The sequence below is a fragment of the Chelmon rostratus genome, chromosome 22 (assembly GCF_017976325.1).
Source record: "Chelmon rostratus isolate fCheRos1 chromosome 22, fCheRos1.pri, whole genome shotgun sequence".
Lineage (NCBI taxonomy): Eukaryota > Metazoa > Chordata > Actinopteri > Chaetodontiformes > Chaetodontidae > Chelmon > Chelmon rostratus.
Genome location: NC_055679.1, coordinates 9,020,780 through 9,092,868, shown reverse-complemented (window position 1 = coordinate 9,092,868; position 72,089 = coordinate 9,020,780). Strand labels below are relative to the sequence as shown.

General features: G+C 42.7%; 2 protein-coding genes across 5 annotated transcripts in view; both read right to left on the bottom strand.

Annotated features, from left to right (window-relative positions):
* Nucleotides 1-21,829: 21,829 nt before the first annotated feature.
* mdfic (MyoD family inhibitor domain containing) lies at nt 21,830-45,274 on the bottom strand. 2 transcript variants are annotated; one of them, XM_041964311.1, is made up of 5 exons: nt 44,718-45,274; nt 44,258-44,454; nt 42,268-42,378; nt 28,795-29,181; nt 21,830-24,126 (listed from the first exon to the last, which is right to left on the bottom strand). In XM_041964311.1, exons 2-5 carry the CDS (start codon nt 44,349-44,351, stop codon nt 23,876-23,878), a joined length of 843 nt encoding a protein of 280 aa, XP_041820245.1. In that variant the 5' UTR covers nt 44,352-44,454; nt 44,718-45,274; the 3' UTR covers nt 21,830-23,875. The 2 variants fall into 2 exon arrangements, with proteins under 2 accessions (XP_041820245.1, XP_041820246.1); XM_041964312.1 differs by having other exon boundaries at nt 21,831-24,126; nt 44,258-44,420; nt 44,718-45,273.
* Nucleotides 45,275-69,678: 24,404 nt separating this feature from the next.
* foxp2 (forkhead box P2) overlaps nt 69,679-72,089 on the bottom strand; it is a 98,662-nt gene continuing 96,251 nt past the window's right edge. For all 3 annotated transcript variants that reach the window (XM_041963711.1, XM_041963712.1, XM_041963713.1), the window contains one exon: nt 69,679-70,632. In XM_041963711.1, coding sequence (XP_041819645.1) covers nt 70,488-70,632 — 145 coding nt within the window. In that variant the 3' untranslated portion in view covers nt 69,679-70,487. The remainder of the gene's footprint in view (nt 70,633-72,089) is intronic.

Below are 72,089 nucleotides of genomic sequence, written 5' to 3'. Positions count from 1 at the left end.
ACGCAGGTGTGTGTGTGTTTGTGTGTGGACTACTTTATGTGTATGAATGTGTGCGACTCCCAATAGTGAATATGTGGTACCAACACTACAGTGCTAGATGCGTTTTGGTGTGTGTGTGTGTGTGTGTGTGTGTGTGTGTGCGTGTGTGTGTGTTGTAATCTCAGCGGCAGATCATGTTTTCCAGGCCTCAGATGAGGCAAAGCAGCTTTGGCAGCGGGCCGTTTCATCTCAGGCACTGGGGCCCAAAACAAAGAGAAAATGATTGATTGGATGATGAATTATTTAGAGGTGGAGGGCTGAGGAACGAGCCAGCCATGCTGGAGAGAGAGGGAGAGAGGCATAGAGAGAGTAAGGAAACAAGAGAGAGAGAGCGAGTTCAGCTTCCCTTTATCACTTTCTCTCCATGTAGAAGATGGGAATCCAAGTAAAAACTTGCCCCTAATTGTACTAATGCGTGTCACCGCAAATTTGCCAAAATAAAATATTGATGTGGACGCAGTGACAGGGCTGCGCAGTGCTGAGCGCTGATTGGAGAGGAGAGGTGTTTGCTCAGGGATCTATAGGATGTTTGAACCTACATGTAACACTACACCGAAGACAGAGGGGGGGAACAGCCCTCTCCTCAGCACCACACATCCATCCTTTCACCGCACTCTGCCTCCACACTTTCAGAGAAACAACAACCGTTGCTGAATGTTTTCCTGCGTGCTCACACGTAGATAAGCCAACATTATTTGCATGGCAGCATGAAAACAAGTCACTTCCCTAAAATGTCAGCGGCAGAGCTGTGTGAGTGAGCACAAGCCACAGACCCTTTCTGTGATGCCCAGTTGGACCACAGGGGGCACTGATGTGATATGTGAGAAAGAAACAGATGAGAGTGGAGAGAGAGAGAGAGAGGAAAAGAGAGTGGGGGAGACAGGGGAAGGGAGAGACACAGAGAGGGAGGGAGAGGACGAGAGATGCAATGAGGCAAGGCTACAGGGATGAACGCAAAGCGTCTCTCTCTCCCTCCATTTTTTCAATATCCCCTCCTCATGAAATTTCATTTGGATTGTAAATGTTCAGTAATTTACCATCATAAATGTGTAATGGGCCCCTGAATCCAATGACATTGTGCTGGCTAATCAACTCATTTGAAAATGAATATACATCTATTAAAGGGAACTCAGCATTTCCCCTTTGTTAAGACTGGCATGCTGTCAAACATGGGAACACTTCCTGAAAGGGGGTTTTTGGGAAACGGGATCGTCTTTGGGGAAAAGGAAAAATAATCTACTCATCAGATGTTTTGATCTTAAATAGAGATGATGAATGAGATTAAGTGCTTGTGCTAAATTTCTGATTTGTTTTGTCATTAGAAATCTGACACGTAGTCGACTTAAGAGAAAAGGGGCTCATTTAAAACCTCATTCAAAAAATATAAGCGGGGACAGGAAGTTAATGACACTTCATTTTCAGCTGGGAAAATATAGCAAAATTAAATTCTTGAATTTTAAACTGTTTCTCGGTCCCACGGCAGACAGTCACAGAATCCTCCAGAAAACACACAATAACACAGACACACACACACACACACACACACACACACACACACACACACACACACACACACACACACCAGGATTACTGCCTCTTATCTATGAGAGACGGGGCCCGAGGCGCTACCTACAAACACTTAATCAAAAACCAAGTTCAACTCGTGGCAGCCAGTGACTCTTAGAAATAGAGAGTAATGGAGAGAGTGTGGAATGCAAATTGCAAAATGTTGGGAGTCCGTCAACGTGTGTGTGTGCATGTGTGTGTACTGTAGGAAATCAGCCCCTGGTAAAAACCAAAATTACGTTACAGTGCATGTGAGTGAGCATCAGTTGGGGACTTTGATGATCAGCTCACAGACCATCCGCTGGGTCATAAGACAACTCGAGACAGTGACAACAGGCTAAATTTACATATTACTCTTGTCAAGTCAAAACAAGGTACCGTAACTTTTCAGGAAGTGATACACGTTTGTGTGGCTTGACAGTCACATATTTTTCCGGCTAACCGAAGGGATTTGAGGTGTTTTACTTAAAGGTACCCTGTGGAGTGTTTGACCACGCTTTTCCAAGTCACTCACACAAGCATGGGGTCAACACGATCCACATCCTGTCACCGGTTTCACGCTATTCTGCTGATTGACAGTTGCTGGCAGTAACGCTAAAACATAGCAATGCACCAACAAAGGCAGTGAAAGAGAACAATGCTGCTATAACACAAGTTTTACAAAAAAAAGAAAAAGTACGCTTAAGGTGCTTTAGTTAGAAAGGCCGACTATGAAAGTAACTTTTGACTGTGAACAAAACACACAGGATTTAGTTCACATAAGATCAAACTTTCAAAATAACGAAGGATAGCATATCATATCATAACGCAAAAAGTAGTTTCAAATAGTAATGTAAACTCTTAATGTTGGACTAACGAGGACCAGCTATTAAACCTCCAGCACTGGGCAACAAAGCTACTATTACAGTGCAACATAACTGTTTTCCCCACTAACCCACTTGGCCAGTAGATCTGAATTTTACTAAATCGTCACAAGCAATTTACAAGCATCCTGTCTATTGTGTTGAATTCTCTTTCTGAAAACAAGTCTCATAGTGGATGATAAAAAACAGATGAGCCCCACACAGCGACAACAGCTAGGGAGAGAAAGGACGAGTGTGTAATCGTTGAAGTATTTTACATTGTTCACCCTGAAGATGCAAAGACATCAACACTTTTCTCAGTGTGTTCACACTAGTTCAATTTGTTGCACAAACAGACCTTAGATAGCTACTACGTCCATTTTCCGTTTATTATACATCAAGCACTACAGAACACATCAAATTGTACGGACAAATAGGCCACAGAGAGATACAAAATTCAAACTACAATTAGAGGCTATTGGCCACCGAGCTATCGCACCAACCTTTATCACTACGAACTACATTTCTTGCTCACTTTTTCCTTCTCTTCTGCTCCTTCCTTCTCTCTTTCCTCTCTGGCCATTCCCCGCTCTTGGCCCTGATGCAGCAATCAAGGAAAAGAACTCATTTATCAGGTCTGATGGCGGCGGGGGGTGTATTGTGCACTGGTGGGGGGCGCTCGGTTAGCCTGAATGTGTGGCTTTAGGCTACTGCCCTCTTGTAAGGTCATTGTAATTAAGTCTTGGCTCACAGTGGTGGACTGTGCCTTTGAGGTTCAAATGTCTTTCCCCTCCATCCTCAAAAGTCCTTTCCTGCGCCATTTGCTTATAAGATCATACAAAAAAGTCTTATCCAAAACCAAATATTAGGCTCTGTCTGTGAATATTGATTTATCTGTGGACTCAGATGGGCTGGAATGAGTTCGATTCCCCTAACTTCCTCAGTGATTACTTTGTGGAAATAGAACATTAGAGTTTCACTGATTGCTGCAGATGGAAAGCGCAGGGCTCGACCGAACACTTAAGATTGCTCATCTCAGATCCGAAACTTGCTCTAACTTCAATTACAGGATTCAGGAGTGAGAAAGAAAAGAGCAGGGATGACCTATTGATAAATTTACTGGATATCTACACTGCCTCTTTCCTGCACTTCACTTCTTTCTTTGCATCCTTGCTTGTAGTCTGAAAAGAAGTAGAGAACACAGTAGACGTCTTGGCCACTCCAGATCCAGCTTGTGTCCCTGTCCAAAAATCATTCACCGCATGAAGTCAAGTCCAATCCAACGAGAGCAGTCAGCTCAGTCAGGCTGGTCCAGATGTGGCCTCTGTTTGCCAGTCCCCACCGCTAGCTGTGCGTCATGGCACTGAGTGACCCGAGGTGTTACGGACAATTTTGCATCTAGAGCCCCGCATGTTCCCTTTCACACTCTCTCTGCTTTTTTCCTCCCTCTCTTTTCCCTTCTCGTTGCTCAGATGAGTAAACAGTTTTCTCTTTAAGCTGTGACAGCCCTGTCGACCACTGATCTCAGCGCCGAACCCCAAAAATTCTTCCTAAAGCTCCAAGATTTTTCCCAACTGAGCAAACTGCTGACTTCTACTGTATGTCAATATTGCTGTGGAGTGGTTGTGCACTTTATCACCAAGTGCTTGTTGTGCTCCTGAAAATGCTCGTTATGAGAGCTCAAATTCAGCATTTCTGGAAACACGATGCCAGGTGTTAATGCTGATGCGCCTTGCAAACAATCGTGATTTAATTCTGCCGAATGCTGGAAGTGGGTTAGTGACCTGTACAATAGCCAGAAGTCATGCCCCAGTGATGCAGCACAATTGTGCATCTTTTCAGAAAGACCATCTGCAACACAGCCTAACATAACATAATGGAATGGATGTAAAATATACAGTCGGCAGAGTGAATGCAAGCAGTTTATCCTATTGGAGAGACTAGATTTCCTGGAAAAAGAAATGTTTCTGCACTCAATAAATGAGACATCAGCAACAAGTCGTCAATAACTCAAGAGGTCAGCATGGATGGTAACCTATGGGAGACACTGATAGTGTATCCAATATGTGATATATGGGTGTATGTGAGAGACATATGGGATTATAGAACAAATCAGATACCACAGAAGAGGAATAATATAGTTTTTCCAGGACAAATCACATGTTCGGAAAAACCCACACTGTTATGTAACAACCAGGGCCAAGTATAGGGGCCACTGGTTGGTGAGCCTCCACTATAGGGTTCTTTTCTTCTTTCCAGGACACACACACACACACACACACACACACGCGCACACACACACACACACACACACAGACGGGAATGCAGTCCACGTATAGTGGATTCTTCCGTGACCACAGTGACTAGTACATTACTGTTCCCACAGCGTGGACAAAGATGGCCAGATGATGTAGAAGTCCAGTTCCAACACTCTAAAGGATATTTCTCGAAGGAACTCTATTGGAACTAGGCCTCTGCATCAGCTCCCCTTTCTTCTAGAAAAAGTAATCACCACTAAATGCTGGCGAAAGAAATAATAGATTTTAATCTACAGACACCCCTTATGCACATTTGTCTCAAACCAACAAGCAAATGTCTCTGAAATCTGCTCATTCGTGATCAATAATGTACAAATTAAAAAGCAACAACAATCGGGAATGTCTCTGAAAAATCCACTTTCAGGAATTCATAGCATATCAAAAGCAAGTTTTACAATCATTTGTGTGAGGTTTGATCTTTGTGACATGGTGAACACAGGCACCCGACAATTTACAAGGCTCTTATTCCACTTACATAACATAGTGGGATTATAACTTTTTTTTTTTTTTTCTGTGCCTCAAAATGCTCCTCACACGTCTGACAGTGGGCTGAGCTGCATTTCAACTAGCGGTGTACTGTGGCGTATCTTTGAACAACCAAACAACTCAAGTGAAGTGCCTGCAGTCCTTTAAGCACTTTATCCTCAGAGCTTCATTGGGCAACAGACAGGCAAAAAAAACAAGACAAAAAATGCAAATGAACTCTTCAACACGTCTACATGCCATTCAAAACCACCAGAAAAAAGGCAGAGTACATTTAAAATGTTTTAGAATGCCAGACTCATAACTGCACTTTACAACAATGCGGAGAAAAAAAGATGGGGGGAAGTGATAGACGGGGAGAGAGAGAGTTAGAGGAATATGTTCTTTTCTGAGGCTCCTTGGCGTCGCGTTGGGGATTCCATGTGTCTCATCGTCTTGTTTAGAGTGCATTAGCAGCCAGTGACACAGCCTCCCTCCCTCCTCATCGCTCTAGTTTTCTTGTTGTCGGGGAGAGTGTCCTGAGGCAATAACAGCAACCATCAGCACTCCTCCTCCTCCTACACCTCCTCTTCATGCAGAGATACGCCAGGGCCTAATTTTCCATCAGCAAAGCATGAAATCAAGAGAGAATGCCACACAACAAGCACTCTTACGAGGGGACACTTTGCCAGTTCGCCCACCCATACAAGCACGCACACACACACTGACACGCATGCAGAGACCCGTCCTACCTTCTGAATAAATTATGAAATCAAGTGGATGCTAAGCTAAAGTGACAATCAGAGGCTTGTTGATGAGTGCTCGGATGTGACTTTGGGGGATGGTTTTACAAATTTCATTGAATTAGTTGGCATTTGTTATTTTCAGACTTTGTTTTTCTTTGACACAAAGATGATGCACAGTATGTTGATCATTTTTACTCGTTACCGCATTCAAGTGCCTGCTGTAACATGGAGCAACAGAGAAGAGTCTGAGAAGGCTTGCCTCGATAGCACATCTCAAAAGGAAATGAGCTAAAAATTCACAAAAAGAATCAATCACACTCCAGAAAAGTTTCATGTTCGATGAAATGATTCAAGGAATTTATCATCATCTGCATCAAAATGCCACTAGCACATTTCCATGCAATGAAAAACTTCCTGCAGTCAGCATCTATACATACAATATGAAGTCAATAGATAGTATTCCGCTATTATTCTACATTGACTGTATTTATGTATTTTATATCGTGTTGTTTGTTGATATTGTATCTTTACCTTTGGTCCTCAACTTCGTCCCTCATTGTCAACTATGCTGCATTGATTTTATTGCTGTGCGATGAAGCCAAAATCAGTTTTCCACCACATGGAGAATAAAGTCACTAAATACTATAACAGCACGGTGCCCACCAATATAAAAAAGCCTCACAGACTCATGCCTAGTCCACAGGACAGTTTTTTTCTGAAAACAGGGACCAAAACAAATCTATGTTTAGAAAAATACCTGTGTGCGTGTGGACCAGGTACGAGGCCACACCTGAGACAGCTTTTCAATGCTGCTTTCGTGATTCACCCATTAGCTTCAAACACAAATCTAACAATGCTAATATGTCCAAACTTTACCCTCTTGTGAGCTTCTGTGATCAGAATGTGAGGGAATCCCTTAATGTCTCCTATCTAGTGCACTATGTTGACTTTTCACAAGTGTACAGTGAATGCAGTACTGTGTGCAGTACCTAAAAAGGATGGAGCAAAACGGTAGAGCTGCAATGTCCAACATCTCAAATGACTGCTCACTGTGGAGTGCAATAATGTATACAATGTTTATCACATATAGAACAATGATTTCAGCTTGAGTCTCTGCCAGACCATATTTTTCATATGTCAACAGCGACATGATCACACATAACTGAAATCTTATCAGGAACGCCAGCCGGGCCATGTCAGTGTATGGATACTGAGATCCACCTGACAGTTAATGCAAGCTGACGAGACCGGATGCATGAGGTCACAGGTTCACACCACAGCCAGACAGACTCATTATCTGTCTGAACTGGACAAGAAAAATAAGATAATGGCAGAAGAGCAGAAAAATAAGCTCCTTTGAGGAGTTGTAACTCAAGAGGGCCAGCTTTGCATTTTCAGACATCATGCAGCCGAGCAGAGACATATAGAGCATATGTTATCAGAGACCAACTGCTAGGCCAAACTGAAAAGTACTGTGGCGCAGTTTTCCATCAGCTGAAAAATAAGGCAGTTAGTTATTAGGACAATAACACTGACAAACACTACAGAGAGTGGGAAACTCTTCCTCTGCTACACACAAACACAGAGAGAAGAAACAGATCTCACACTGCTGACTGACAAAGATGCCCTGCAATATAGATGACGAGAACAAAGCTCCCCATAACAAACTCCAGTCATATTGAGACGATTTCCTTTTCAATAATGAATCGCCATCAGCATCGGGCGTCAATACTGCCTCTGTGCGTTGTGTGTTCCATCGTGTATGTGTGTGTGTGTGTGCGAGTGGAGGGGAAAAGAAAAAACATCTATCCTCAACGAGAACAAAACTTCTATATTTAATCTGCGCTGAGAACAAGCAGGCATGCAAAGTCAAAAACAAAACGGGGATGGCAAGCTGAGGCTTTGTGTGGCATGCAAATCACATCCGGACCAACCAGCTGCTGTGAGCTTATCCCCCACATCTTTGTGATTGACAGGATTTTTAAAATGTGTAGATTATAAATATTTATAATTGACTTAATATTGACTGTATTCTCTCTGTTTGGTTGAACTTGTATAGGGAAAAGAAAAAAAAATAAGGCGCCCAAAAAAAAGCTTTAATTTCACAAAAAAGCGCAATACCACAATCCAGTTCATCTGTAGCGCCGTCTTCACATAAATTACCCTCCCTGCGCGCCCCGGAGTGTGTGTGTGCGTGAGTGTTCAGTTGCCTGTTTTCCTCACTGAGGATAATGAGCGTTACTGTGAATTTTCTGTAGTTGTCAGGTCTCCTTGAGAGTTCAGCTCTTCTTGGAGAGGTCAGCACGCTCGCTGTGAAGTCGCGCTCGCCTTATAGGAGGTGACAGTAGGAAACATGGGCCGGATCTCCAAAAATTAGACCAATAAAAGCTCCATGAGCGAGGCCCAATCATGGCTGGGACAGGAGCCCAGTCCCAGGAGAAAGGGCAAATATTTAGAGTGGTGTAACAGGGGCAGAGCTTGCCCGTCGCTGTACCTCTTGTACCCACTGAACTACACCACTGAGCATTTCAGCATCAGTGTGCTGCTGGAAGTGGCCTCCTGTCCTCTTATTTTGGACTTAAATGCTGTTTTCCAGAGAGCGCTTGACTTGCAATCTGAAGCTATGGCTGATCACAATATCTTCTTTATTCTGGTTCTGAAAGAGGAAGACATTTTCGGACTTTCTGCTTGAGACTTTACTTGCTGCTTACTTCGTGAATCAAAAGGTAATGCTCCACTGAAGACGACAAAGAGGCAACTGAAAACGGAGAGTGCCGAGGTGTCATCACATAGCCCAGGTCCAAGAGAGAAGCTATGGTTGGGTGGAGGACAAGTGCAGGAAGCACTGTGCCAGTGTAGAACTGGGATGGGCCCAACCTCTAAGAAATTGAAATAGCTTTTGGCCTTTGATTGAATTGCGCTATGTGAGCTCACTACACTGTATAAGCCCTCTCTGTGTCTCTGTCTGTCTAACTCTCTTTCAGCTCCACATCAAAAAGGCCATCTGCAGTAAAAAGGCCAGCCAACACACCATGCGCTCCCATCTCATCCACAAGTTTCCTCTGCCCAGCATCCAGACACGGCACTGCCCACCGTCTCATCAATTTTCCTCTTTGATTTAATCATCCAGTGAAACTAAAGTGGCATTACAAAGTTTTATTTTGCAACAGAGTAAGTTTTTTTTTCCTGAAACTATCTGAAAACCAGGAACCCCAAGTTATGATCAAATATAACAAAAAAGTTATTAAAAAACGTGGTTCCAAACAAATACACAAGGATTTATTTTACAGTCTCAATAATGCAAACTGCCTTCAATCCCACAGAGCATTAGGATTTAAAGTGAGCATGAAACACAAACCCTTCAAGCAGATTAAATTTCAAATCAAGCAGGCCATGTAAATGATGTGGTGACAGGGGGCCCAGTGCAATTAGCATGCCAGGCTAGTGTTAAAGCAATTAGGCAAAACAGACGGCTAGAGCACCCAGGCTAAGCATGGGAAGGGAGGAAGGACGAATATTTCCATATTGTTCTTCAGGACATGAGTGCATGTGTGTGTGTGCACAGTGTGTCTGTGCCAGTTCTGTCTGAGGTCGTTCGGCACTCGACTTGTTTGTGGATTTCTCAGAGGGAATCAGAGGTTAATGGGAACTAGACTTTGTTTACTGACAGCCCGTCCAGCCATTTTGGAGAGCGAGGAGGGGGGATAAATAACAAATGCTGCCTTCCTTGTAACAAAAAGGAAAAACATGAAAAAAGGAAACGGAAAACACTGACTCTTATGTTGCTTAGGGGAATCACAAAAACATTTACTGGTAAACAAGCCCAGAGCGGAAACTCTGGGAACCACTTTGGGGAAAAAGCAGACACATTTGGGCAAATCTCTCAGGTGGAGCCATCAAAAGCAGTGTCGGCTTGTAAGCGGAGACGTAGCAGAAAAGACCACCTGGAGACGAGCGATGACATTCGTTTGAGCGTAAATTACTCAAACAAGCATGCCAGGGAATGGCATTTAATACTTGATGTATCCCAGTGGGAACAGTGGTGGATGCCTCTAATTCAAACAAGGAGTTATGATATACAAACACCCCTGAAAACAAACACAGCGTACATTGCACGGTAAGCTGTGTACGACGAGACACGGGCCTTTTGGGATGCAAAGTAGGACAGCGACTCATCCCTGTCTTCAGCAATGTGGGAAGAACAGCAGTAATAATGAGGAGTACGCCGTAAAAATAGGATTTCACTGAAGTACCTTAGGATTAGGATATTGACTTCTTTACATTTCTTGCCTACACAAGTGACAAGATAACACCTGGTAGGTTTTTCAATAATAAAAGAAGGTTTTGTGTTAAGGTTACCACTTTATTAGGTACCCCGGTAGTATCCAATGCAATCCAATACAACAGCCCTGAATGAATTCTATATTTGTAAATGTAATTTCAGTTTTTGTTGTTCCCACTATATGGTCACTTTTGAGAGAAAAATGGCAGCAGTGTAGAAAGTGATTGTTAATTCTAAAAGAAGTTGGGAACAAATGCATTAAACAAACAATGTATTAAGAATTCAGCACTATGCAATGCATGGAAAGTAAATGACAAAAAAATTGAATGTATGCAACTTCAGTAATTACATAACTGAGCCTTGTATGAATGTTACACAGGCAGCATAGAACCAATAAAACCAAACTGCTGGCACCAATCTGAATCTCTTTCACAATATGGAACACAGGAAGGACAAATGACCAAGCTAAAAAGGAAGTGACACATGCTGGCACGCTAATACTTGCTGACTGTCAGAGTTTTGCTCTGTGTCTGGTGGCAGTCACCATGTTTTTGAAGAAATACAGAGAAAATGCTCAAGCGTGTGTGTGCGTGTGTTTTCCTGTCACATTTTCCTGCCATTAGAAAAGTAAGTGTGTGACCTGAGAGAACAGCCAATTGAGAACACGAGCCAGGACATGTATATACGTCTGTGTGTGTATGTGAGTGTGTGTGTTTGTGTGTGTGTATGTGTGTATGCCAGGGGTTGCTTAGATACCACTTCCCTACCATATATTGAAGTGCAACCTAATTACAGAAATAAATGTGTGTTAAGGCAAGGTAAATAATAAACTTTAACTTAGGAGAGCATAATGGCTGCAGCAGCAGGAACACCACAGACAAATAAACTTGCACAACAAGAAAGACAAAAAGCAGAGTTCTACTCAATTTCTTTTCCATAAGAGCTCAAAAACACTTTTTTAATTCCTTGAAGGATTAAAAAATACCACCATGCAACCATAATGTGTGTAATCACAGCGGCAGGATCACACAAAATTGTAATATCCTGCTTTTGCTATCACATATTTTAATACTGCTACCAGCCTGATTAATGCGCTCTAAAGAAAGCCAGCTCATGGTGTAACCCTTACAGAGAAATTTCCTTCAAAACAGCCTTAATGTACACAACTCAATTAACTGAAATTAAAGATTAAATGGAATTTCCAGAGACTGTGCTAATTAGTTCCTGTTCAAGTCACCACCATGAATGTACGCTGTGTAGTACAACCCATCAGACTATGTAGCGCCATATGGTCGACATGGCCTATGGGCTTTGTGAGAATTACTTCATGGAGAGAGTCCAAGCCAAGCAGGTGAAGCAGTGTTTTGGTTGCAGCGAAGCAGCAGGCTTTATGGACAGCGAAGGAGACATGGAGTACATTTGTCCATGAGTTGAAAAATTTGTCGGTACAAAAGTTTTAAAGAACCCGCTACGTGAGAAAATGATGGATGGTCCGATTGCACAGAGAGAGAGGAAGACACTCACAAAAACAAGCCAATCCTGTGCCACACAATGAAGTGTGGCTCGCAGCCAAGTGAAACAAATGACATGATGTAGCTGACTGCTGTCTCCTAGTTACACAAAGCCCAGAGAAAGAAAAAAAAAAAAAAACAAACAATGGATGAATACAGATCTTTCCCGGACTGGGTCATTTTTCCTCCACAACAGGAGAGATGACAGCGGTGGAGGATATTTTTCTCTGCACAAAGCTTGCTAACATGTTTGATGCTAACTTGCTAGATGACAACTAAATTGCTAGCCAAGCCGCTACCATCACAGTTTGGTCGCAAGTCCTCGAGATCGCCTAACGAGTGAATACAACTGGACAGCTGAAAGACAGCTGATTAGACAGCAAGTCACCGACTGGAAGTCGAGACTAAAACCAGCCACAACTAATGTGAATCTTTCTGGAAATCCCTGAAGAACAACAGCATTTCATTTCATCAACAGCTGCATATCAAAGTTACTGTGTTGAACTATTTGTGAAAGACACTGAATAAAGAGAGGGACTACAGAGGGGATGGCATGCAGCTAAGGGGCTAAGGCTGGAACTGAACCCTCACCACTGCAGCGAGGACGTAGGCTTAGTACACAGGGTGCACACTCTACCAGGTGAGCTACCTGAGCATCTGGATCATGATAACTAAACCTGACTATATGGTCCACGTTGTACAGCATTTATATTTGTGTTTACTCTTTCAGATGAAGGCCCTGTGCCAAGACATGCTGGTAGCTCGCTTTCGCATTTGTTTTTCTTGTCACTTGAGCACTGAGTGAGGAAGCGACATGACAATTACAGTTCAGTTTATGAGGCATGAAAGAAGCATATTCAAACCCGCCGCAGCTCTCTTTCTTAATAACTGCAAAATTGCAGGGTGCTGTAGCACAAATGTCCTAGGGTCTAACAGCTCACTGTGATGAGACATCTTGAAATTAATGTCTATTTACACATGTAAACCTCCCACAATGTCCACAACCATCAAGTCATTACAGTGGGTAACATCATGCAATTTGTCAGCTTGACTGGATAGAAGTTTAAAACTCGATTTGTGGGGAACAATATTGTGTAGTAGTCTCTACTGAGACATTCAACTGGACTTTGAGCCAGAAAGTCCCTTATGGGTATGTAAGCATTATACCTTGGGGATGAAAAACTACATAAGTGAATGATCAACTGAGAGCTTGGTGGGATTATGTTGTGGCTGACATGGCTGTTTTATGACGTGACCATTTTCTTTGGTCTGAGGCACGATATGGTCCCACAGTGGAAGCAGAGCAAGCCACTTCAACCATCACAATACGCTTTGATCATACAACTCTAACAGGAAAAGTGTAATGTTACACACTACAAACAAGCAAAAACACAGGGAAATATACACACTCCAAAGGGATACTGGCAAGACAGGCCAAATTAGTGGAACAAAGTTTGGTCAAATTATACAAGAATCAATCTCAGGTACAGTCAGAAAGGGGAAGCCAGCAGATGTTTCCTTCCACCTGTCACACACAGCCATTTCCTAATTTCCAGACTATCATGAACAAGGCTCAGACTTAGAAACAAAGGGCCCGCTAACAAAGCTTCCCACGGAGAATTGACTGCGGCCTTGGCTGCTATTTACATACAGATGCATTGGCGAGAATTTGCATAATGTTTTTTGTAGCTGGGTGCTCAGGGGAGCAGTATTGTAACATATTGGTGCCTAATGAACTCTGAAAAAAATTGATTTTCCACAGAGTAAATTAAGAAATGCATTATAGCTGTTAAAGCAATCTTGGGGGAAATCGGAGCCTTCCTCTGCTAAACTACGCTTGATAAGTAATAAATTACATGTTACACTTATTTGCTTTAATTCATGCTAATTTTGCCCAATTAATGTATCACTGTAGTTCTGAGGGCAGCCACTGGAGAGTTAATTATTTATTGGGTTTCGGTGTGTGTGTTATGTGCTTGTGTTGTATTGTTGGCAAATGATGTGTATAGGAATATAGCAAAGGATTGTTGGTGAGTATTGTGTTGCACCACATACAATTATTTTCGCAGGTTTCTGCTGTAATTGTAAATGTTTGTTTGTGTGTGTGTGCGTGTGTGTGTGCGTGTGTGTGTGTGTGTGTGTGTGTGTCTATCAGCAACAGAGTTAAATCCCATGTCTGCCGGGACTTCCTGACAGAGGCCTGATTGTCTGTGGAAGCGGACTCTCAAGGCTCTCTCTGACTGACTCTCTCGCTCTCTCTCTCTCACACACAGACACACACACACACACACACACACACAGACACACACACACACACAGACACACACACAGACACAGACACAGACACACACACACACACACACACACACACACACACACACAAACACACACACGCACTTGGACTAGTTTTGGCTGCCTTCCTCCCCTTCCTTCCTTCCCCTCCCTTGCTCGCTCGCAGGGTGAGTCATTGTTTACAGGCCTTTCACTCTGCTGTCCTATCACCCTGCTCCTGACGCTACTTTTCCATTCAATCAGAGCCCCTGCATGTGGTGACATGACACCAGGCCTGGCCTTGCCTTTCCTCTCTGAGACGTCTCCCGGGCCGACTGCTTTGGTCCACATGATAATCTGAGACTGCAATTGGCTGCAGCTTTTTACCACTTATCTTGGCAGTTTACTTTTTAGCCTACACTTTAGGCTGAGTGGCTTCCACATCCTCACCAGCCACTGGGCTAACCTAAAAATCGCACACAACAAAAATCTGACTGCATATGAAACAAGCTGTTTTTCAGGAAATAAAAGGGAAAACTGTGACACTTTGGCCTTATCTGAAATCAGGACAAATACACATATGTAGACACACACACACACCTTACTGGAAGAGTGAATGGAATCTCAGGCCTGCTGCTGAATGTTCCTATGCAAACGTTTGGCCAAGCAGCTGGAAAAATTTACTGTTGAATTAGCCTTTTGTTTCGGCAGGCTGAAGCAGAGAATAGCCCTCTGTTTCCCTCCTCACAACCTGCCACTGAAGACATTTCTCCCCTAATAGCAATGCACAGAACTGCTCATATGAAGTAAGTTCAACCAGCGAACTTGAGCCAACTCTGTGTCATCAGAAACTATATGCAAATTCGAGCTTCACTGAAGAGATCTGCGAGCACACCTGCAAAAAAACACAAACGCAAACAAGGACGACATGATGGCCTAGTTAGCTATCAGCCTGCTGTCAACTCTAATAGGAATTAGAGGGAGTTAACGCGACTTTGTTTCTCTCCCCTTCAAGTACTCCCTCTACCCCTGCACTCACTTCTGAGGCATCCACTAAGTATCCACCCTCATCACGCCAATATTAAAAAGCTTAGCTGACGATGGTTTTTCAAGTAAATTAGAGAAAACAAAATCTCTCAGATTAGTCAATTAAGTGGCACATTAGCCCAAGACTTAATTAAAAGATAGCGGGGCATACAGTCTTTAAGGATATTGAGAGGCGACGGGAGTGTTTAAACAGCAGATTGAACAAATGGCACTTATTAAAAACTTGACTGTGAGTCACTTGACACCTCACATATCCCCTGCACCTTGAGCTACATAAACAGAGTGTCAGCTCCCTGGTTTCCTGCTATGCAAATCTCGGGGATGAAGCGAAGAGAGGAAGTGCACTCGTCATACAGCATCCCCGCCTGGAACGTCAAGATGCCCTCCTACAATCAGCGGCTTAGCAACCGCTGCAACCGGAGCGGAAACATGGCGTTTACTATCTCACACGATTCTTCCCAACTTACACGCAACACCACTTCTGGATGGCGATTATCAATGTTGCTAAATTATACTTGTCAAAAAAAAAAAAAAATGACGTCAGGGTTAAGATACATCTTGTGCTTTAACACAGAAAGTGTGTTAGTAGGTTTGGTGGCAAAGAAAAATGTATTCTCACGAACACAAACCCCTTCTGAGATAATATGTGTGTGTGCATGCTTGGTGTCAACCCCTCTTTGAAAAGCATCCTTAATTAAACCTTTTGTTCTTCCAAAATGACAAAAAAATAGCAGAGCCTAGGCGAGCAAAAGGCAGTTATTGTGTCAGAGTGCTGAGACTGAAGAGCAAGGTACACTAAAACATCACAGTTCACTGCTCATGTTGCCATCGCAGCGTCACTTTCTATCCGGAACAATGCGACAGCTGACAGCTCGCACCCAAGAATTATCACGCTAAACTGAATTATTTCTGCCACGTGTTAATTTATTAACAACCTGTGCATGCTCTAATGTAGCCTGCATTTGCATATACATTTTTAACCTGCGAGCTCAATCGCCTTGAATATTCTTCCGGGGGATGAGAATATTTCAAACTGCCTTTCGTTGCACCACGTTTGAATTTTAGGTAGGGGGGGGGGAAAAAAGAAGAAAGACACATAAATCTCACACATGTCCGCAGGGCACATATTCTTTAAGGGCAGATATCTGCACTTCATCACCTTGCAACATATGAGATGTGGCATCTCCGATCTGAAGCCTCCTCCTCCTCACTTGTTCTGTGCCTCGCTGGCTCCCTCGCTCTCTCTCTCTATCTCAAAGAGGCACCTATGACTGCTTTCAGATGGCTTCAAATACTGCGAGCTGGCTTGTTTAGATGGCTCCCCAGAACTTTTCTGTTAAAGAAGAGCAAACATACAGTATTAATAAGCGCCAATGAACTATTCATATTTGACTTCGATGCAGTGAATATAGCTCATGAGCTGTAGTCTGTAAACCTGTTTGTGTCAGCGATATAGTACAAAATAAACAGACAAAGACAGATTAGATATTAATTGACAGAACAGCCATGTTCTAACATGTATCCAATTATGCCATACCATGCCAATTACTACCTGACAGACAATGAAGATTAAGAAAACAGGTAACTGGGGGGGGGGGGTTGGGGGAGTGTCACACTGACACCTTCCTGCCTCAAGAACCACCTTCGCTCGCCCCAGATGCACCATTAAGCATGCAGAGAAAATGACATTTCCCACCAAGCTAACCCACTCCCACCCACTATCACAACTATAGATGCTTCATAAGATAAAAAGCTGTGGAATTCTATTTCAGTCATGCATGTTTATATCTGAGCCACTGTTCTTCTGTCCTCATCTGTCTTTCAATTGAAATGAAACTTGAAGGATCAGCGCACCCAAACAATTTCTCCAAACACCCTGATACAATGGTGACAAATGGAATTTTGTTTATTTGACAAATTTGAAAGTGTTCACGAAAAACTGCTCAACAGCAGCTTGTCTTCCCGTAATCAGTGCAAGTAAAGATATGCACAGACCTCACTGTGAACCGTTTGGGACTGGAACTACTTTCTACCAAAGAAATAGTCCCAATGAAAGAAAGAAACGAGGACACTGCCTGGTAAGAGATGTTCCTTTAAACTGAGTCGAAAAGCACAAAATAACCCTACAACATCACTTGTATTAATGAATGATGTGCACGAAACAGTGCTGCATTCACCGTGACAATGAATGAACCCCCTGTATCACACACATGTTAATTTACACTTTATGAAGTTCTTTTCCGGATGAGGATGCGAGCAGGTGTTGCCAACGCACACCTGCAAAACTTTCCCCACGTATCAAATTCCCTGCGGTGTGTGTACAAAACACCCTGCCAATGCCTAGTTACCTTTCTTTTAATCCGCATGGCGCGCTACACAGCGTCACAAACAAACTGTCGCCACGGCAGTTTGTTGCTGAACGGCGTGTAAACAAAGATGCAAAAGGAGACGTGTTTATTTGTAGCAGATGAAACAATTAAGGACGCCTGACAGGCAAATAAAACACATTGAGGCAAAGCATCTGGTCATATGGGGGGTTAACGCTGCTGTATTGTTGTTCGTGGTGGGGCTTGTGGAGACAAGCCTAACAACCCAAGACGTATCACATCGCAGAAAAACAATTTAACAGATCTGACGAACAATTAATTTTGTGTTTGTTTACGTGTTAAAGGAAGAGGAGAAACGGCAGCTTTGAGTAAAATACGGGAAACACTCGTGAATGTTTGTTTGATCTTGTGTTTTTGACTGTTGTTACAAAGCATGTTGGAGCCAGCCTATTTGTGTGTGTGTGTGTGTGTGTGTATGTGAGGGGCTTTGCCTGTCACTCATGTTAACTCAATGTGAAGAGGCTGCTCCAAGCGGAAAGTTGAGTCCTATATATTTGCCACAATGGCTGGTGTTATTAAGACCTTGATCCGTGTTTTCTTTCTGCATGGAGGGAGGTAAGCTACTAGATGCTCTCTCTCTCCCTCTCGCTCTCTCTTCACTGTGTCTGGGCGGGGCGCCTTGGTTCAGTCGGGTTAAGAGGAGACACACACACAGAAACACAGACACACACGCAAACACACACACACATCTCGGCTCTGTAAACATCCCTTTTTCAAACCACCGTGAGGGAAGTTTTCCGTTTGTGCTTGTGTTTGTGCCCAATTGGAAGCATTTTTGGTGCGAGCTGTGAAAAATGAACACGTTTTGATATACGAAAAGGCCTCAGTGGATCTCAAAAGAACACAAACAGCCTTTTTAAAAACGAGAGTACTATGCCACGGAGCAACCAACTTCCTCTGCCACTGAGTTGAGAATCATGAACTGTTTCACTTGGCAGTTTGAGAAAATCAAAGAAAATTGCAAAAGAAACCTACTGACTGAAACCCAAATTGCACAAGACGTCTTTATTTCAAAAGCAAATATTTCAGTGTGTTCCTACATAACACAATTGAGTGTTTTTATAAATCAAGCAGCTGATTTGATCATAAACATATCCTGCTCTGTATGTGGTTGTGCAGATAAACTGTAACAGAACAAGCACGCCTGCCAAACAACCTGCCAATCACCCGTGAGATCAAGATGACTGGAGGCCAGCAGAGTCCACGTTCATTTAAGTGATGTTAAGAACAAACAATCAAAAGTGCTGCTCGGGAGACCGCAACACGCCCACATCAGCAAATGACATGTAACAATGGTGACATCTAATTTATAGCTCAAGGAGTGCGTACAAGCAAATAAACAGGCATCCCTGGTCCGCACGTCCCTCTCAATTTGCCTCTCCCACGGTCAATTGCCTTTCAGATGGAAGGGCGGAAAGAAAATAGAAAAGTTGAAAGTGAGCAACTTAAAGCTGATGTCTTATTTACAGGTCCAAGACCCCTGCTTCTGTTACTGTCTCCAGGAACCCGTGCAGCCATCCCTAAAAACCTCCCTGAACCTAAACACACAAACAAAAATACTCCACTTGCATGTAAAGTTCAAGGTGCCATCTCAACTGGGGGGGGGGTGTTTTCAGCTCTGTTGAGGAAGAAAGGAAACGATTTGAAAACATCTCTGCGTCTCTTCTCTCCTTTCATTCCTCTCTGATTCTCGCGTTCTCTCAGGCACATGTTGTCGGCGCCGACTTCACGGGGGCACAACGCGTGGCGGAAACTTTGAACCTCGCCGTGCCCCATCCAGGAGGTTTTCAAGCTCCAGTCTCGTGATCTCGCTAACCGTGACGCCTCCAGGTAACAAGGAGATTAGAAGCAGTCAGAGGCCCATGTACCACAGCAAAGCTTTAGCAAAAGGGGGTCTTTAAATATTTAAGGTATGAGTACGATCACACATTGTTACTCTAAGAAGAGCGAGGAACAAAGAATACAAATCTTTCACTTGGAAATAATTTACATTTCAGTGCCGAGACTGTTCTAAGACAATTTTTCCTGTATAAAAAGTATACAAAATTTAACAGACATGCAGCACTTTCTGCTGACTACAAATTAACAACAAAAAACATTGCTGATCAGCACTCTGCCACAGCTAATGCAATTTTTATGTACTTTTCATGTTGGCAACCGCATCAATAATTTGTGCTACAGAAATAATAAGCAAACAAATAAGACGTGGTGTAAGAAGACAGGCTTCTTCGGCCCCTTGTCAAAGTCAATTAGACTCCTCAGGTAATGACCCTATTTGCATTGTAAACCAGGCCCTTGTGTGAGAGGGCTAATGGGGCCACTACCTGAGGAGATTAATTGAAAGTGACATTACTTGAACTCTCCTCTTTTTTTCTTGCGCAGCCCTCTGAAAGATCGTCTCATCTTATTTTAATGTCATGCCAAAAGTCTAAACAGCGAGGTCGCGTCTTTTCAACTTTTGACACAAGTGAGGAGGAGGAGGAGTGGGGGGGGGGTGCGTGAGGGTAGTTTCAAGTTTGTTTCCCTTAAAAGCAAAAAAATAATCGGATTTAAGATCACATGCTTTATGTGGCTTGGTGTGAAACAATTTAGCAGCAAACTTTAGGTTGAGCTGCATCGCATGACAATCACGCAGTGTTTCGTTTACAACCCGTTATGACACGTGTCATGATGCAACAATGCGTGTAATTTTCCTGATGTGCTCAGGATTAAAAACTTGCCCACAGATGCTGACAGTATCTGTATCATTACCTTTAATCACTCACAACACAATACCATAAATATATCAGAACGAATCAACCCGATGCTAACAGCCAGGTAATGATGGCTATTATGGATGTTATAGATTGACAGAGGACTTTGGGGGGAGACAATCACCATGTTCTGTTACATTTTCTGCTGTTTGACAAAAAGCAGCATTGATGTTCCATCTGGAAAAAAACAGATGGTGAATAAAGAGAAGTGTCACACATTACCGCCACCCCCTCTTGTCCTGTCTAATTAGTCATATTATATGTAATTATAATATGGTTATAATCTTGACAATATACAACTCTCTGGTCTACCTCCAATATGAAAATGAAGCAAACATAACACCATTAATGCACCCATCTGCTTTTCCCCTCACATAAAGCAACAGCAAAAGCAGTAATTTGTTCTCATGGCCGAGGGCAGGAGACTTTCATAGTCAGAGTTGTATCCCACCCAATTGAGCAGGAAGAAGGGATGGATGGATGAATGAATACACGGCTAGTCAGAGGAGGTGGCCGCCGCCACACTCTAATTTATTTAATATTGTAAGAGAAATGACCTTGAGATCAGAGAAGTGCTGAATTTCTCCCCAGACGGCAAACAGAAACAATGGAGCCGTCCTAATTGTGACATTACAATCCGGCACACAGTGAGCGATCAGAGGGGGATTGATTAGAGGAGTGGAAAGGTGGACGACTTTGTGAAAAGGTCATTGCACACTCTACCTGGAGTTTCTAATATTTCCAACCTTTCGCCTCCTCTGTGAACGTGGAGTAAAGTGAAAGAAAGAAAGAAAAAGTACAACTCCTGTGTGATTACAGACTTTCTGGACAGTGATATTTTCCCCAACGCATTAGTGAAATAAGATGGTAATTTCCTGGGGCCAGGGTGTATCCAGGCAGAAAATGATAAAAGGAAATAAAGATAGAATGGAAGGGGGGGGTGTTCTTCCTCTCTGCTCTTCCAGCAGGGGTGCTGACGTGGAGGTTAATTGAGGGGTTAACAGGGGGTGGTGTCAGCTGAAGGTCAGACTGCTGTTCCAGCCAGCAGGAGGTCCCTGCTCCCCGATGACCTCACTGAGTGTTGTTGGCCATGTTTCCATGTTAGCGCTAACGCTGCTGCCAGGTGAGCACCTTCTCTAATAGAGAAAGGACCAGAGGAGGAGGACTGTGCAGCATGGAGCTGAAAGGTGGCACAGAGGGGGTGAGGTTACAGATGTGGCCATCGTGAAAATCACACTTTCTGTTGCACTGCTGCCCCATCAACGAGAGAAAGAAACACAAGAAAATACAACCCGGCGTTCAGAACACACACGCCCCCCCCTTAAGAGACATGCAAGTGTGACTTCATAAGATTGCAATGTCTGCAGCCATTTGCTGCCAAAATAATCCACACTGAGCAATGTCAACCAGGATTAGAGACAGTTTAGGATAGAAAGAAACCCATAAAACCAGCAGCTGCAGAACTACTATTTACAAGACAAGTGGAGGGAAATGGCACCAGCTCATGTAATGAATTGTCTTCAAAATGCATTTCTTATCAGGGCTGCAATTACTTTCACAATCAACTAACTGCAAGATTTTCTTGATTAATCAGCTGGCCATTTGTTCTACAAACCATCAGAAAATGATGAAAAATGTCCATTGTAGTTTCCCACAGGTCAAGGAGATGTATTCAAATGTCTTGTGTGTAAATGTGTCCAAAACAATAATCGTACGTTTCTTTGGTAATGTTTTATTTTTTAAAAATGTTTTTCTTTGAGATTGGAGATAATGTACAAAACTCGTAAAATGAACTCCTAAGTTGAGAAATGATGCATTGAGATGACAAGGAGAAGGATCAAGTGTGGGGCACAGAATAAAAAAAACATACAACAGTATAGTATAAGAGAAAAACTACTGCAGCTACATGTATACACTTTTTCTTTTTAGATGAATTCTTCACATTATCTATATAGTGTTTTCTTGACACTCTTTCGCCCGTAATAAACTTGTAGTGTGAGTTAATCATCAACATGAAAATGAGGTTTACTTTCTGCACATTATCTGCTGCAGAGGTGCCTTTCCAACCTCCTTATACACAATAACAGTGCACCATTAAGACGAGCTGTACATGACAGCACATTATCCATGTTGGCGTTCGGAAGGCACATTTTTGTTACCATTTAGCAAGCAGTGCTAATGAGGGCCGGCATTAAGTATCATCACTTAAACAACATCAAAGCGGATCTCCAAGACAAGAAAATGACTCCATTGGTGATTCACCACAAACTCATCTTGAGATACACAGAATTAAGGAACAGAAAAAAAAAAGGAGAAGAAAACTGCCTTTACCCTGCATTAGTTTACCATTTCAAAATGACAGTTCATGATTCCTTTTTTGTATTGTGAGTCACTGGGTTTGATACCCGAAAGCCGCTTATATGGCAACCAGGGTCACCATTTTTTAATTCCTTATCACACCCCTCATGCACCGAGTGCAGTTCAACAAGTCATACTTACACAGTATGTATGTAGTACAGCATCACAGAGAAGACTACCATATGCAGATGACAAAGCCTAATAGCTGATGGCTGAAATTAGAGGAAACCCCTCATAGAAATAAAGACATAAACTGTACACATTGTTTATCTTAATGTTACAGAAAACTGTACAGTGAGCTGGTCCAAACCTTTTTTGTGTGTGTGTATTAAAACTGAGTATCTGCACTGTATTTCCAGTAAACCCAAGGCTTCAAATACTGCAAGATCAAGGGATGCGATTCTTTGGTACAATAAGTTTTCATTGACATTCCAGTATTTAAGTGAGATTTCGCAAACAATTATGAACTTATCAGCAACTTTGTGTAGGTTTTCCATAACAAAAGGCCACTTTGATAAAAACAAAACGGTGAAAGATAAAAGTAAGAACACCCTTTAAACAGGCACAATCTATACCTTTGGTTTTAGAAAGGAGCAGATTCTGTAATGTCCTGATTCACCTTTGACATTTCACCAGTTTCAACTGTTCTACAGTGCTACAGTAGATACATGTAAATGAAAGTCTGTGTTGCAAAATTACAGTATGCAACTAGGAATGTGTCACGTAAACCTTTTACAGTGTTGTAAAGTACTAAGACTGCAACCTCAGTTTTTGAGCATCAAAAAAAAAAAAACATGGAGAAACAGGGAGATGGTCATCATTTTGTTTAGTGTACACAACATGTTGATCATCAAAATGACTAAAAAGAGGCAAGATACAACTACACATCATTTCTTAGGCAGTCTGTGATAATACTTCTTATGTAAAGGATAGAATACTGAACAGAAACAAATGACTCTACACTGAAGATTTAACTGACATGTTCATATATGTGGAGTTACTTCTAGCCCCTGCTGAGCTGGCTTTGATGCAGGAGCCCAGTGTCGAATACGTCTTTCAAGGAATGCTTTACTCAACCACATCATACAACTGCACACACACTCAACAGTCCACAAACACATATGTCGACTATCACACTCACTCACTCACACGCACGCGTTCACGCACAAATGCATTCCCTCTGTCTGTTGCTGAATTCAAAGTGACAGCAGCAGCAGCTTCCTTCCATTCTTCCATCCAGGGTCCAGTTACCCCCCTGCAGAGGCACCCCGGTCAACACCAGCGCAGGCCTCCCTATGTGGGGAAGCAGATGCCGCAGCACTCCATACAGATTTCCAGGCAATCTGAGGACTCGCAGCAGGCATCCATGATGCCACAGTCCATGTCACAGGGGGAGTTGCAGTCGTCGCCCAGGTCGTCAGTGCAGCAGCAGCAGCAGCAAGCCTCCGATGTGCATGCACCGCACGAGGCCTGCGCCACCACCATGTTGCAAAGTGTCAGGAACTCACAGAACAGGCAGGCCAAGATGCAGTGGACACAGCAGTCTGGGTCAAAAACGTCAAACCAGCCATGGTGATGCGTTGTAAGCAAACAAGCAAAAAAGGTCAATCAAAAAGAACAAAACACAGATATACAGAATAAAATATGTGTTTGTCATATATTCATCTGTAAATAGTCTAAATTCGATTTTTATCTAAATTGGTGCCTTTTAAAAAAAGACAAAACAGAGTGAGCGAGTGAGGTCTTGCATGCTCGGGAGGCCGACAGGTGGAACAGAGTAGGTATGTGGAAGAAGGGCGAGGGCTAACTAGGCAGGGGGGCAAAAGGAATAAGAGAAATTCAAAGAAATGAATTCCTCTCTTGCAGTTTTGATTAACAGACTGTTAAATAATTGTGGCATTATCATGCAAACTGCCGGGTTGATCACACAAAGATGATTAGCAAAGTCCAGGAGTCTCTGCCAGTAAATAGGTGGATTAATGCTGGCAATGCTCACACCTCTGATTAACATTTAACCTCCTCACAGACCCTCATTAAAGAGCAAGTGGCATGTTTCAGCTTGTTGTTTCACAGCAATAAAGAGTTCCCCTTTAAATTACGAATATACCGATTAACTATCAAGAATCTGTTTCTGAATGGCTGCATTAGTTTGTACTGTATTAAAATGCTTCTGTGTTGCGTCAGTAAAGAAAAAGAACAAATTTAATCTTCCATTCCAAAAATCAGTGTGTTAGTAATGCCATAAACAGTTAAGTGCAGGATGCAGAGTAAAAGAGTCTTTTAAAAGATGCAGAGTAAAAGAGTTTTCTTCACAGTCAGAAAATAAAATGAAATAAAACTTAAGTTTTAGTTGGAGGTGATATATGCCGTAATTCAATTAAATCAAAGACATATAATTTACATGTTCTCCTTTAAAAAAAGCTTAATAACTCTAAACTAATCCATTACTTTATAAAAGCTGAAGTTACAATTAGATTTGGAATAAAAGTCTCTGAGGATACAATAAAGTGGGGAAAAATAAGTGGTCAGTACACAAGGGGATATTAAATACAAAACAGGCTGTTTATGCATAGCCCACAGATACACCACTGAACTAATAAGAGATAAATGTACACAATTTATGTTGTCATCAATCAAGCTGCTGACACCAGAACTTCTGTAGCTGGATACAAGTCACTAAATTATACTAAATATCATTCGGTAAGTGCGCCTGGCATACACGCCTTGCAGCTGTCTCCTTTTCTGAACCAAGGCCAGTGCAGCGCTACTGCTTTGGAGTGTTAAAAAGACATGATGTGGATGTATGCAGAAAAATAGCATTACAAACAGGGCACATTTGCATAACTTTCATCAGCCCATCTTGAGCTGTCAGAAGGGGCTGTTACTGATTGGGTTAGAGGGAAAGCGAAAGGAGGAGAGTGTGGAGGACGGCATGGGAAGGCAAGCTGTGGACCGCTGGATGCTCATGTTTGATTAATCAAAGTAGAGGGGAATTTTTTTTTTCTCTATTTTTGCGGTGCTTAGGGCTGCAGAGCTGACCAGAAGCAGCTAGCTGACTGTGATACAAACAAGATAGAGAAGGGAACATGAAACGAGCAAGTGTGTGCGTACATGTGTGTGTGCACATGTGTGTGTGAGGGTGCCTGAAGTTTGAATGCATCTTATTATCCTTATCTGAGGCCATAACACTGGCAGTGATGGAAGATGCATGAGAATAAATCCTTCACTCCTGAACCTCTCATGTGGACATGCAGTAAATTACTGTTGGGCAGATTGGGGATATGTTTCATGCCGGAAAAACAAAACACATAACACTTTCTACAGTGGCATCCACTGCAGCACACTGCCATCTGAGCGACAAAATGCCATGCCAGTGAGAACAATCAATGTTGCCTGGCCACAGCTATGTGCACAAAGTTCAGCCAAACAAACTTCGAGGGACACAGAGGGTATAGCCGTGCCAGCTTTCAGAACGTAACAGTAGACTGTGAATATGATATAAACACAGTACATAGGCATTAAGCAACAGCCGGCCATCTCAGCTATTCACTTGGATGTATAATTCAACACCAGCGATTAGTCTGGATCTTAGAGAAGCTAGCAAGGGGGAGGGGAATGAGAAAGGGGGAGTCATACACTGTACACAAGAGAGCTGGACGCAAGGCACATCTCCATGAAAACAGAGAGACAGATAGAAAGGCAGACAGAGACACAGAGTGAATCCAACCAACAGACAGACAGGACAGCACACACTGACACCGCTCCTGTTTAATGTCAGCGAGCGGCAATGAAGCCCGGAGTTTGTAGGGCCAAAACCAGCGTCCGGCGCCTCTGAGGAAATAGTTTGAGACATCTGGAAAGCTAACATCAAAAAAAAGAGAGCGGCATGACACAAAACAAGCTGGATGGGCCTCAGAGCAGCAAGCTGTTGCAAAACATTCAAACTCACAAAGGGTGAGAGAGGGCGAGATGGCTAGACAGACAAAAATAAAGAGAGAGAGAGAGATTGATCAGGAAAAGCCTTGGTGGCCATGGGAATGCACAGAAGGCACACATGGGAAAAGAGGGCAGAGGATGTGGGCTCGATAGTGGAGGTCCACCACATGCACTTTAAAGCAGGCCTGTTTATAATGCATGACTGAGGGAAAAGTAAGACCAGGAGGACTAGAGCTCGCACGTGCACACGCACGCGCACACACACACGCACATGCACACGCACACGCACACGCACACGCACACACACCGATGTTTATAGCTTACACAAAGACAATGCTTGCGGCCTTGGCCCTAAATCTCTAAATGAGGCTAAAGCAGCTTGGAAGCCTTAACTGATTACACACAATTAACAAAAAAAAAAACACAAACTGGATGACAAGAGTTGAGACAACCCACTTGAACAAAAGCAGTGCGGCAAATGACTCCTCAGAAGCTGCGGTGTTATCACAGATTGGCTACGGTGCCAACGGCATGTGCCAAGAAACACAGGGAGCTGAAGAATCCCCAGAGCTAGCTCCTGCTAGCTTATGCCTTTTATTTCCAGTGTTCAGGGGGCTGTTTAGGAGGCTAATTTCACAGGCAAACAGATTATGTTAATCCGTGTAAACATTCAAACACCACAGCTTGGCTGTTTTCCGGGGGGAAATAAATAGTTGAGAGCGAACATATTGATTCTGAGAGCTCTCGTGTCTGCAAATAAGCAACACAAAAGCCATAATGAGACAGACTTGTTGAGCTGCCATTGTTTTTTTTTTTTAACCTCTCTCTTCTTTCTTTCAATTGGGATGAAAACATGACGTGTCTGGAATATCACTGATGGATGCATCCCACCTTCAGGCAATTTGTGTGTTGGTGTTGTGGACGTGTGTGTGCGCCTTCTTGTTCTGTCCGGCATGTAACTTGATCTGATGCATATTTCAAGCAAAGCACCATCAAACAAAGATCAGACTGTCCAATTTTCTCCTCCATTTAAACATATATCTCAACCTGACCACTGTGAATCTTTTAATATCACATCTTATTTTCAGTCTTCACCTTGGTGTAATAGCCCACATGAAAAGACAAAACAGCAAAGGCCTTGAGTTGGACGAATAGGTAGGAATTGCCCCTCTGCTTTAAAGAAGCATGTCTAAAGCCCTCATACCATCTGCGCTGCAGAACACAGCAGAACACATGCAAGTCCACAAACACACGCACAGCCACATAGTACAATAGTTGGAGGAGGGATGCGATGGGGCCCTGTTAATGAGGGCCAGGGTGGTGCTGACGGGATGTAGGGAGAGCCAGAAAGGGCCCAGAGAGGTGTGAGGGGCCGTGAGGGGCCCGAAGAAGGTTGGTCACGTCTTTTAATAGGCACCCCGTGCTCTCAGGCCTCGTTAGACAGTCACACCTATCTCCCAAATGGAAAAGGACCAGCCAACCGCCTTCATTACTGGACTCACCTCGGCCTTGCACCTGACAATGTGACGGCTTCCCCGCATGGCAAACAGACTCTCTGACTTGTTGTTAAAGAAAATAAAAGCCACAGGAGCAGGATAAGATGTCATTTGCTTGACAGGGGTGATAAATATGAGAGGTCGTGTACTCCCATCATTAAAAGGTGAGAGAAGGTAAGAATTTATTATCAATATCTCATCAGGCATTTTTTCAGCAGTGCCTCCCAAGCATAGCCACTTTAATTGACAAATCACTCTGAGGGTACTGTTGCCTCTTGTCCTACTTGTATTTTCCCACATAATACAGCTGCACAGTACAAAACCGATCATTTCATAAGACCAAGGACTTCTTACAATTCTATCTTTTCATTTTTGACTAACTACTCAAATTATTTTCTTTTCTAACTACTTAAATTGAGCAATTTATGTTTTGTATGACAAGAGGGTGTTCTTTTTATGTGAGAAAATAAGTATATAACAAGAATAATAAATCACAAACAGTTTCAAATATTTTAATGGAGTGCAAGTTGTGTTTTTTGAACGCAACACAACACAAATCATTTGAAAAATGCCCTTGCGGGGTTCAATTTCAGAGACATCCCTGTGACCGATGGAATGTATTTATGACCAGCAGAAGACGGGATGCAGAAGAAGAAGCATGCAAGCAAACAAATGTTAGAAAAGTTAGTACGAGTATCAACGCGCGTGTGTGTGTGAGAGTGTGAAGGTGTGTGCTCTCTTTTCTTTGCTGTCATGATCACCTCATGTGTGAATACTCACCCTCTGGTAACGGAGGTTTCTGTGACCCCGTGGAACTGCCTTTGCTGCGTCTGCTGCTGTCACTGTTGACCGACAAGCTGGACCTCAATTTCCTCTGCATCCTCTGCGACACAGGCGTGGACGGCTGCTTCCTAGGCTGCTCTGTCGTTGTCGCAGTCGCTACTGATCTCGTGCCAGAGCCAGACCCACCCATGGCACCCACGCCGATGTTGGCACCGCAGGAGCATGTGCGCATGGCCCCGGCACCGCCGATGCCAGGGTGGATTCCGTTGCCGTTACTCAGCGCGGGTGTGCCAGCGCTGTTGTGGCGAAAGCCATTTTGGTCCTTGCCAGCTTCTCCCTCAACAGGCTCCGAGGACACTGGCTGGGACTCAGACTGAGGTTGCGCTGGAGGGAGACATGAAGAAAAGAGGATTTAATTTTCACTTACATTTAGTAAAGAGTTGGGTGTGTAGTTTCAGCACATTACTTCAATCAGTATTTAAGGACAGTGTGCCTGGACTATTTCACCAGCAAGCTAAGGCTCTTTAAACAAGAAAATTGACACAAAACAGAAGGCTGCATTTTTATTCAAGCATAAATGCAGAGGACAAAACACTATCAAACGCTGAAATACAAGAGCATGAAAAGGAACAAGTGGTTCACTTTAATAACTTGGTCAGTATTTGTAGTGTCTATTTTTTATGGAGAGACTTGTGAATTCCTTTTACCGTTATAGGGGTAAATGCTTGATAACCCTGTAACTTTATTTTAACTGGTGAGAACTTTGTCAGCACTCTACACCTAGCACTTCGTACCTTTTACTCATAGAGAGTAGTTGTGGCTTGTCATATTCAGCTCTTACACCCCGATCACACCACTCTCAGTTCAATAATTCTCAGTAAATCTTGCCACCATTTCCTAACACAATAAATATCGATCATATGGCAAACATCTCAACCTGCAATGACAGGAAAAAAGCAGAAAGATACAGGAACCTCATATGTGACAGGTTCACAAAAGCCACTGCTGTAGGCAGACAGACGTTTGTGGGAGCAGTACCCAGGTGAGTTAAGACGGGGTGCGAGAAAGAGAGATTAATGCAGTGAAAGAGAAAGAGAGCCTGTGATACTGTGCATATACAAAATAGCTGCTGTCTGCAACAGTAATGATCTCCTTTTCTCTGAAAGCTCAGAGATGGCCTAAACTAGTCTTTCTAAGTGTATGTGTGACAGCCACAGAAAGTCAGGAGACAGCGACCTGTCTGATAAGAAAGAAGGCGAAGGATGTGAGTGAGCAAAGGAGGTGGCATTTTACTGAGAGGAACACCTGCACATTCAGCTCTACTGGGAGTTACTCCTACATTACCTTTCCTCCACATCAGAGCCACTGTGCATGTGCACGCACTGCCAGTGCATGGTTAACTTGAGAGTTTGTGAATTATTCATCCCTTTTTAAGACTGTCTGAGTGAACCACAGTTATTCATTTTTTTCCTATTCTATACTTTCTGTATATACATTGAATATATGGTATCTTCACCACCAAATTTTGCCTTATTGAGCAGCTGTGTAGCACAACCAGAAGAAAACATCTGCAGCCCTGCTTAAATGTTTTGCAGCTGTCCAAATGTCAACAAATTTTCCAAAGTGGATGCAAACTTAATATAGAACCTAATTTCTTTCCATCTCTATTTTCTTTCTGTCAGCTCACCAACAAGCGCAATTACGGTTAACAAGAGAGGGAGAGAGTGTGGGAATCAGGGCCTCATGCTTTTTAACAACACATCACCCTGGGAGAGGCCGGACGTGAATTTGGATGTAAAACAAAGCAATTAAATACACACACTGGGTTTTGCCTTCTCCTCATTCAACTTCTGCATGCTGCTTCGATAAACAAATATAGACTTTAGGGATCAGGATTCCATGCAATTTGAATTAGACAACTGGGTAGCACACGATAGAATTCATTATGCAGTGATTTAAGACCAGGTTGATGGATTTTCCTCTCCAAAAGACAAAAGCCTTGCAGCCTGCCCATGACAATGTGGGGAGAGGCTAAGGCTTGCTAACAAGGAGACTCAGAGTGAGCTACATCTGTTGTTGTTCTTCATTTTTACCCCTGACAGCTAGAATTTGCTATGTTTTTACTCCTTGTTAATATATGCACCTTGTGTTTTTTCTTTCTTTTTCTTTAATGCAGCAAACCCTTACCACAAAGAAAGCAAGGAACAGACACTAACACACACATAACCCATTTAGGGTGTCATCCATATTAACACAGTGTGCCTTTCTTGGGTGGTCAAGGATGATTTTTTTGTCTTACCATGAAGATTTCTTTCAAATTATATCTCTGATTTGTCTATGTGGTATCACATTATAGCTATTTTTCCCACCCTGAAGTCAGATGAGTCAGCTCACTCAGTGTTACAATAAACAAGAATAACCAAAAGTTGGCTATCCAGCAAGATGGGACCTATTTCAAGAAACGAAATTAGCAGAAACTTTGATTTATTCTGTGAAATTTGTCTTATTTTCACTTCAAAAAGGTTGGATTACTATTGGAAATTCATGTTTAAACATTGGCAGAATCCAGAAATGAAAATCAGGAACTCTTCTAATCACACTGCTGGTGTTTTCTTGTGTTATTTGAAACCACAGCTGTAGCTACACACACAAAAAGCACCGGCTGACATTAACAGGGCTGACGGGGGAAATCCCTCTCTATTGCTAATGATTAACTTGTCCAAACTCATTTGCAAAGACCCCATACACACACACAAACATAGCACAGCTCACATCTAACACTGCACAGTGTTGAGTATTGTCCAGTCAATACAACACAGCACACTCCTGTCAATTGGATGACACTTCCTTAACAAATCAACAACAGTCATTTTTCCCATTTAGGTTAAACAAACCAGCCACACAAGCTCACACACACACACACACACACACATATAAACCAACGTTCATGCAGAAAAAGGCCAAAGCAGACTCGGAGGCATAATTACCTTTCCTTTTGAGGAAGTCAAGCTTTCAATTTACCAAAGTATAAATAGTTATTAAGAAACCACCACGTGAAACCCAGAGCACATAAGCGGCGAGTCAGGTTTCTAACACGCGGCAAAGCCCTAAAAAGTGGGTTCAAGTCTGCAGAGAAGTGTGCTTCAGTGGCAGGTTCCTGGATAGTCTTTACACAGTCGCAGTCTTTATTTTTATCCTGATGAACACGGCGACTAAGATAAATGGACACAATGGAGCAATATTCATAATCATTGATCATGATAATGATGATACTGTCAAAGATGGCAATGACAGACTTGTACAGTCACCATGAGACAAATGAAGATGTAATGAGAGAAAGCAGGAATACAGTAAGTCCTGCTAGAACTGTACTACACTGGTTAAGTTGGAGCATCAAAAACTTTCACTGTGCATGCAGTGCAGTGAATTTACGCTCTGGAAATGTATCGGCCACTGTGCATTTTCGCATTGCATTAGCCAATCCAAAATAATCAGACAGTGGACTGGACTTCATCGTTTCAAAATAATATAATGTGGTAATGACATTTTTTAACATAAAGCTTAATGCTGCATCTGAGGATTCAACTGGTAAATGCAAATGTGAGCTGAGCTTGTTAAAAAATCCTGACGGAGCAACACTGACGCACTGCTACTGCATTGTTCTTATAGCGCAGCAGGAAAACATAACCAGCATCAAAATTTGATATGAGCAACTCCCAGCAAGTTTTTTAAAAAATCATACGAGCTGTGCCACAAGCTAGTAGGGATGGGTAGGTGTCCCGAGATAACCGAATGCACACAACCTGACAGGTTGCATTAAAACACCATGTTTTGGAGCAGGAATTGGACACACACATACACACACTCACACACACTCACACACTTCAAATTGGACTTGTAACCTCCCTATTTCCAGCACATCAACAACTGTTGAGAGTGTACATTTGTAGTTGAATAAAACATGGTATTCCCCTACACACGCTGTCACACACATCACAGGGGAAACTAGGGGGTGAGTGGTTCTTGACTGTCTAAGCAGCATCCCAATTTGGTCCCAGCTACTAGTAGCTGACAGCCTCAAATATCTGGGGAGCATTTTTAAAAGGCCAGTGTTTGATGGATTCATGAAGAACACACAAATATAATTGCCATTTGTCACTGAGTCTTCAGTGGCTGCGCCACACAGGGACCAAGCACCGGAGTGCCTGGAGAGCGCTGGAGCTGCGCCAGAGCTGTGCGGGGATCGCTCTGTATGTAAAACTGAGTATATAAACACCTCCGTTTTTGTCACAGAAAATAGGTCCTACAGGAGGAAGCTGGAAATTGCACCCAAAAGACAGAAAAAAGAACAGGGGGAGTATATATATGTCACAAGCCTACAGGATCTCTCACACACACACACTCACACACACACACACATGCAGAATAAGACCTACCAGGAAGGAATATGCATGCATGCATGCATGTCAGCTGAAACGGAGCTGTATAAACAAGAATTCTAAAATAGTCAAGAACATGAAAATATAACACAGAGGTCAAACAGGGCAGTATGGAGATTCTCATTTGCACACTGCTATGCCGAGAGTCGCAGGTAAGGCAGGGAGCGGATTGAACAACCACACAAGCGCTGTGTTTCTAAAGCTCAGTCCTTTTTAATATTAATGCCCCTGAGACAGAAAGGAGAGGAAGAGGGAGAAGACAGAGGGAAGGTGTTTGCTGAGGCTTATTAGAATGCCCATCACAGAGAGCATACAGTTATTCAAATGTCACATCATGTCAGCCAAATAAACACCACAAGCCATATCTTGTATTTATCTCCTAATAGCCATTATTACACAATGCTACGAGTTTGGGAGTTCACACAGTGGAATATGAGGGTAGAAGAGGAGCCTTTATTTTTAGTTATGAGTCCCAAACAGCAACGAGCAGAACAGTTAGCTCTGAAATGCTAATTCCACTAACACGGCCAGTGTTTTGTTTATCTTTTTGTGCCTCGTATTAGAAAAACATGTATATTTTCTGCTCGACTGGCCATGTACCTGCATGATTGAAATGCTAATTTGTAAATGTGCAATGACCTAGCCAGACTCCTCTTACCACCGCCACCACCACCCCCTCCTCTCTCCGCCAAAACAGCCTGAGGTATCATCTCTCCTCCTAACAAACAGCAGTGTGTGGAACAGCCCCTGCCTTTCAATCCAAAGGGATATATTTTCTCATTAGAAATTATACATCTTCCCTGTCCATATTTATAGACGCAAAACCAGGGGAATTATACTGCAGAGAGAGTGTGAAAGAGTGCGAGAGAGAGAGAGAGAGAGTGAGAGTGAGAGAGAGAGAGAGAAAAATAGTACAATGAATGTTATTACAAAGGGCTCTGATTGAAAATTTCCTTGGGCGTATCAAAGCCTCGTTTACCGTTTGACCTTCCAAACTGTGGGACAAGGACTTCCTTTATTGTCTAGAAGGACGCATCGGAAGGAACAGACAAGCGACTCGGGGAACGTCATTCGAGTGTCCCACCACAACAAAACTCACTAACTGTGATTAGCATCAATATAATGCAGATATCAGCAGTGCAAAATGAGAGTAAATTGGTGATGTCAACTGGCAAACAAGAACTAGCATTTGATTAGAAAATTAGACTGCTGTTAGTTCAAACATGGGTGTCATGCAAACTCTGTGGTCTTGTCTTGAGCGTTTGCTCAGTGGAAGGCAACCTGACATGGGATAACAAAAATGTCACTTGTTCCAACAGACATGAATAAAAATGTGCCTCTGGACATCACACAGCAATCCTGGCCCTGTCAGTTCATACGTGCGCATCATAATGTTTTGTATTTATCCAAGATAAAACGATGATGATGGCGGCGGCACGGATGGTGATGACCGCTGAGGATAGCTAAATTACTTGCTCTGATATTGGATCCTCATCAGCAAAAGTGACGTGCTCTGTATGTGTGTGTGGGTGTGTTCCCGTAACCTGCAACAGAACTCTATTAGCTGTCTTCACTTGTCAAGGCTGATCATATTGCGTAGCATCTCATTTAAGCAGGAAACATCACATTTTTGTCTTTTTTTCTATCTCATTGCAGGACAGTCAGCCTATAGTGGTCAGCTCGACACACTTATTTTCCACCCAGTTTTAATTCTCTGTGACAGTCATTCAAATTTGGCTCCTCCAAACCTGCTGGAGGAGAAGTGACACATGAAGACAGAGCTTAATATTATTTCCAAACCCCTCCTTACCACCGCCGCCTCCACTCAACAAAGCAGGGCGTCAGGGATTTACTAATTTCAAATTTTGCTGCTGATTGAGTGGAAAAAATAACCCCCTCGGACCTTGTTCTGCTTAATTACATTTTACAGTAGCAAAGGCAACTTGAAAGACAAGAGCTTGATTTGACGACACAAACCTCTCAGCGTACTCAGTGCGTGAGGCTGGTTAAGGTGCGTGTGCGCATGTGTGTCTGCGCTGGGAAGGGGAGACGTGGTGGGGGAGTGCGTGGGGGGGGGGGTCATCAATTATCCTTTGATTTCAAAACGGAACATTTTCCCAGATTAATATGTCTGACTGCTATCTAAATCATTGAAACTCCCAATGAGGTGCCATTTTCTCTTACATGAATCATGTTGAGGGGAAGTCATTCACACTCAGCCCACCCCCACCACCCCCTAGCCCTGACCACAGAAGTCTCTGGTCTCTCCACTGTTGTGTGGAATTTGGCATGGTGCTAATTTGAGTGCTGCTAATGTAGCAGAACGCAAGACATCAAGGGGTGTTCAAAGCCTCACAACCTGGCTGCTGTGAGAGACACTAAATGGTGCCTTATTCTCTTCCTCTCCTCATTTCTGAGATGAATTTGTACGAGCCTGTTTCTGCATTAAGCTTTGTCAAACGCCTTTTATTCTCCCTCATCTATTACTTACCATCCGAGAGGGGAGAGAGTGCAAAAAGACAGCCCAGTGCGCGAGTGCAGTATCTTTAAAAAGCTGCAAATCTTGCACGGATTTAGACTTTACACGGCTAGCTACCACAATTTCTAGAAAGATCAATTATGACGTGACTCAGAGCAGGCCTGAGGGAGCTGCCAGGCTCCATACTCCAAAAACGTGCTCCACCCTCTCCTCGCTGACGACTCAAAACAAAACCAGAGCAACAGAGCGGGAGTGAACGGGAGGAGAAGGGAGAGGGAAGAGGGGGAATGGGGGTATTTTCAGTTTCAGTTACATGGATGACTCAAATATTCCACCAGCTTCAACATCTCCTCGCTGAAGTAGAAGTTCCACAGGAAACTCATTTGTTTGAAATTCAACGGCAAGCGCGCAGACATGCACATGCGCACATTCGAACTTGTGCACATATACACAAAAGGAACACACATGCAAAACGGCAGACATAGAATCAACCACACACACCAAATAAACACAGTGCACATCTGCAGCAGATCCACTAACACAGCCGCTACTGGAGTCAGAGATGAGGATCTGGCAGTCGTGCAGCCACTCCCTAAAAGCCAAAATACAACTGAGGTCTGTCTCCGGGTCACAGAGGGGATAGGCAGTCTATCAAAATACCCCCATACCTAGTTCCTTTATTTGCTCAGTATCAATCTCAGCATTAACCCTCTGCTAATGGGACAGCTGTGGGTCAGCGCCTCACATCTTCGGGATGCCAATCAAGGCCTTAAGCTGAGAGATCAGCCTTTGGGACAGAGGTGCTCGTCTGCCTCTGAGTGGCTTTTTAAACACGGAGACGCCCGTATCGATTTTAGCTCTAGCCTGAAAGAGAGGAGGGAGGAGGTGGGGGGTGCATTGCACTAGTCGGGGCCTGCGTCTGCTGTGGCTGTCTGCGAGTCTGGACGGGAGCCATCCCCTGGTCCCTGGTCACCCTCCGTTGATCAGGGGGCCTGACAGAATGACCTAGCAGAGAGGCACTGAACCTGCAAACACGAAGGGGGCAAGGAGCTGGAAGCTCGAGGGGGTCGGGGCTGGCGGGGGCAACATCAGCAGAGATCTCAGTAATAGAAAAGGGCTTTAACCTTAATGTTGGAGCCAAAACCCTGTTAGAGGCCAAGTAATCCCCCCTGCGCTGCTCTCATTTGAACTGGCTGATTTTTTTTTTCTCTCTCCCTCTCTGAGTGGCTTGTGAAAGGCACTGACACTGTCGAGTGTGGCATTGCTTAGGGAGGCAGTAAACATGAGCCAAGCAGTCCACCTTACCTGTGCTAAACAGGCGATAAGGTAGAAAAGATAAAGGAGGCTACGTTTATTTTGTCCACCTATAGTATGTGCTGTGGATTATATATAAAATGCATTATAAAATAACTATCATTAAAAGGTACAGTGGTGGAAAGTAAACTAAGTAATTAACTTAGTTTGAGGTACTTCTGCTTAACTTGTATACCAATTTATAAATCCACCCTACTGAATTTTAACCCTATACTTATGTTCCACTACAATTATTTGACAGCTTAGTTATGACTCACTTTGCATTAAAACCATGTACAACCTTGTTTCCAAAAGAGTTGGGGAGCTTTTATGTGATAAAAAATCCGTTTTGACATATACTCAGTTGAAAAGAGAATCAAAATTGAATATTTCACCTTATCAGCTTCATTGATTTTTGTATATATCTGTTTATTCTGAATTTGATGCAGCAACACATTTCAAACAAGTTGGGACAGGAGCAAGTTGGGACAGGAGACTGGGAAAGTTGTGGAACGCTCTAAAAACACCTGTTTGGAACATTCCATAGGTAAACAGGTTCATTGGTAACAGGTGATAGTACTGCATCATAATGGGTATGAAAGGGGGGATCCTGGAAAGGCTCAGTTGTTCACAAGCAAGAATGGAGTGAGGTTCACCACTTTGTGAACACAGTAGTCCCCAACCCCCAGGCCGCGGACCAATACCGGTCCGTGGATCAATTGTTACTGGGCCGCACAAGAAATAATTAATCATTTCCGTTTTATTTATTATCTGAGTCTGAACGATCTTTTATGTTGAAAAATCTTTTATGTTGAAAAATGACCGGATGCTCTCGGTTACATCTCGGTCACTTGAGCGCTCAAATTTAACCCACAAGCTAGCAAAATGAGTAAAAAACAGACGTCTTTGGAAACAGACGTCTTTGGAAAGTTTCTTTGCGAAGGGGAAAAGGCCCAGTGAAGAGACAGAGGAAGAGCCTACGACTTCCAAGAAAAAGAAAGCTTTTAACAGACAATACCAGGAGTCCCACTTGAAATATGGATTTGTCGCGACAGGTCATTCCCACAAACCAAGCCCGCTCTGCATAATAATCCGCAATGTTACGAGGAAGCTGCTAATAAAGTTGCCTACGAGTACACAGTGGATTCATGTTTATTATTATATTTACAATATAAACAATCTACGTACACCCCCTCCCCTCCCCGAACGTGGTAAAATTGTCAAGCATTGACTGGTCCTCGGTGATAAAGGTTGGGGACAACTGGTGTAAAGGATATCATTTCACGGGCTCAGGAACACTTCGTAAAACTGTTGTCAGTCAACACAGTTCGTTTGCAAAATGTATTCTGTTTATATTTACTTTTTCGCAACGTCCCACCTTTGGAACTTGTGCATTGGAATCGAGTTGTAATTGACTAATAGCATATGCATTGTTATACATTCAACTAAACAACAACATAGAAAGTAGTTCAAAGCTGCGCCACCTCCACTAACTACAACATCAAATTGCTGCATACATGTACTGAGAATATAATATGTACTGCTACCTTAAGCAGCTAAGACTTAATACTGAACTTTTCTTTTAGGGAGTTTCCTTGAGGAGTTTCATACTGCGGTGTTGCCCCTCTTATTTAAGTAAAAGATCTGAATATTTCTTCCACCACTACAGATTCATGCTGCACAAGAACCATTTAGACATGAAGGTCAATTGGTGTTTGAACGACTTGGAAAGATTACTCTTAATACCCAAATTCTTGGCAAAAATGCACTCTTCCTCCACAATCAAAGACCATATATGTCGCCTTGTATCTAACATAAGCACTTAAAAGACTGCAGTCCATGAGTTGAGCTATGCATATCTAATCATTTGGCTCAAGCATTTTGAATATTAAAAAAAAAAAATTAGCAGTGAATAGGCTTGGGCACTTCGGGTAAAATATGCTAATTAACACACTTGAAATTTCCCATATGAAATCTATCTGCACCAAGACAATGAGAAAATAATTACAACAGAGGTAGAATTACAATGGCCATTTTAATCAACCCCTACACTAGCATTTCACCCTATTTATACCGTTTTTGATTCCATGACCCACTGGTAAGTAATCACTTGAAAATTACGGTTCAGTTTATAATAGGTCTATGCTTTTTAGACACATTATGTCTGCAGAGACAGGGCTCTGAGAATTACAATAAAGATACGAATCTTGCATAACAACAATCACCATGTATTTCCTATAGCGAAAAAAAAAACATTCTGGGAAAAGAAAACTGGCATGAGGTTAAAAAGTCTCTAAGTACTTAAGTAACTTTGGAATATACATGAGGTGAAGTGTGACAGTCTGAGAATGTTGATTCCACACTTGGGCAGCAAAAATATTTCAGCACTGATGAAGAAAATGATGATGAGGAGGCACTTGCCCTTTGTTTCATCTCAGCCTAACTCCTCCAACTGTCTGGCATCATAACGCTTTATAGTTTTGAATATAAATCTTAATTGTTGCACTGTCAAGGAATATTTTTTTTGCTAGAGAGGTGCAAGTATGAGATCCTCTCCATTTAAACAATCCCTTTTCCTGTATTTATTAGGGGTCACAAATTCACTTCTAAAAGGTCAATTCTGCGCACAGGTAATAACCTTGAAAGTGTGCCACTAAAGAGCCCAATCAGGGATTCACACAAAGGCCAGAGTAATGTCTTTTTTTAACAAAAAAAAAAGCGAGTCATGTTATTTGACCTTCCTTTCTCACTACAGAATTTCACTGAGATAAAAAAAACAGACCTGTTCTTCAGAAGCTCGTAAGGTCATCTTTATCAACCACAGAAGCATTTAAAAAAAAAAAGGTATTTGACAATCTAGTGAATAATGTGACGATTAAACTCCTAAAACTGGTCCTGGGTGGTAGCAATTTATTCTGTGGCAGGGGCTGGAGAGCCGAAGCCCTGTTTGCAGGAGATATCAGCTGCTTGAAAACCCAGAACGGTCTCCTGAGGAATGTCTGTCTCCCCCACAAGATTCTCCCTCCTCCCCCAGGATGGCGCAGCCACAGAGGAACCGCTCTCTGACAACGGCCTTACAGGAAGGGCAGAATGGTACGTTTTTTTTTGTCTAACAAGCCGCAGTGGTTGGGAAGCACCGCGCTTCAACTTTTTTTTTTCCATCATGTGACTTAGTGAAACTTCACTTCATAATGATAATTTCAGCTTCACATGTGATGATTAATTGTGTGGTTACTCTGTTTCATGTACTCTCCTGAAAATGCATGCTATGCTCCATGAAGAACAGTTTCAAATTAATATGGAACCACTGCCATGTTTACTTTCCTGTTTTAAGAGGGACCCAATGATTAAAAAGACAGCTTGTCAAAACAATGTTATCATAACTGAAATGGGATATGTGCTGTTATTACAACATTACAATAGGCTTCCTCTTGTTGTGAAAAGTCACCGTCTGCAGACTGTACACAAGCTTCAAATCAGACATCAGGGGGGAAAAAACAGCAAGGGCCAGGATGTAGGCAGGCAGATGATTTCTTATTGATTTCCTGTTTCTGCAGTGGAGGGCTCTCAATTACCCGAACCAGCAAGCAATCTGATTGGTCACCTCAACAAACAAAACCACAGTGGGACTATGACATAAATAGGTTAACTTGAGCTGCCTCTTAATGTAAGAATTTCCAACCCTACTTTAACCACAAACAGACAAGGGTACATAAAATAAAGAAATTTGGCGGTTTTGCCTTTATTTGACATGACTGTTTCATGTTGTAACTCTCTCAAAAAAGAAGTAACATGGCTTCCTCTCTTTGTGTGTGTGTGAGTGTGTGTGTGTGAGTGTGTGTGTGTGTGTGTGAGAGAGAGAGAGAGAGAGAGAGGGAGGGAGACCAAGAGTATGTGTGGATGTTGGGGGGTTGACATCAATTACAACGCAAAACTGTTGTCACAGGAGCTTATCTGCTGAGATGAAAGAAAAGCATGCCTCCCTCCAGAAGCGCAATACTCCACACACCTGCCAAGCTAAAAAGACCTCTTGACAGAAAATCTTTTTTTTTTTTTTTTTGTAGCAACTGAATCTCTTCTCCTCGCTGATTCAGTAAACAAGCCACTGGCAAGTAATTAAGCTTAGTACCAAAAAAAGGCAGGAAAAGGCGCCTTGGAAAAGTTAACAACCTAGAAACAAAAGAACTGTTGTTGTGTCAAATGCAAACGCAATCCTTATTATTGCGAGGCACTTACATGGATGGAAGCAATCAGTTGCTATTAGCCTTTGCTGACACATCTCACTCTTCTTAAAAACGATAAAACACACACACAAAGCTACCAGGCAGTTTACTTTTGTGACCTGCAATCCAAGAGTGAAGAGACTGAACAAGAGTGCATCTAGATTCAATTAGACCTGCTAATAACTCGAGCAGTTCGATGCCAATTCATTGTTTTGTGAAACCTACCTGTGTAAAGATACTTGCACAAAACAATGTGATGATTTCAGTGTCACAATACAGGTTTTATAAGTTTCCAAAGTTTCAAAAATCAGATTATAGAGCAAAAAAAACCAACAACATTGTTTTAACATTGAAAACATATGTTACTGGTATGGTTGATTATTGCTCGAGACAATACACCCCCACAATGTTGTTTTAGCCTGTAAGTTGAATGACACTGAAGACACTTCAACAGAAGAATGCCTCTAGCATCTGGCACAGGTACTCTCCAATAGGTAAATGTTTGGTTCAGGGTAAAAACATTGTGGCTATGCAATAAGTGCGTTAAAACAGGCAATGCCAGAACCACAAACAGGATTTCCCCACTTCCAAAACAGAGGGCTGAGGGTTAGAAGGAGAAGCGAAAATGGAGGAACATGCCAAGTCTCGGTCATTACGGCGGAATGAGAGAGCAAGCATGTTACCACTCGCTCGCCAAGAGACCCCGGTGCTATCTTGATATTATTTTAATTGGAAACACTGAAGTTAATATTTTAGTTGGCCAACTGACCCTGCCTCATGCATGTACGCTGTGCAACTGTCATAACAACAACTATTCTTGGCAGTGTTCATAAAAAAAGGATGAAATTATAACAATTTAGATTCTAAATAAAACATTCCTAAACAGCAGTGAAGCTGGACCATCTGACCAAGCAACCAAAATATGTTAATCATTTTCACTCTCTCCAATTAAACGGCTCATTGTTGTTTATCATTAAAAATAACACCAAGATATCCTGCTGTCCGCCCACAGCTTTCCCAGGTCGTTAAAACTTACTTCTTACAGGCTCGCAATAATTAGGCTTCTCCTCGGTCACGTGACTTTGTCCTTCAGAGGCTGGTTTCCTGGGAGACGGTGTTCTTCCTGATGATTCACTGTCACAAGCATCTAGGGTCACAAGCATTAAAATTTAAACATGGTTGAGGGAAAAAAAAAACCTGTTGCACACACAGTTAAAGCAGCAAAATATTATGGTGTGTAGTGATGAACAGAAAGAGCTTATTACTATGAGCTCAACTGGTCCAAATTAATGCGTATTAGAGACATTCCTCCAAAAACAGATGTAAACTTTTACTGCAGGGTCAGCCACAGTGTGGACAAAATATCAGGGACAGCTGGAGGAGCCAGAGGTGCAGAGGCCGCTCGGCCTATTTTTGCCAGAAAAAGCACAGGCCGCTGGCAAATGGTTGCACAACATGGCGGGGCGGTTCAGGTAAAGGCCTTGCCAGAGCTCTGGATCTCATTTTCTCTCCTTCTGTTCCCGGGTGTGCTCTACCTGCCAAGCTTCTTTTCACTGCCATAAAGACTGCATTCATCTAAATTGGAAAAAGTATGTTGGTAAAAACTCTCGGCCTGATAGCTGTACAAAAACACGAGGGACAGTTCCACTCATCCCTCTATAAGTTGTGTCTTCTGGCTTCTTGACTTCAAGACTCGCTGACGCTTTGCTCATTGCACACTGCTGCTTTGTTCAGTAAATAAACCTTCCACAATGACTTTATTCACTGGTTTGGTGCCAGATGCCTGCTCATAGCCCACAGTTTTTTCTCATAGGCTGCAAGTTTCACAGTAACACACTGGATCTTGAGCCATTTTTGCTGTGATTCTAAAGAAAAAATGGTGAAGAATGATTCAGCAAAACCTAGTAGCAATCACGTTTACCAAAGCTTGATGCGTTAGTTCCAATGCTACAACACTCTCTGTTTGTATGCAGTGATGGATGAGGGGAGCGGGACAGATGGGCGCAGGCCAGCAGCCCGAGATAGATGTGGCACATATCTCAGCTTGGAGCTGATGTATGGTAGCGGCAGTTGCTTTAGCAGCAGTACTGTGTGATGCATCGCAGTATTTAGTGATCACAGTTAGAAATAAATTGGCCTATTCTCAGTACATCCACAGTCCCCTGAGAGGGGAAATCCAGTCTTAACTGCAAACGCCTTTGAAGGTCCAGCGAAAATCCATTCGCAATCCAGCAGCCCCAGTGATTGCTTACTTTGTCCTACTTTGCTATTTTTTGACAGAGCCATAATGATGCTTGGTATAAATAGGATGGTTAACGGTTCATTGCTTGTTTGAAGAAAAATGAAAAGGGGGTGTGGGGGTAAGCTTATTTTACATGTGATAATCTTAGGGGCAACTAGAAAGTTAATTAAAAACTATAATTGGCTGTGGTTGCTGTTAATAGTCACCAGGGCGTTTCTTCAGACTTTATTGAGGAAAAAAGCAAAAAACATTATCAAGGCTTAACACTGGAGCCCAGATACTGATGTATCGTAAAAGTCACATGAATATAATTTAAAAAGACAAGGCTGACATTGTCCCAAGCAGGCCGATAAACGCTGATATGCATTTATTGACTAATTTTCGATGTGTAACTTTTTCCTTGTTTTCTCTCGTGTTTGACTGCGAGTTCTTGACAGAATATGTCACTGACATTAAAAGCTCACTTTCATTGCCTGAGAAAAAAAAAAAAAAACACTGCATCTGTACAGCAGGGATTACTGAATGTTTGAAAGTCCCAGAGAGCTTAAGCAGACACATTTTGGCTGAATTATATTGTTAGATGTGAGCCAGTGCAGGGCCGGACATATTTACACTCTGGGAGGTAATGTCTTCTAACATTCCTAACACTTAATGAAATATTAGTTAAATGACATCTTGCTGAAGGACCCCTGGGGCCCTCTCATGCGCCCCTGGGAGCCCCAGACCCCACTTTGGCCACCCTAAATTGAACTTTTCCTCCCATGCTACTCTTGTGTGCTCTTACCTTGTGAGGCTGACAGCAGGGGACTTGTCTCTTGCTGAGGGCCCTTCCTTGGCCCTGCCGGCCCACCCGGAGGAAAGACGGTCTCCTTGGACATGAGACAGTCGTCTTTTGGGGGACACACACAGCAGAAGAAGAGGTTCCTCCCTTTCCTCAGCCCTCAGCGCTGTGAAAACCAACGTCTCACCTTCAGCACAGGCCTGAAAAGCCACACCGTGCAGCTCATTACTCAACTTGAGAGAGTCGTCTGCTTATTTCACACGCCGAGAAAAGTGACGTCGAGCCGCAGTAAAACTTAGTGGAAATTTCCCTTCTCTCGCTTTTTACATAAACTTGCTGAAAGACTCCATATGCAACCCATTTGTTCACACACTCCCTTTCCTTTATCAAAAAGCGACGGACCCTTGCTAAGAAGTGCTGTTTATAGCTAAAGCGGACATGTTGTTTATATAGCATAACTTACCTTTCAAACATGTCAACTCCCTTGCTTCAAATCTGACTTATGCCCATCCTTCCTTCCTCCAACTCTTTCCCGGAGACGTTGGGACGAAACAAAAAGGGACAGCGGGTGAAAGAGCAACTTGGAGCGTCCAAAAACTTTTCCGGTGACTTTAAGTTGCCAGAGTGTCCCAGTCCCGCTTCGTCCAGATGCTGTTGACGTATGAAAAAAATGCCAATAATAATCCTCGCGACGCCTCCGACGTTCAATGGCGGGTAGCTCGCTGAGGATTGTTGCGTCTAAAACATTTTCATCATATCCGGATTCCTGTACTGCAGCCGGCCAAGCCGCTCTTCGCTCCCTTTGCTTCCCTTGGCGGCAGAGAAGTGAACAAAGCCCTCCCTGAACATATGTCCTCAAAAATAAAGTGAGGGAAAAACTGGAAAACAAAATGACATTCGAGAAATGTAAACGTGTTGGAGTGGTTTTAATTGTAATCTCGATTCTACGTCAACACGTATGAAAAATGGAGTGAGAAGAAATTGCTAAAAGTGCAATGAAAGTATTAAATAAAACATTTTGACAAAGTAAACTCTCAAACTTCGGCTCCATGTTTCAACCTCCTCCCTCGCCATGAAGTTGCTCAGTTGTCATGGAGATGGTTTAATTGCTGTCACGTGACCTAAGATGAAATGTCACGTGCATAGCAGGGACTTTCTTCACTGATCAGATGCCTTAAGATGTACTTGAAAGCTAAGGAATGAAGCGAATTTACCTTGTGTTGAGATTTTTTTTTTTTTTCCAAAGTCAAGAATGATCATGTTTTTATGTCAATAGTGTAAAATGCTGTTTGAGCACTTTTGATATCTAAAATAAGTCAAATAAAGCCACCAGTGGTGACCCGTTCAATGTGCCATTAAGTGGATCAAGTTTTTGCAGAATTGTATTGCCTAAAATTATTAATTTAAAAGTTGTGTATGAATTAATAACCCTAATGTTGGGGTCCTGGATACTCCTGGTCCTCTTTAATGGCTCAAAAAGCATTTATCTGCTTGACATTTTACAACTATTGTTAATTTTGTTAGAATGGCTTTTGAACATCACAAACTGAACTGAGACATGTCTCAAAAGCTCATTGCAAAGAATGTCACATTACTTCAGATACCCAAGCAGTGAAACACAGATCAATACAACTGATTTTGATATGCTCTATATCTGTGAAGGGGTTGGCAGCACTTTTTAGCAACACCCCAAATACAAACAGTCCATTAGCTTTTCTGTTATTTGCATTTTATAACAGTTGAGGTGTAAGGTAGTGGCAAGGAGGGGAGTAACCTCTCTGCGGTCTAACTGACCCCAGAATTAGGTTACTCTGTAGGATAACGTACTGTACATTTCGTTAGCAGGCACAGGAATCCATATTTGTTTATGAATTACCTATTTTCTTATTTGGTGCAACAACAATGATTTATGATCGTTGCCATATTTTGTCAGCTCCATCAAATGGCAAGTCCAGTTTGTGGCAGTAGGAATGGCCGCCACTTCAGTACTTCTCTATGTACTGTGAGGTTGATAGGACAAATAATAACGAGGTAAAGCAAGTTTCAACAAATACATGTCTTACACTCTAATTTTATTCCGCATGGAACTGTGCTTAAGTGAGACCTCCTCTGTGTGAAGCGCGGTTGTTCTGGATCCTCATCAGCCTCGGTTACAAACTCAGTCTCTGGCCAACCTTATCTCTTTGAAGAACACGAACAAAACTCCCAGAAAGTTAGCCAACAAGTGTTAAAAGTCTGAACAACCATAAATACATATGCCAGAATAATAATATCAATGTCTCACCTGTCAACATCATCTCTTACTTTTCTCCACTTCAGTTCATTCAGAATTCACTTTAAATAAATGGCGACGCAGCCCCATGCTGTGTCCTCTGTGTAGTCAGTAGGGTATTGTTTAGTGCAGTGTCTTGCTGATTGCCATCATAGCCATTGAACCCTATTGGTAACAGTATAAGTGAGATTTAAGCCTTGGTAACATGAGAGTGTGGAGGTGATTGATGTGAAATATGCCCTCCCTCATTGACTGGCTGAACTCCATTTTCTGCTCCTAATGCAGAAATCACTCCGGGTCCCCAGCATAATGATTTACGATGAATCTGTGTCAATGTTGAACTCGGCAAACCCCACGTAATCCATCTTGCAGATATACCTACCCACCCCACCCCACCATGCCTGCTCTCACCCACCCGTCCCCTTGCCTTCGCAATGGGAAGGTAAGAAATGCAGCTCTCTCTCTCCGTCTATAAGTGTTGAATCCATTACAGGGCTGATGTGTAATCACAGAGGACCTCTGTGCCCCCTCAGACTGTAATTACCTGGATACAGATACTCCCTCACTCCATCCCCTAGAGCTGCTCAAAGCCAAGAACTCTGTTAACCAGCATGCAGTGCTTTCAGCCTGCCTATCTGGGTGGCAATGTGGAGATATATTTGAGAGATGGGGCCTGTAAGAAAAAAATCATGGATAAAATTGCATTTAAGTAATGGGATTTTGACCTTGCAGTGTGTAATGGCCATAGTTCACCTCGGAGATTGAATCATGCACAGAGCAAATCAAAGCCTGCACCTCAAAAAACTGACTGCGAGGTCCCCCCACCACACACACACACACACACACACACACATATGGTAATCTTTTGAGGACTGTACATGCAACATGACTGCACCGTGAAATCAACCCCCGTTGTCTGTCTTTGTCTCTCTTACATGGTGACATCGCTGTTGCTGCTGACAAACATTATCTTGTGTGTGATCATGTGCATAGTGTCATCCCCCACTCTCCACCCCCCCCACCCACCCACCCGCCCTCCTTCAAAATAAGTCAAAGTGGAGCCGGCTGTGTAGACACAGTAGGCTGTCACACTGTGTCAAGCGTCGGTGTCAGCGTTGCATCTGTTGCAGTCACATCTCAGAAGACACAAGGAAACGGCTCTCTGTTGACTTCATCTGTTTGTTTGGCAGCCTGCCTGATTGCTGGAGTGTGTACTGCGAAGGGAAGCGCCGGCTCAGTTGGTGCACACGATGCCAACAAGCCTAATCCTCCTTTCGCTGGCCCCAAACAAACACGCATCTCTGTTTGTGGCTTTCCCTGGCGCACACACAAACACACACATCCCAAAAACAGTCCCACTGCAAGCTCCCACACTGCAGTAATCCAAGCATCGTAAGTCTTCGCTGCTTGTCTTGAATACATTTTATAAACAGAATAACATAAAAAAAGTGTTTTTAAGGTGAAGCTTGACTTTACGGGAAATATGCTTATTTGCTTTCTTGCAGAGAGTTAGGTGAGGTGATTGATATCACTCTCACACCTGTGCAATAAATATAGCATGTACAGATACAGTATGTAGATGGATCCAGCATCCTGTCTGTTTAGCTTAGCATAAAGTAATATGGCTCTGTCTAAAGGTAACAAAATCCACCTGGAGTGAGGTTCTTAATGAAGTTGCATCTCATTTCTGTCATTTACACAAAACCTTAAGTGTGTGTTTTTGGTTTTAGATGGGGTTATATGCACAGACTATTTCTTGGCTGTGAGCAGTTTCCAGGTAACCAGCGGCGACTCCAGGAAGTAACTGGTCCCTGAGTAACTGAGCTCTTCTCCCCTGCTTGCAGTCTTTATGTTAAGCTAAGATAACCGTCCAGCTATAGCCGACAGCTGTACATATTGTATTTACCATGCAGACTTGGGAGTGGTATCAATCATCTCATGTAACTCTCATCAGAAAAAAATTTTGAACTATTCCTTTACCATGCTGATAATGGTGTGAGTGCAGGAGTCTGAGCGCTCCAAGTGTTTGCTGATACACCTTTATCATAATCCATGAGCTTCTTGCTCACCCACATTTGTTTTTTGTTACAGAGTAAAACTTTTGCAGAAACGGAGCTGAAAAAGAGAAATGACTATAACACAGAACATCTGTAATTATCCCTAATGAGCTTATTCCTCAGCAGGCTGCGGTTCTAATGGAAATGCAAAAGTTGGCCCACGCTGGCCTTTGCGTCGACTTTAATAGCCAGGCGAAAGAGTTGAGGTGTCGCTTTGAACAGCAGGAGCCGGCACCTGTACCTGATCAAATCTTCAAAGATTTTACACACACGTCCGCACAGAATGAGTGGAACTTAATAAGTAAGGCTTTTTGAAGCTGACCGTGACACCGGCTGAACCCTGACGCCCTCACATGATTAATAGCATTATGGTAACTCCTTTTTTTTTTTTCCTCCAAGTAAAGGATTGTTTGAGGCTGTCTGATCAAAACATTCAACCCTTTATTGGTCCAACTGTCAAAGGAGGCAGACTTTGTGTTTGGCAGTTTGAATCATTCTGTCTGGATGGGGACTGGACATGAATAGGGGTTGAATTGATGGGCTCATTAAAGAAAAACCTCTCTGTGATAAGAATGAATCCCGTTACTGAAATTGATCATTGTTTCAATGCAAACAAACACCCTGTTCCTCAAGGAACAAGGATTTTCGGAGTTGAATGATGACTGACTTTCTGCTTATATAGTTGCACATCTGGATTCCAAGTTTGAGTGAGAAGAGCGCACATAATCAGTTGCAAATGTTCACACAAAAGCACCAGACTTCATAAATATGTATCCCTCGGATAAAGAAAGAGAATAGCAGGTGATTGACGATTAATACTGACGTTAGAAACAAAAGAGCCCACTCGGCGGGTTATCACAATAACTTGGGCCGAGCGATGCGAAATCCACATGTGAAGAAGACGTCTGCGCCACAGCTTTAGAGAGGATCCAACATGGCTTCCACCAGCTCCTGGAAGAATATGAAATCAAAGTTGACGTCCATCTGTGATTAATTTAACTTTATTGACAATCGTCCAAAGCCACCGAGACAGAAACTGCGTTTGACCCATCATTCAGGCTCATTCTTCTGCCATATGCTGATGTTTTGATGATATGTGGAAACAAGAGGAAGGTGGAATCTGGTTTAAAACTTAAAGAGACCACTTGATATGAGGAACATAAGTGCTCTCATGTTAATACACTCACGTGCATGCCAGCACCATATCCACCTCTCATTCGCCACCCTTTTCAATTTCTCCAGCATCCTAACACGAGGAACAAACACATCTTACATGATGACATTTTACTCTGTGGGAGCAAGTTATGACACGCTATTTCACATCGCATACATGCCACTCAAGCTGACAGAGATGTTGGTTTATTAGAATATATTGTGACAATTGATGCAATGTTACAAGTGCGTGACAGGGATGACTTGTGCCTGCTTATGTGAGCCGAACACTTAGTGAGAAACGCTCATGATTACTGCAAGCATGAATTAGGAGTAGCAGCTTAATGCTCGAATGGAACTGTCATCATTCTTATTTTTCAGGTTATTTTATGCATTTCTAACTGGAATTCCACAAACTGATTGCATTTAATATCTGCAAATTTTATGTTTTCACCCCTGAAAGTTTTGTGTCTTCTTCGTCCTTTGTTGTCCAACGTGGAAATGATAATCATGGAAATGTTTGGATTTCTATGATCCTTCACAGATTTGTGATTAGCATAAACCATAAGCCAAGCTAAAGCGACACTGGCTAAAATCACAGTGGGATCCTTATTTGTTAAGGCGTGATGCCTCGTAGCCTGTGTGTCCTGCTTTGAGCTCTCTCACATGGTACCAGCACGTACCCCTGAGTCCTGTTAGCGAAACCCCTTGGGTTGAGGAAGATCAGATTGCAGCCACCCGCGTGCACATAAACCCAAACACACAAATGATACACAACACACAAATATGCTCCCATATTCATGCAATCACTCTCTTGGTCTCTCTCTCTCTCTCTCTCTCACACACACACACACATGCACAGACACACTTTCCTCCACAGTCTACAAACATACCTATTTCTTGATTAATTGGATGCCCTGCCTAAGCTTCCTAGATTAGGCTTTGACATAGGTTATAATTAAATAAGACAAATTCGGGAAGTGTATGAAATCTCTCATTTCCTGAACAGAAATGTGAGTTTTAATTTACCTCATGCAGAGACGAGCTGTGGTCACCTGCAGAGAGCCAATTCACTGTGCATCGCTCCGTGCATGATGTCTGGCTTGGACAGAATGCGTCGTTAAAATAAACCCCCAATGCCAATTTATGGAACAGCGGTCAAATATTTATCCAGTTGATGAGCTGGGCTGTGTGTTCCTCCCCGACAATAATTAAAGACAAACCCAAGTTAAAGGTGAGCGGCTGCCATGACATCACTTCACAGTGGCGCTCAGATGGCCTGGTTTGAGCAGGCGGTAGTGGACAATACAAAAGTGCTCTGATTTGTTTGGGTTTTTTTTTTTCCTTTTGTGAGTCATGCATGATAAGTGAAAGGGGGCTGGATGCGTGATGGAGCTTTGGTTGTTTTCTATCTGTTAGCATGTGCTGATGCAGGCTGGGTAAACATCCGAAATGTCAGAGTGACTGCTTATCCAAACTAATTTAACCTCCTCAGCAGCTGCGGCGAGAATGAGCACAGTCAGTCTGGATAATGGAAATAAATGAGTTTGCCTTGTTGATCTGAACCTTTCACCTCCACCAAAGCACAACAACCCCCTCGCTCAACGTGACGCAGTGGAACATCAGTCTAATTCTCTCATCTGGAAAAAGAAGTATTTTCCCCCTCTTCCACTGCACACACAATAGACATCAAAGATGTGAGAATGAGCCTCGATGCCCTTATTCCCTTATGGTTGCCTGCTACGTCCTCAGCGGAAGCGATTGAGACGTAGGCATGAATGGGTATGAATGGGGCGCTGGGTTGTATGCTGGGGAAAGGGCCTGTTGTGAGAGCTGGGGTTTCTCAGACAGGGATCACAGCCTGAGGTGTTGCGTGTGTCCAATGAACAGTGCTCAGCACCCTGGGATAACAATGAGAGCCGAGCAGTTCTGAAAATCAATAAACTGCTGGAGCTCTCCGTAGTCTCCCTCATAGAGAAATAACAGCACGCCAGAGTCTATCAGTGTCTCTTTCTTTTTTCTTCTATCTCTTTTTACGCCATCTTTCTCTTCAGCTCTTGTTTTATATAAAAACACTCATATAAAATCACAAAATCAGCCACGTAAAGTGAAGTAAGGTCAAAAAAGTGCCAGTGTGTGCACTACATGCAGTAAACACCAACTCCTCTGCATTTAATCTTTATGCATTGAGGATATTTTCTATACATTTTTCAGTTAAATATACCCTTATAAATGTCACCTCTAATCCGTGGACTCGCAGCATTAACGCGGAGATTGCGAGACGTGCATGGAAACAAGTCAGGATGGGAGAAAAGGGGGATTTTGTAAATCTCCCATCAAAGTTGTCTAATTATGTTAATCAAGAATTCTCCAAATGTCAGCGTTGCTGGAGAGGATGAGATTTGGAGAGAGAGCACTGTAAATGATGAACCAACCAATCAGCTGGACCACGATGAGAGTAATGACATTAATTAATTTAAGTTGGACATACAAAAGAGACAGGCTTAAATCATGGGCACACTTCAAGAGTGAACACATGAATTAATATCAAGAATCAATTTGTTGCAAGATAAATGTTTTCTTACGCTGAATCAGCAAAGATTTCACTCAGCGTTTCTGGAAATGAAGAGTTTTGCTTCCGAATGAGAAACCTGCCATCTGTAGAGAGTGACATCCACTAGAACGCTCTGATAGAACTAAATTAATTGAAGCACGTGCGTGCGTGTGTGTGTGTGAAACATTTCTTCCCACCTCTTCAATAATAAAATTGAAGAAAACTCTTGAAATATTATGTCCGAGCATGCATTCAAAATAAGGGCTATTGAACGGAATTGCTGGATGAGATCATATCTGCAAGACACGTGCAAGTCTGAGAACAATCTGACCTCAACACAAAGAACTTTAGAGGTGTAATACATGAACCGTAAAGGAAGAGCCCAACGTCTTGGGTGCACTTATTTGTTTTATAGCCCGTAGTTTAATGAGAAGATTGATACTACTTTCATACATGCAGTATGTTAATTATAAGGTTACAACCAGCAGCCAGTTATCTTAAGTGCTGGACAGTTTCTCTGTGCTGGTGGATTTTGTTACCTTTGAACATAGCTAGATTAGCTTCTTCCCCCTGCTTCTGGTCTCTATGCTAAGCTAAGATAACTGTCTCCTGGCTGCAGCTTCATAGTTACCATGCAAACATGACAGTGCTGGTCTTTTTCCCCCATTTCCCCTTATTCATGCAAAGCAAAGCTAGCATGAAGACCTCACTAGCTTAGCTTAGCTGCTGGGTGTAGCTTTAAATTTAGTGTACAGAGATGAGAAAAAAAGCAGTAATATGCAAAAAAGCATATTTCCCAAAATGTCAAACCATGTCTTCAACAGATACGTAGTATTTTGTTCAGAAAATATTTCCTATTTTTCAAGTTTTCTATGAAATTTAATTGTTCTGTGTTTAGACAAATTAAAGTGTTCAGCTTGGATATAAAAAAACATTGCTCTAGACAACTAAAGATAGGTAGTAAGTCAGGTAGTTCATTATAAAATTGAATTATAAAATATATAAAACAAAACAATTAGCAATCTATTCTTAAAAATATATATATATGTAACCGTGCACAGAGAAACGTGCTTTCAGGCTTGAGTAAAGCAGACGGGTTGTGTGGCAGAAAGGCTACGGTAGCAGACATTAAAAACAATCAAGCTGTTTATTGTGTTTGCAATAATTAGATCTTTAACAGCGGGAGGCTTTTTCCCTCTGATTCACTAATTTGATACAGTATCATCTCATCACCATGCCGCAGGTTAGCCACATGGTGAGGAAAAATTAATTTAATCTAACACTTTATTCAAAACTCCAGGGGATCTCTGCTAAGTGTTGCAATCTTTGACTATCAAATTAATGTTGTTGTTTGTTTCGTGACGGAGCAAATAGGATATACTTGATGAATTAGTTCCTTTGCTGAGCAGAAAATTGGACAATTTAAATGATGCGCCGCAGTGGTTGCGGCATTATTAACATACCTGTGGGCAATATTGGATAACTAACAGATTGGAATTTAAATATAGTGTTATCACTTAATATTAGTATTTATATCATATTGATGAAGTGAATCATTTTGAGTCTTGGAGCTTTTCTGTGACATATGATCATTCCAAAGACACATTAATAATTTGTTAGATCAATTGCCAGTACACTCTCGCAATTCTTGATTACTGACTGAATGTAGTGAAGATGATTAAAGCTCTTGTTACATGCATTGTATGTGTAACTGGATGAAAGTGAGCTAAAATGCCTAACATAAACTTTTTCATTTTAAATGCTCACACTTAAACTTATATGTGATTCCTAGCAGTCTGTGGCGGGTCACCCATTCTTTAGGACACATATACAGACTGTGGTATAATTCCCATAACACCACAGAACTGTGGAATGGGCTTGAGACAGAACAAAACATTACACTCCATTTGCATATCATTAGCAAAATGGAAGCCACCTCCCCCCGTGGGTTTAACCCCTTATAAATATATTTAAATATATAAATATCATGAATACATTAATTGAAATTGCCCTCGCAACACAACCACTAAAAGCACGCCACAGTCCCACTGTGGAGCTGCTTTGTCCCTCTTGGGAGAGGTCATGCGTGCAGACGGTCGCAGACGCACCTGGAAACAAACAAAAATCATTAGAACTTCGCCACACATTTCACCCAACTTCTCCCTGACCTTCTCATAAACACACACAGAGGGCCTCACACTCCACCCGCTATAAAATAGTCACACACACACATCCTTCCTCACCACCCACACCTCCCTGTCACATAATCCCAGCCCTCGTTCTGACTTTACAACACAGACTGTCTGTCTCTCTCTCTCTCTCTCTCTCTCTCTCTGTCTTTTGCTACTTTTTCTGCCTCGCCTTTCTCCCTGTTTTCATGGATCAGCGGAGAGAGCAATTACATCAGCGTCGGTCTGGCGGCCTGGAGATGAAGAGTTGTGTGGCTGTGGGCAAACACCTGGCCATGGTTAGAGGAGCAGAGCAGAGCAGGAGGAGGAGGAGGAGGAAGAGGAGGAGGAGATGCAGTGTAGACAGATGTGCTGCAGGTTCTTTGGGCTGTGAGGAGGCCTGGAAGCACAGTGTGAGTTGGTGGAGAGCGCTGAAGCACAAATGTGTGAACCAACAAGATGTGTGCGTGTGCGTGTGTGCGCGCCTGTTTGTAAATCATGTGTGAGTGTGGTTGAGTCGAGTCAGTGAAGCCCTAAAACAACCCCCCATCACAAGCAGTTAACATTACAATCCTTCACAGCAGTCAAAACTCTGCCCCACCAAAGTTTCAGGCAATCCATTCAGCATGCGTCTGCCTTTCTGCTTATTGACAGAGTCACAGGCATTTGCATTACAAAAGAAAACTGTTTGAAAATATGCGCAAAACATGTCATCTCTGATATAGCTTCAAAAATGCTTCAAACATGCCCAAAAACGCTGGAAAAACTGCACGCAAACTCAAACGTAAAGAGGACAATAGAATGTAAAACACCACCAAATGCCATTTCCTCTAATCTGCTGCTGAGGGATATTTAACTTTAATGTAAAGGGAGAGGGAGGAGAGGAAGAAAGAGTGTGTGAAGGACATGAAACAAAGGCAAAAACAGCAATGAAAGAAATGGAGCAATAGACGGAATGAGGGTTGCGTGTCACCGATCTGCTCTTTGACCTCAGCCTAACCTTCAAGAGGCCTCAGACAGACATGTGGCTCCCATCTGGCCTGGTTTAACATGCTATTGTACCAGCTGATTTATTCTTAAATGTTGCTTGGCTCATGCTGCTATGGCTGATTTAGCTTTAGTTTTGTTCATAGCAAGCATTGTACGTAAAACATTTTTATTTTTACTTGAAATAAAACTTGAAAACCAAATTTCAGTTTACCTTATTATGAGTTTGATTTGATCTGATTACATTGTCGAAGCATATTGACATATAATTGCATTATATGACAAAAAGTACATTTGCTTAAGTTCTTCAGCATATAAGCATAATTAAGAGGTGCTGTTACCTTGACTACATCTGGACTTTTTAATCAATTATTTCTATGAAGATTACACTTTGTTCTTAGTTTGCAGACAAAGATCCTACATGCAAAACACAAGGTCATAGAATATTATAGTTTGCTCTCTTAAACCTGAGGAAACATCTACAGGTAAGTTATAATATAATATAATACATTTCTAATCAGGCAACTAGTAACCTGTAATCTATTACAGCTCAAAAGTAACCTTCCCAACACTGGGCAGCATGGTCTAAAACGACAGGACAGTGAGTAAAGCATGACACCGAGATGAGCAGGAGAAATAATGTTGGACAAATGAGACGTAACCACGACAACACAAGATTTATTTAAAAAAAAGTCGTAATTTCAATTGTCCATGAGAAATATGTTCAAATCTATGAAGTGAGAAAGTGTTACCACAAACAGGGCGATGTGGCCCTTGAGAAGGAAATAGTACAACATTGTCTGCCTCCTCAAAAATGAAATTATCTTTACACATAAAGATAATTATTGGATAGATTTCGCAGCTGGAATGACAGATCATGACAGCTCTGTACATAAAAGCTTTGCAGCAGCTGGATTATAGTTCTAGCGAGAGCAACTCCACCCGAGGATGCTGGTGTTCTGTGTCTGCGGCTCCAACCGACTCAGAGGCACTTGTTGCAGACGAGTGCAAAGCCACAGCATGCCTCCTAGCCAATTAACAGTAAAATCAACCCAAACAGATTTCCAATTGATAAATCTTTAATGATACCAGGGATTTTACACCAATGCAACTTGACAGTGCTAATTTAAAGCAAATAGGAAGCTTGATTAAAAATTCCCCAGGCATGGTGGGGGAAGATAAATGTTTGAATAATTTATCAGATTTAATTGACACGACTGCGATGTTGTAAACAGAAATGTTTTGATGTTCATAATGCATTTTGACACGATGAGATTTTGGGACGATTCCAAGGAAGACAGCGGTGAAATTTTTTTTGGGGGGGGGGGCTCCAGGAAGTGAAAGAGGCAGAGGAGGAAGAGGAGGCAGAGAATTGGGCGGGCGAGGGAGGTTGTGGGGGGATGAAGGGTACCCTCAGTACTCTCTATTTACATATTATTCCAGATCAAGCTGCCTGTACAGCACTACCGGGTATTTTATCATAACGAATAAAAAAAAAAGAAGAAGGCAGGGAGAGTGCTGGGCTATGATAGGCGGTGAAAGTGATCAGCAAACACAATGATACACAAGCCTGGGAGCCAGCCTGAGGCTACAGCACTTTGGTTTGACCCCAAGAATGTGACACTAAACAAGGATGTAAATACGGCGAGAATTGAGAGAGGAAAGAGGAAGAGATAGAGAGAACGAAGGGGGAGGACGGGCGGGAATTCTCAGGCCGAGCGCATATGGTGTTTGTCGCAGCGCTGAACACAAAAAATACGAGCACGCATCAAGATAGACAGAAAGGGAGGAGCATCGGAGAGATGGCGTAAACCTTGTCGTATTCCACAGGCTCGTGTTCCGCCGGGGACCTGGCAGGGGTTACATGGCCGGCAGGTGCGGGGCCGCCGCTCGTCCGATAAGAAACCGATCTGCATGTGTCTGTCTGCTTTCCTGTCCGCCCGGCCCCTGGTAAACATCCTGGTTATCTGCAAACAAACAGAGTTTACTAGTGACTATGAATGAATACATCAAAATTTGATGGAATTGCCATGTTGGGCTCCCCCGTGCGCCGAATGCATCTCCACCATGATACAATGTACACCTGAATACATGAATAGCCAACAAGGAGGCCCTCGCTGTTTGTAGGGGTAATGTTGACTGCATTTTTAAAGATGTTATTTTGATTTGACACGACTGCCGGCTCAGTGGAGTTTGGAGGGGTGGAGGGAGGTGAGATACAGACAGCCAGAGGAAGAGACAGAAAATCACACAAGGCGGCCTGTGTCTGGGGAAGGGCCAGGATAAACAGCAGTGGGAGAAGCTTGCAAGGACGGAGACAAAAGACAATCAGCTGGTGAGGGATGGAATCAGCATACTGACTGTCATGGGGACAGACAGAAGGGAAAGAGGGAGGTGGGAGGGGGAGACAAAGATACAGAAGGCAGCAGATAAACAGGTCCAGAGATCTCGCAGTGACAATCCTACACATAAAGACATGAAAGCGCAAACACATAAAGACAGCCAGATGCAAAGATATCCTGCAGAATTGGACGTCAGCATTAGAGACAGCAGAATAAAGTCACCCAGACTGCCTGCAGGTGATGTGAGTAATTGCCGCCATTTGTTTTTTCTTACACCTTCAATTTCCTCCCAACAATGACAGTAAGAGTCAAAGTGAAACCCACAACGCGCCTCCCCACTGCACTGCACGCACAATGCAAAAAAGGGGGCTAGGAGCGAAGCTGACACTACAACAAATGCGTTTATGTTGCCTGACAAAGTATCGCTCCCACATCAAAGGAAGCCTCACCTTTCGCAAAGGAAGCGGGGGTGAAATAAGTGGAGGCCCTCGCTTTATTAACTCCCAATCAATAAACATGCAGTCGGTGGCAAGGTAATCAGGAAACACTGGCAAATGGCCTGACAATGTATCAAAGCCGACGCTCCGAGGCAACGGCACAAACTCTAACAAGCATTTTATTACCGGTAGCTGTTACTGACATTAGTTAAAAACCAAGAGAGATAAAATAGAATAAGGAATGCAGCGTGGCTGGGTGAGAGGGCCCCTCGGCTGAGAGTGTGTACCTCGCGCGTTTGATAGCCGCACGCCTCCTCTTTGATATGATAACAAATATAAATTGTTTAAAAACATCAAATGGCCGGCGAGCTCGGAGCAGACTTGCTGTGACGGGCGTCTTGTCTAGGGGGCGACGAAGCCGCTCGTCCACAGATGTGAGACGATCCTGCTGCAGCTTCACGTTTGAGCCACGGGATGTTTTAGTGAGATGATGATGACGCAGAGTTTTGTGTTTGGCAGAAACAAAACCACCCTGCAAAAATGGGTCTGCATGTGTGCACTGGAAGTACTCAGATCCTTTACCTTGGTAAAAGTGCAATACATTAATGCAAATATTTTACATTACAAGCAAAAGTCACGCATTCAAAATCCTACTCGAGCAAAAGTGTATTTAAGTCCCAAAGCAAAAGATTAAAGGGTCCTGTGACTGATACATTATTATATTTGACATTATTAGATTGCTAATTCTGATGTATCAGTTTGGTGAGGGTCCCAAATGGACAGGTAAGGGGTGACAAACCAACGTGTCATCTTTAAAGCAATAGTTTTGATAAATAAACACATTTGTTTTCTTGCTGGAAGTTAGCTGAGAAGATTGATGCCACTTTACCATATAAGGTTACAGCTAGTTAGCCAGTTAGCTTAGCTTATCACAGAGACTAGAAACCGCTAGCTTGGTTCTGTCCAAAGGCAACAAAATACATATTTAATCACCTCTAAAGCTCACTAATGAACAATTAATGTAATTCTTGTTTGTGTAATCTGCAGGTAAACCGGAGTAAAAACAGCAAGCTGTCGCGTGGTGCGACGCTACGTGTTAGCCAAGTGGCTGCTAGCGGTAGCTTCATCGCTACCATACACACGAGAGTGGTGTCGACCTCCTCATCTAAGTCTCAGCAAGAAAGCAAATTAGGGGACGAGAAGATTGATCCCACTCTTATGTCCATACCCTAAATATGCAGGAAGAAACAGGAGGAAACAGCTAGCCAGGCTGCGTCCAAGGGTAGGCTAACAAAATTGAGTAAAAATTTGGTAAAATGTCCAACCATCCCTTTAACTGTGCATTGATACTAACTATAGCTGTCAAGTATGTATGATGGAGTAAAAATGTAAATGCTGTCCTATATAATATAGCATAGTAAAAGCATAAAGTAGCATAAAATATAAATAAAAAGTACATTTAAAGTAGCTCCATATTGTCCTTAAACACAGTCCTTGAATACATGTACTTTCCGCCTCAGCCAAGGTCTACCTCGTCCCATTTGTTTCCAGCCTTGCTCTCACTGCTGGGGAGGCTTGTTCGGACGCGGCTTCTCACCCCAAGGATCACACACGCAGGTGAGGAACCGAGATTGAAGCCCGCTCCTCCCGCCAGCTAATTTGTTTGTTTCGTTCTGGGGGCACAGCCGATATTAAAAGCAGATCCTGAGCGCTGCGGCAGCAGGGGGAAGGAGGATGGAAGGGAGCTGGGGAAAGAAGGAGCCGGGGAGGGGAGGGGAGGGGGAGGGATGAGTTTACAAGCCCCAGGTACGGTGAATGGGTGAGTGAGAAGATGCAGAAAAGAAGGCAGTGAGGGAGAAAGAAAAAAAAAGAAAAAATCTCATCCAAATAATTTTCACCCCGTGGGCGCTAAAATGCAAATCACAGATCAAAGAGGTTTGGAATGGAAACTAGCGAGATTGGGAGAGAATATCATCAAGCCGAGGTTATATATGTATGTTCAGGATGTGAGACAGACATGCTGGACCCAGGTAATGGAGCTGACCTGTACTTGAACACTGCCCCCCACTGCCACTATCATTTCCCCGCCTGCCTTCTCCCAGGATTATAGCATGTACAGTACACTGGAAAGTAATTTACTTCTTCCTTACAGTACCTTTCTTCCCTTTCTGTTTCCCTCAACCTCTGTTTGTAAAGGCTTTTCACGAGCCAGTGAATGTGCAGTTTGCACAAACCTCCCCTCAAAGCCGTGGCGAATTCCCCTCCTTCGTGTTGACACTGAATTGATGTTTGGCAGCTGTGCGGCGGCCTGTTCGCACGTCGGCCCTGTGCAGCGAGATGCTTTTCAACCGGTCACAGAACAGGACAACAAGCGGCGCTGGGACGTGCACGAAGCGAGCGAGAAACTTTGCCGGCTTTAAGCGTTCGGCAAATGCAGTCATCCCAAAATGCAAAATTAAAAATGCTAACAGTCAACCTACAGCTTAAATAGTTAGCTCACATCTGCGTCTATATGCACAGGCAAGGGAGAGCATGCTGCAGATAGGCACGTAGCAGTGAAGGATGTGACTGGGAGAAGGTGAGGGGAGACTCTGTACAAAGAGTCTCCACATTAATGCCTAATTAATGTCTGTCTCCCCATTAATGTCTAATTAATTATTCATGTCTGTCTCATCCACCTGAAGCTGTCATAACTTTTCTTGTATTCTGACAAGAAATGTGACAACGTTGTCTTGCGGGGCATTGCTTTTGTTATCCGCTTCTGACTTAAACTGGCAAAAGGGTTTTTTATTATGATGTAAACAGATTAACATTAAGCAGAAATATCGATTCTCGACTACAGATTGGGTTTTTTCTGGATATTCAGGCGCAAGGATGTTCGATTCATAAAAAATGACTAACTTGTACATGATGGCTTTGTCTTTTTGGTGTTTGCTACATGTGTTGACCCTATGAGAGGACTGACAACACAACAGGACAACAGGCAGTACATTTCAAGTTCTTTACTTAAGTACTTCAGTACAATTGTGAGGTACTTTTTAGTTACTTTATACTTTTACTCCTCTACATTTCAAAGGAAGGTGGCATATTTTTTATTCCACAACATTTTCTGACAGATTTAATCACTAGTTGCTTTTTTTCTTCTTTCCTGCCTCATTATTCATCTCAAGACCTCTCAGATTTATCAGATTTTACAGGATTCGGAACCACTGGACTATACTATTGTACTGGTACCTTTACTTAAAGGATCTGAATACTTCTTCTGCAGCTGATGTCTTCACTGCACAGGAAGTGGTGTGAACCTCTCAACCTTCTAAGGTGAACAAAAAAGACATCATAGTTCTCTCTTTGCCATGATAATCTACATCACCTGACTCATTTATGCTAAAAAGAAAAAGCTGCTATAGGCACCGTCGCACAACACTGCATCCTTCCACCTCTGTATCCAATCTAAAAAATCCCTACACGTCAGAAGAAATACGTTTCTGCCTCCATAAAGAGAAGGTTATTATTCAGCATCTCTGTTCAGAGACAGAGCAGGTATTCAGCTGCACTTCTCCTCGTGCCATCTGCATCAGCACCAAAGCCCTCCACTGATGTGGATTAGCGGTTCGCAGCACTTTGACTCTCCCTGCCACAGGATTCAAAACGCAGCTGCTTTTTATAGCTGGTCAGCACAACCTGCGCAGGGCCGCGCTCGGTCTTCATCCAGCCCCCCTCAAAGACCCTGTCTCTTCTGCACTGTAGCCTCTTTCTCTTGTGGTATTTGCTTTTGAATGTAAATCCTCAACCCTCCCATCTTTTCTTTCCTCTCTCCACCTTTTCCGCGTTGCTTTGTATTTGTCCATCCATCCCTCTGTATTCCCTCCCTGTAAACCTCTCCATCCCTGCATGATTGCCAGCTGTCCAAATTTCTTGCACCCAGTGTCACCTGCTATGTAATCTGATTACTTCATGGCGGAATTAGTATGTATATTTAATGCAGTTTTTTTTTCTTTTCTCCTCTCTGTCTTTTATTCTTTTTAAATCTTGATGACTGATGCGGGGAGGAACGGAGATGGGGTGGGGTTGCTCTTCTTGCATGTCTGGCGGATATGCCAGGGCCATGCTAATAAATGACAGCTGATTTATGCGTCTGTATTCTTTTATTTATAAAAAAATAGCAAGCGGGCTGATTTCTGATATTAATAATACAAGTGGATCCACTTTGATTAGGCTTCTGTGGAGAGCTGTGCATATTCAGCATTACAATTAAAGCCTCTGATGTGAAATAGGAATGACACGCTAATGAAGCGAGCTAGCGAGCCTGAACCGCGACTGTCCAACAGCATTACGGCCCATCTCGGATGAAGAGTAATTATACGAGGAACACTGAAATGTCATTAAAAATCTTCAGTAAGTGATTTAACCCACCATTCCTCACTAATGCTAGATATTTCTTTTTTTCTTTACCACCTCCCAAAACCCCCACATGATCAACTCCCAAGGTTTTTCCTTTCCCTTTAAAAAAAAAAAAATGTCTCTCTTCTCCACGAGGCCAAGTCCAAACTTCTCCTTCAGAAGTTCCATAAACAACAAATGGCAGCAGACTGCTTAAACACAAACATATTGAGAATTGAGACAAAGACATACAATTGCATTGTCCTAATTTAATTGCAGAACTCAGTGGTGCCGGTGGTGGTAGGTAATTGAAATCATTCCATTAGAAATTCCATTATGAATTGGTGATTAAGGCCAGAGGTGATTACCATGGATTAAAGATGATAGTTGGGATTTTTTTTTCCCAGCATAACCTCTTCAGCCACCTGCACGCTATCCACCTCAAACAGCCCGATTTATCTCAGCTAACATGTAAGAGAAGAAAGCAATATGAGAGGGAGATATAACGTGTGCAAAAGAGGGGGAACACGGGCGATAAAGGCGAAGAGTGCGTTTGAGGGGAGTGTTGTTTCTAAGAGGATTTAGTTAATCTGATTCTACCCCTTCATTCGCGTTTGATGTGCTCATCTTCGCAGGAAAAAGCAGCCTAGGAGGGTTGTTATTGTTGTTGCTAAAGCATCAAGAAAACAAATAATGAGCTATATCATGTCACCATATCATATTCATTAGAGCTATTGTCAAATCTGTCTCTGTGCTTGTGTGGGTGAGAGTGTGTGTGTGAACGGGGGGGAACTGATAGGATGTGTGTGTGTGTGTGTGTGGTAGATAATGCCACAGGCAAGAATTCATGAATATCAGCAGTTTCTCACCATTTTGTTAGGTTAATCCCTTGTTTCAGTTGGAGAAATAGGCATTTCTCTTGCATACATTACACCGGTGCCTGCACATCACATCCACACAAAGTGAAAAGTACCTTTACGTCAGGTGTCTCTGATGTAATGATGAGTGAAGTTTTATGTATCGAGGTCACAGCTTTTTTTTTTTGTCTAGCTCAGCAGCTCCTCAGACAGAGTGGAAAATCAGATGTGTGGCGATGGGGCGGCAGAGTTTGGATTGGGGTTTACATTAAAACAAGTGACCAGTGGAAAACACAACAGTGGAGTGAGCCTTAAAGAAGTCTGACCTCATGGGAATTTTTTCTTCTTATTTGAAAGTAGAGTCCTTGCCTTCTGATTTGACTGAACAGTTGCTGACTGTGAGGGTGGCTTTTACATGAAAGTGGGCAAAAACATGACTCGCCCAAACCAAAAAAAAAAAAAAAGTGTGCCAAAAAACTCCAACGCTGCTGATGAGACAAACACGCGACAGCCTCTGATGGCATCCGATAAGGAGCGTGATGCCTTGTGGCACCCAACCAGGCACCGGCTATAGGAGCTGGGTGGGAGCGGGCACACGAGTCCCCTCGCCCACCACCGAACCGAGCATCATGCCTCCGAGCTATGCAATTATTTTTGCGCTGCGTCCAATATCAACTTGAGAGCAATGCAAATTATTTAAGACGCGCTTTTCAGGGCTCGCAATTATAATAATGATGATCTCAATTAGCGTTGCCATTGCCTCGGACTATTTAGCAGGCAATTTTGCAGCCTGGGGGCGAGGGTCTTCTAGGGAGCTGACATGCATCGTCAGGTCAGAAGGGGTGGAGAGAGAAAGAGACAGAGAGAGAGAGATAGAGAGAGAGTTGATGCCCTTAATCAATAAAGTGTAAGACTGTGAGATATTTACCACCCAATCCCACAAGGGGACGGTTCATAAATTGACCTAATTGGTCAGTGTTGGAGATGAGATGAATGATGCCAGGATGCACTGGCACTGACTCAAAGGGACAGGACGTACTGTACAGCATTTGGCCTCTTACTATCTCACTGAGATATACAGAGATGTAACCCACGGTTCCAGAAGTAGTGAGAAATGTGATCATGCCCTTATTCCCGAGAGTTGGACGAGAAGATGGATACCACTCTCTTGTCCGCACGGTAAATATGGAGCTACAAGCAGCAGCCAGTTAGCTTAGCTTAGCATAGAGGCTGGAAACAGTCCATCCGAAGCACCACTAAAGCTCACTAATTAGCATGTTCTATGTTGTTTGTTTAGCCTGTACAAAAACCAAAGAGCGAGAGCAACACACGGGTGTTATGGGAGTTTATGTGTTTGTGCTAAGCTAAGTGGCTACCGGGGTTAGCTTCACATTTACTGCACAGATAAGAGAGTAGTGTGGGTCTTTTTTTTTATCTGTGGTAACTTTCAAGTATGACGCGACAACCAGCAGCCACTTAGCTTTGCATAAAGACTGGAAACAGGGGGAAACAGCTAGCTTGAATTGAACACATATCTATTTCTTCTTATCTTCGAAACATATCATACACCACTTTCCATATTAAACTGGCTCATAGTCATTATTCAAGTGACTGGCTAATACTCCTCTAACACAGCTGTTTCTATTGGTCAATTTAAAACCACAATTAACTTGACTTAACTTGAGTATATTAATTCTGCTTTAACTGTGCTCTCGATATCACTGGAAATCACAGCAGGGCGTCAGCGAGTCAAGATTTTAAATAAAGGTTGAACGAATGAGTCTATCTCTCAACGAGAGCGTTGACAAGTAAATTTCCAAAAAACGTCGAACTGTTGCTTTAAAGCTTCTAAAACAGTCGCTTTCTGAAACGTAAATTCAATTTCATTCCGTTCTCTGGTTCCCAGCCTCTCATGTAGTGTACCGCACTGCCACTGTATATTAGAGGGACTTCTTTCCCCCCACCATTCATGTGGAAAAGACTTGCACCACCAGCTACCCTTTCTTTTATTCATCGTACTGTAAATAACTCCACTTTATGAAAAGCAGCCAGTGTGACTCACGGATACCTCTCTAACCACAACCCATTATTATTTCATGGCCTTTGAAAGAAGGGTCTATAGCAGGCGCTCTCACACTTTAATGTCGGAGCTCCCTCTGATGTTGTGTAGTACACAGCGGCCCTTGTTGCACTCCGTATGCGATCCCTCACTTGAATTCACAAACACTTCCAAGTGCATAAATAGCACGGAAGACGAGTGCCTCGCGAGCTAGCTAATGCTCTGGAACGCCATTGCTGAGGAGATAACAGGAGCCTGCCATGGCTGATGCCTGGGACTGTCATCGGGGGGAAGAGGAAGAGAAGTGTGTCTGTGCGCCTTTATGAAAAATGCTGTTGTTTTCTGACCCCTCATGGGACATCATATGGTAAGGAAAAAAAGAACATGCATCAGCGTTACGACTAAATGACCAGCGGACATGATTCAAAGGGTCCCACGATGTCCCTGAGCACCCTTTGGAACGTGTAGAAGGCTCTCGGCATACAGACGAGCTAATGGGCAACCCATTGGTCATGGTAGATTCAGTTTGAATCTCAATGAGGGTGTCAGTGTGTGGCTGCTCCATGACCGACAAGGTGTGGTAGGCCTGCTGGAGTTGATTTAGCCACACGGCCCGTCATAGCGTTTTACCAGTCAACATCCATCAATCGAAAAGGCTAAAAGGCATGTTTTTTTTCTTTTGAAGTGTCAAGAGGAAACTGCTGTCTCGCAGGCGGACGGAAAATGGAAGACGTCTGACGAAATTTCACATCATTGTTTTCTCGACATGGTGCAGAACCTTGATGGTAATAAGGCAGATATTTTTTACATGAGCATGACAACAGACTTAATAATGTGGTTTGTGCCAAAACCACTTTTGCAGTATGTAGCCCAGAAATGAATCCTAGCTGGGTAATTCACTCCTTACAAAAGCCTTTCAAACAGATACACAGCAGTACTTCCGTGTATACTGGGACATGCTTGTGGTACATGAAAGCAGTGGGCTTGAATCATACAAAGGCTAAACCCATTACAGGTCCAGAGGGGTGGGCAATACAGTGCCTTGTCCCGCTCTTCTAAACAAGACTCTAGGTGCTGCAAGCTGGAACAAAGCCTTGTAACATATACATTAAACTTTAATTGTTTTTTCCAAGCCCTTCCTTCACATCTCTGAAGTAGCAGCTCCTGAAACGTTAAAAGTGTAATGCCAGCTAGATTTTCATGGCTGTGCCTTTGTAGAATAAAAGATATATGTGTAACAGTGGAGGGGGGGTAAAAAAAAGACTCTCTGATGCTGGAGGTAGACAGTTGCTTTTCAAATTCCAAGTTTTGGTCCTTTATTTTATTCAGCAGTGAAATGCCATGAATACAGAAAATAATAACGTCTGTTACAATTCTCAACCATGACCTTCTAATGTCAGAGAACCTTTAACGTATGGACACAGTACACAGTAATGAAAAGTATCAAAAAAAGTAGTTGGATCTCAATCAAAAGGAAATGAAACAAACAAAATAAAGTCTTCACCAATTACATAAACATATGTTTGCTACAGTCCCAATTTACTGTATACATAGGGGGATCATATTCCCAATTATTAGAGAAGGATAGCAGTAGAAAGGATACATGACTCAACTGCCAGACATAATGCTTCATAAAGTATGCACAGAGGTACAAGCAATAAATACACACATTAGGTTAAGCCTTACAGCTACGCAAAGCAGATGCAGAAAAAGCAGGTTTGCTATTCTTAGCGAGCAATGAGAGAGAAACAGTAAAAATTCAGGTAAGTCAGAAAAGAAACACTGAGATTTTTTTTTTCCTCTTAGAAAAAAGTCTGGTAAATTTATGGGTCCACCAACATTTTTTTTACATAAGTATGCACAGTTATCAAAATACAGACAAAATCAACCCAGAAAATCCAGACAATCCTAAAATCTAGTGGAGGAGCAGATCGCAGTTCTGGAGGTCTTTCTGGTATTATGTGCAAGCAACTATTTTAGACATTTTTTTTTACTTAATTTATACAAAACCCATGCAAATCTACAGGTAATATGCATTCTGTGGCTGACAGGTTTTATCCCTCCCAAAACAGTATATCTGAGGTAATGCACTCCTATGCATTGTACGTACATTTAGGCCATCGTCCCGATGATTTTTATTATATTCTTTTTATTGGTTCTTGTTTCCAGTCCACCAAATGACTTTTAGACATGCATTTTTAAAACACAATATTCCCTTACAGGTAATCTATACATTATCATTCTACAAATGTTTGAGGACAACCTATTACAATGCAAATCTTCCATATCTTGACGCAGGGAATGTAAACGTTGGTTGGAGCCACGTCCTATGAGACAAGCGTAGTAAAGTGTAACAGCTCTTGTGGCATTCTAATAACTCGTGCAATCTGTCATAATTGTTCTGAATCTGTTGTGCAGAGGTAGAAGCTTTTAGAAAGCCTTTTTGGGTAAGTGGGAGAACCCTTTTTTTTTTTTTTGAAAGACGCAGCGTCCTTTTTATTTGGTGTGATAAGATTATTAAGAACGTCGTCTTCAAGTCGTTTTGCTGACTCCAGCTAAGTATTGAAGGGATAAGCTTTGTTCCTGGGCCCAGTACCCTCTTGACGTGGAACTGGTGTGTGTGTGTGTGTGTGTGTGTACAGTACTTCACATGCTGTGTGTTTGTACAGTACTGCACGTGTCTGCGTGTTAAGCTCTGACAGCCAATTCCTTGGCTTGGCACAACACTTGAAAACAACATATGCACAGTGTTTCCACTTTGGTCGAAGCAGGCAGACGCGTTGCTCGTTACAGCACGATACAAAGCCACTCGTCGGTTCTTTGACAGCGTACATTTTCTGCAGCTGGAGAGTTAACCGAAACAAGAGAGTTGGCAAAAGCTCGGGGTCTCTCTCTGTGTGTGTGTGTGTGTGTATGCTAGTCTCTGACAGGGTGTGTGTAGTTGTTTTTTTAACATTTCTTTATCCCATACAAGAGGAGGCAGAATTTTGTGTAACTTTGGTTTACTGAAAACAGAAATGACCATTAAAGCAACAACACTTTTCTAGATGACATTAGCTGTGAGGGAAATGATGGGACGCAGTCTCCACGCTAACTACCTCTCTTTAGTCTCTAGAAATACCGAGTGTGTTATAAAAAGCTGGCTACCTATACAGAGTACATCAGTGCTGACGCCAGGTGTATCTATATAGCTTAGAAGCTATGAACCACACAATGAGTATCTGATGACAGGTTAAAGCAAATATCACCTAGAAAAGGTTAACTTTCACCTTAGATATCCTCTTCTGCAATGGCTATTATTATTTGCTTTTACATGGTAACCGAGCCACATCATTTCATGTCAACTTGAAATCATGACTTATTTGGCTTCACTAGATATTTTTCATGTTTGGTTAGCGATGTTTTCAGTTTCGGTTTATCGACGCGGCTCGGAACAACAAAACCGCCACGGAAATAAGACGTGACATTCTGACAGTCCTGCTCAGAACATTACATATTCACCAGGTTAGGAAAAAAAAATCGTAAAAAAAAAAAAAAAAAAATTAAACAAATGAATGAATTTTGATGTGGTCAATGTGTGACAGAAAGGAAGAAATCAAAACGTCACAACAACACGATGTTTCTGCACTTCCATTGAATACACAAATGTTTTGTTTTGGTCATAATCCACTTTTACAGTTAGCTGCTCTCTACCGGTCAAATCACCAGCACTAAAATGCCTGCAGTTCAAATGTCACGTCGCCTTTTACCTACAGTACGTCTGGCAGAAAATCTCCAAAGTGGACGCTCTATGAGTTCTCAAATTACACATCAAAGTCAGCATTTATTTCCCCTCTCTCTTACTCGTGATCATCTTTGTATAGGGCTAAATGAAACAATCCCAGAGGTTATTCGAAGGTAGTTTGCGGAACAAAAGCTTCTCTTTGTACTAGTTTAAAGTCACAGAAGACGGACCAAGAGGAGTTTGGCGGCTTCTGTCTATAAGCTATTGGCCATTGCTAGTGTTGGCTTTGGTTTCTAGCTGTTGCCTGTGACTGTTTGCAGGTAGACAAAGCTTTAGAACGAGGAGGTAAGGAGAACAGCAAGAAGAAAATTATGCAGAAATGCATTTGTTTTGTAAATGGTGCTTTACACAAACTAGTACTTTTTACCCAACTGATTTTTTTTTTTTTTTTTTACTTTTAATCACAAACAGATAATAGACTGGAAGCCAACTTTTTTCTTTTTTTTTCTCTCTTTTTTTTCTGGACAGCTGCAACAACAGTTTTGGTACCGTAGTTCCGTTACTGGTGTGATTCAGGGAATGGCATTTACAGTTGGTGGTGTCTAAAATGTTTTGAATTAACGATGGTTAAAAAAACAAAATCAAATAAAAATCAAATAAAAAGCTAAAAAATAATATACTGGTTTTCATAATAGTAGCAACATACAGGCAGTGACACAAATTTCTGAGACTACTCCTGTGCAAATGATAACAGAGCAACAACTTGAATTGAACCAGCAATTGTCTCTAGACATTAACAACTACTGGGGGTTGGATTATTCACAAACATAAAACGTCTTCCTTTTTGGCAGTATATGAGGCCGCTAGCTTTCAACGGAACATGATTTGCTCGTATGTTTCATGTTTTTTTCCCCCATCCGTGAGTCCATCATCCTTGTACTGTATGTGGCCACGCCATCTCCAATGAAATAGGTCTCAAAGAGTTAATTTTTTTTTTTTTAAATCAGGCATCTCATGCCTGTCGTGTTTGGGGATCCCAAAGGGCTGCAACAAAGAGTTCCTTTGGACCGGTCTCCATCCGGATGCATGCTCAATAAATAGTCCCAGTGGTGAGAGAGACAAAGAGAGAGTCAGCTGTGGTTGCTTGGACTGTGGAGTGGTTTCTAGTCTTGCAGGAGGTCTGTGTGAGAGAAACAGTGCGGCTGAAGGGTGAAGGGATACGTCGACCAAAAGCCGTATCCTAGTCACTCCAGGTCTTCTGATAAGTTCCCTTCCTCCAGCTCCCGGTCGTCGTCCAGCTCTGGACTGTGATTGGCTGTCGTCACCAGTGACATCGGACAGTCGTCGTCATCCATGTTGAGTGGCTCCTCCTTCACGTGAATGGGTGGCCTGTGGCACAATCACATTGGCGGCAAATGTTAGATTTTTATATGTTTGATGACAGATTCCTGCAGCCAGTAGCACTCGTTTGACCAGGAGTGTTTTTTTTTTAAAGGGCATGCAAAATGCACAGCTATTAGAGGACACCTGAGAGTAGAGACAGTAATCAAGTATAGTCATGGTAATTATTGCCACTATGAAATAATAAAAAGAAATATAATGCAAAAGAAAGAAAGGGTTTATGATAATTCATTCCCGTCGCTGCACATGGAATACACAATGTGGTGTTCAGCTAAGAGATAAATATTGTGCTGCATCCAAAAACAGGCATATAACAGCCATTACATGCATTATCCAGTGAAAGTAACAACCATGTTGTTTGCGAGACGCTAATTCGACATGATGCCTCACGTCTACTGTAAGTAAGCGCATGAAAATTGCATGAAAAACATGGCCCCTGTAAGGCCGATAAGCTGTGATGTTCCAGACATGTTTGGCATTTAAAAGTTTACTGATGACACCAGGTTGAAATACATGAAAAAGGAAAAAAGGAAGGAGAAAAAAAAAAACAGGCCACATGATAAATAATGGAGAATTTCTCATCCCTGAGCCCCCTGGAGCAAAGGCAGAGGAGAGGCTTTTTTATCTAGTTAATAGAAAGCGCAGCCACTCGTTAATATGCAGGGGCTGTGCATGTCGCTCCTCAAGAGGAAAAACTGGCAGCTAGGTTCTGCCATTAATCAACTTCAGCCCCGGCAGTTCGCTCGGACACCATGATACATGTTTTTAACTCTAAATGGATGAATATCTTTAGCCACTGTCAATAAGCAGGAAGCAGACGCAGCGCTGTGAGCAGGACGCCTTTCCCTTCAGAACAACAGAGGAGTGGGCGGAAAGGGGAAAAAAAAAAAAAAAGTGTTGGGCGACTAACAAGAATAATAATGCTGTCACACACAAACAAGGCATAACATGATCTGGGGCCCGAGTCGCGGAGAGGGGTTTGTGCCACGATGATAAATCTGACAAAACCTAATTATTTCTGACACATCGGATGCATCAGAAAATCCCCGCAGACTTTGAAAGAGGAGAGTGGGGAGAGAGAGGTAGACTTATCAAGTGGTAGTGCGTTAGGACTCGTCTCATAGCCTCTCTCCTGGGCTGCCTTCATCAGTGGAAAGGGGGGGCTTTGAATATGAAAAGAATTTTAAAAGGTACAGATGACTTTAATATTCAGAGCCAAATACTGTAAATTAATATTCTGATGCGGTGGGATGAAGAGAGGAGGCTGATCTTCGCAGGATGCGAGCCGAGCGATGAATATTTCTGTTTTCTGCCCCTCAAGATTCATGGAGGCGGCGGGAGGCGAGAGAAAAACACCTCGGCCAGAGGTTACAGACATGGAAAACACCGACTCTGCTCCCTCCGACCTGACAACAGGCTGCTGGACGCAAACACTCAGGTTTATG

What these genes read in the sequence shown, in the direction of transcription:
- mdfic (XM_041964311.1), bottom strand. Translation starts at nt 44,351, where the DNA reads ATGTCCAAGGAGACCGTCTTTCCTCCGGGTGGGCCGGCAGGGCCAAGG. An exon ending in CCTGCTGTCAGCCTCACAAG is followed by an intron (nt 42,379 to 44,257) that starts GTAAGAGCACAC and finishes TTGTGACCCTAG; the next exon opens with ATGCTTGTGACAGTGAATCA. An exon ending in TTATTGCGAGCCTGTAAGAA is followed by an intron (nt 29,182 to 42,267) that starts GTAAGTTTTAAC and finishes GTCTCCCTCCAG; the next exon opens with CGCAACCTCAGTCTGAGTCC.